Source organism: Capsella rubella, unplaced genomic scaffold (assembly GCF_000375325.1).
Source record: "Capsella rubella cultivar Monte Gargano unplaced genomic scaffold, Caprub1_0 scaffold_8, whole genome shotgun sequence".
Lineage (NCBI taxonomy): Eukaryota > Viridiplantae > Streptophyta > Magnoliopsida > Brassicales > Brassicaceae > Capsella > Capsella rubella.
Window position 1 is genome coordinate 3,240,132 of NW_006238916.1, and position 54,501 is coordinate 3,294,632.

The 54,501-nt window shown below is 34.0% G+C and overlaps 4 protein-coding genes and 2 pseudogenes across 5 annotated transcripts; 1 reads left to right on the top strand and 5 right to left on the bottom strand.

Annotated features, from left to right (window-relative positions):
• Nucleotides 1-5,636: 5,636 nt before the first annotated feature.
• LOC111830468 lies at nt 5,637-10,589 on the bottom strand (annotated as a pseudogene).
• A 5,644-nt stretch (nt 10,590-16,233) lies between these two features.
• Nucleotides 16,234-17,928, bottom strand: LOC17876599 (pentatricopeptide repeat-containing protein At5g42450, mitochondrial). The gene has a single exon (XM_006281573.2). The coding sequence runs from the start codon at nt 17,848-17,850 to the stop codon at nt 16,321-16,323; it is 1,530 nt and encodes a 509-aa protein (XP_006281635.1). The 5' UTR covers nt 17,851-17,928; the 3' UTR covers nt 16,234-16,320.
• Nucleotides 17,929-22,303: 4,375 nt separating this feature from the next.
• Nucleotides 22,304-24,386, bottom strand: LOC17876235 (60S ribosomal protein L3-1). Its single transcript, XM_006280544.2, has 6 exons — nt 24,337-24,386; nt 24,058-24,152; nt 23,675-23,785; nt 23,283-23,587; nt 22,780-23,189; nt 22,304-22,691 (listed from the first exon to the last, which is right to left on the bottom strand). Exons 2-6 carry the CDS (start codon nt 24,140-24,142, stop codon nt 22,427-22,429), a joined length of 1,176 nt encoding a protein of 391 aa, XP_006280606.1. The 5' UTR covers nt 24,143-24,152; nt 24,337-24,386; the 3' UTR covers nt 22,304-22,426.
• Nucleotides 24,387-28,239: 3,853 nt separating this feature from the next.
• On the top strand, nt 28,240-30,200 carry LOC17875720 (ervatamin-B). Its single transcript, XM_006280735.2, has 3 exons — nt 28,240-28,672; nt 29,424-29,955; nt 30,140-30,200. Exons 1-3 carry the CDS (start codon nt 28,240-28,242, stop codon nt 30,198-30,200), a joined length of 1,026 nt encoding a protein of 341 aa, XP_006280797.2.
• An 8,990-nt stretch (nt 30,201-39,190) lies between these two features.
• Nucleotides 39,191-40,456, bottom strand: LOC17875861 (annotated as a pseudogene).
• Nucleotides 40,457-47,124: 6,668 nt separating this feature from the next.
• Nucleotides 47,125-50,119, bottom strand: LOC17876028 (probable disease resistance protein At5g04720). Of its 2 annotated transcripts, XM_023787455.1 has the most exons (6): nt 49,643-50,119; nt 49,384-49,507; nt 48,893-49,266; nt 48,447-48,802; nt 48,158-48,363; nt 47,125-48,067 (listed from the first exon to the last, which is right to left on the bottom strand). In XM_023787455.1, the coding sequence occupies exons 1-6, from the start codon at nt 50,060-50,062 to the stop codon at nt 47,274-47,276; spliced, it is 2,274 nt and encodes a 757-aa protein (XP_023643223.1). In that variant the 5' UTR covers nt 50,063-50,119; the 3' UTR covers nt 47,125-47,273. The 2 variants fall into 2 exon arrangements, with proteins under 2 accessions (XP_023643223.1, XP_006282131.1); XM_006282069.2 differs by having other exon boundaries at nt 49,384-50,119.
• Between the last annotated feature and the right edge of the window lie 4,382 nt (nt 50,120-54,501).

Here is a 54,501-nt window from a genome sequence, read left to right on the forward strand (position 1 = left end):
ATAAAAATAATATATATATATATATATATATATATATATATATATATATATATATATATATATTCTCATCTTCCTCCTATGTCAGCTTCTTTTACAATCAAATAGAATAAAAAAATATCAAAGTTCTTCTTCTCATGTAATCTTCTTCTGCTTATTTGGCTTATGATCTCTCTTTTTAGTTTTTACATAACTATAGTTTAAATGCTTTTATAATCTAAATTGAAGTTTTTTTAATAAAGAAGGTTTAAAACTATATATCATATGTTTCAAATAAAATCTTTTAATTTGATATTTTGAAAGTTTAACTTGATCATTTTTAAAATTCAATTTACTTTCAGGTAATGATAAAATATAAGGTGAGTAAATGCTCATAATTAAAGTCAATTTTGCTTACTTTTAATATTTACAATGTACACAAAATAAATTTTTCATCAAATTTACAGTTGCCTATTATATTGTGTATGTGCTAATTTTGTATTACTTTGTTTAGATCTCATTCAGTTTTATATTTTCCAAATATACTTTTCGTTTATTTTTAATGTTTACAATGTACACAAAATATGTTTTATAAAAATTTTGCGACCGCGTTCGATTTTGTTTGTGCGTTAATTATTTTGTTTTAAACGTGAAAATTAATATTATTTTGTAATAACCATATAAATGAATATAAACATATTATTTTGTTAAAATTATTTTCAAAACATATATTAACACTTATACACTATATATAACTTAATATAATTTTTAATTAATATTTCATATATAAGCCACATATCGCGTGGGCAACTTTCTAGTTCTAATATAATTCCAGTCGACAAAAGAAAAATCTTGCAAACAAGGCATAAATAAATTTAACTCGACTTTTAAAGCTATACCATATCGAGCGAAGTCCATTTTTCTACCTTATGTTGATTTCTATCTGAACTAAACGTTTTTCAAATAAACTATCAAAACTATCAAATTTTTGTCGAAAACAATATTGACTGAAATAGCGTTAGTCAACTATGATGAGTCATACATCATGCATATAGGTTATGTTGGAGTCAAATGCCAAGTATACAAATTCTTGTAAGTTAGATATTACCTGTCAAAAATCTATTATTTTTGAAAAAGATTTTAACCAAGTTTAAAACGAATAATACGATAATTCCTTGAAAATCGTTACCCAAAACGATAATTAAATCCAGATTTTATATATTTTGGCTTTATAACTAAACCATATTATCCTTTAAAAGAATCAAAGCAAACCGATTTTTTTTTGTTTTGTTGATTTTATTACATATATACCTAATCTGAAATACTAAATAATTATTATCTGTGCTGATCACTTTATGGTTTTATATAGCTACTAATATTACCTCTAGCACTTTCCTAACTTTTATTTCGTAGAAAATCAAATGCACTTCTTCATCATTCACAGCTCACAAGAGCAAAAAAGAGTAGTAAGAAAAACTAAGTCATATATCACTTCATAAAGTGCCGAAAGTGAGTGAAAGACATTTAGTCATTAATAAGAAACATGGCTAAATTTGTGGTTTATGCACCAAAATTTTTGTCACTTCAGCCAAGTTGTCCAAGTTGCCCACTGCGAGTTGTTGGAAAAGATCCGAATTCTATAGCCACAAAATTTACATGTACCTTAATTGGGCTATATATAGCCACTAATAGTGTTTCCGACTGGTTAGTGGTTATATACAGCTACTATCAATGTTATATAGTGTCAAATTGATGTCTATATATAGCCACTACTATCTATGGTGACTAGTTCGTAGCTATTTACCTACTAATATTACAGTAGCACATTTTGGCTATTATTTTCTATAAAATCAAACATGTTTCACCATCGTTCAATATTAGAGCAAAGAAGAAAGTAAAAGAAAAAACACTTGAGCGTTCTACACTCTTATTTATCTTCTTCCAGTGTCCTATAATTTTCAATATTGAAAGTGGATGGATCAACAACTGACTAATCGTGTCTCAGATAAATTTTCAAAAGGGGTTCGTGTTTTTATTGAATTTGCTTGTAATCAAACTTTTTACCAAGAAATCAACACCGGGATACAATATAGTTTTGGATTCTTGGTAAGAAGTTTGATTACAAGCAAATTCACTAAAAACATTGACCCCTTCTGAATACTCATATGAAACACGAATTCTTGATTGATCAACACATGGAACCATCCATTCTTGATATTGAAAGTATAGGACATTTAAAGATGATAAATAAAAATGTTAAATATTTTTACTTCTCTGTGTTGGTCTAATAAATGATAGAGAAACACAACTGATTTAATAGAAAATAATAACCACGAAGTGCTTATGATAGCTACATGTAACCACAAACTAGTCACCATAGATAATTGTAGCTATATATAGCCATAAGTTTTTCACTAACATAGATAGTAGCTATATATAGCCACTAGCCAACGTTCACACTATTTGTGAGTATATATAGCAACGATTAAGGTACAAATAAATGATGTAGCATAGTTTCAAATCTTTTCCGACAATACGCAAAGGGTAATTCGGACAACTTGGTTGTAGTAACAAAAATTTTGGTACATAAATCACGAATTTAGCCGCGGTTTTTATTCGTGTTTAAATGTTTTTATCGACACTCTATAATTTTCAGTTTTAAGTCTATAGGTGGTTGAAACTGGTTCGACGAATGTCCGCGTGTAAGAGCTGCTGATCTTCTTTGGTTTATCTCCATCGATTTTCAAGGTACTTAGCTTTGTTCCTGGTCCTCTCTTTCTCTCCTCGTTTGGCTGGTGAGGTTTGCTATGTTGTATTTGTGTCTTTGGTCGCGTTTGATTCCTGCTTCCTTCCATGTTGGTGTGCTACTAATTTGTCTTCGGTGTGAGGTCATCCGGTCTTTTTGGTGCTTCCGGCATTCTCAGTTTCTATAGGGAAGTTTGGTAGGAGTCTCTCTTGCCTCTGCGCAATTTTAGTGTTTGGATTTCAATATTTTCCATAAAGTATGTTTGCTCTATAGAAATTTGTCTTTATGTTTGGTTCATTTTGCTTCCCTTGTTTGGGATTATGTTTCCCTCTTTTAGGCCAATGTATCCGGAGACGTTTCTGTTGTCCGCCAGTATATGTATTTCAACTTGTATCGTTTCTTTGAATTTTAATAAAATTTCAGACGACAAAAAAAAAAAAAAATTCATGGCTAACATGTAGCCATGAATTATCCATACATCTTTATCGTCTCTATATAACTACAAATGAAACGTGGTTAGTATATGGTTTTCTTTGCATATATATATGTGACTACTTTGTGGCGATGTATCCACGAAATACCCACTGAAAAACCACAATTTTTTCAAGTAATTTAAGTGGTTAATTTGTGGCTAGGTGTATTTTATTCATAGATCGTCATAGCAAACACGTAGCAATATGTTTTCTTTACGCGTACGTTCTTGTCAATGGCAATAACATTATTTCAATTGTTGTCTTAGTCTTCTCGTTCAACGATAAATCAATTCAACAATTTTTAGACCGAGACATGGAGTGTCGTTGTATTTCCCGTACTATATTGTTAAATTTTGTCGTTTGGTTGTATACCTCAATCTATTTGTTTCCCTAATAAGTCATTTTATTTATTAAAAAATGTTTCTTATTTCGAACATCATTTAAAATCTAAATGACTGATAAATGAATGTAACTGTGAATTTAATAATACAACCGTGTGAATGTTTTGAAACAAAATTAAGTCAATTTGCACTAAAATAAAAATAGAATCACTAGATCATTTAAGTGATTTGGAAACCATGTCAGAAACAACTATAATGAATACATAAAGGGGGTTATTAGATCATTGATTTTGATGGATTTAGAAATCCAAACAAAAAATCATATGTTATTCAATCATTGATTTTTAAATAACTATCAAAATCATGTGTTATTGGTTGTATGATTTATAAATACTAGTTAAAATCCTATATTATTCGTTTAGTGATTTGTTTTTGGATTTTAAAATTCGCAGTATGTTTTAAATGGATTTGAAAGGATTTGATAGTGTAAAATAGAAAGATTCAAATCCAAAGATAAAACATGTTATTTCAAAATTCATGTATTTTGATTTCATAAATAATAAGGATTCACATAAGGCTCCTTGGATAATTAAAAAAAATAAAATAATAATATATATATGAAAGAGAAAAGTAAAAAAGATGAACCTGTCTCTAAAACATGCTTGCTAAGAAACGGATGCTAAGCTAATTAGGGTACATGTCCTTTTCCTACTGATTATGATTAACAAAAATAAAATAAAAAGAAAACATATAAGTAAAACAATATTATTTTGTTTTTTTAGAATCTTTAAGGGCAGGTGCAACGGCGACTTATTGAACGTCCCCCAACCAGAAAAAATAAATCAAAAGAAAAAAATAAACAGAAGAATGTACTTCCAAACTGGACAGTCTTTTGGCTTTTGTTTCACCAATCGCGGGCTCTACTGACACGTGTCGGTTTGCCATTGGTTATCTATTTTTTTTTTTAGAAAAAAAATCTGAAAAAAAGGAAAAATATTTGGGACCAAATGCAATCCAAACTGATGCATTTGCTCTAAAACCATTCACCGCTGTCCTAAGAGCAACACCAAAGGTGAATATGCATAAATGAGGTTCTGACAGATTTTATATTAATATTATAATACAATTTTTTTTTCTAAAACATTTAAACCAATCAGAGTGTAACACTTGCTTTTACAGTCTCTCATATACGGGTTCTGGAGTTCTGAAATCAGAGACTGTCTCTCTCTCTTTCTTCAATACTTTTATTTTTCATTATTTTTCATTTAGAGAAACTCATCCTTTTCCTACCGATCGAGATGGTCTAAGAAGCAGTTATATTGTATAAGCTTCTAGACCCAATAAGAAATTACCTTCTTAACAAAGAAAAACAATATAATATTAAAGGTGTTAATCTAAATCATTATATATTTCGGCTTACCCCTTTAATTTTTTTGTAATCATTTCGAATTTTAAAAAACAAGGGTTTATTGACAGTTCTTAAATACATTTTTAGTTATTTGTGTAATTTTTTTATTTAAAGTTTTGGGGCTAGATTTTATAGATAATCATTACAGTTATTTTTCTTCAAAATAGAAAAGTGTAAATCTTTCAATTCTTAGAAGAATAAATACTAGAAAACATGCACGAACAATACAAAAACATATTATTCTGAAAATGAAAATATATATAGATTTTTAAATATATTTAACAATAATATTATTTGTTGCAGCCGACTTCAGCTCATCTCTTCGGTTACTACTAGTATCACCGGCTTTTGGTGCTCTGCTTTTTGTCTGCCTTCTCGATGCTTTACGGAGATTGAAAGTCTTTGTAGTGCTTTTTTGTGGGCGGGTAATCCAAACAACACTTCGGGTGCAAAAGTGGCTTGGGATGATATTTGTCGCCCCAAATCAGAGGGTGGGCTGGGCATAAGGAAGCTCAAAGAAGTCTCCCGAGTCTATGCTTATCTTTTTTTTGAAAATAATGTTAAATTATATTCAAAAGAAAAAGGGTTTCGTTTTTACAACAAGTGCAACAATGATCGAAAATAAAAGCTGAAATTTTACTGAAAATTCAGAGGAAAAATAGAGAAAAAGAAGATCAGAGACTGAAAATTCGTCATGGAGATTGTCTTGTGAGTAGCCAAGTTTGATAGCCGGCCAAAAATCTGTGGTCTCCCGTCCGCCGAATAACTGTGCATTGGTTTCGAACTTGTTGGTCAATGTGTTTTATCAGTTGATCTGTCGTGGTGGTGGAGCCGCCGTGTCGTCGTTCGTTACGTTCTCGCCAAATGCCATGGATGGTGGCCTGAAATATATATCGAGCTAGAAATTTTTCCACACGGGGAAGTTGATTGTTGGAAACGTAAGGGAGGAGGGAGTTCCAATCCGTAGTATAGCTTCTTCCAAACACGCCTTTTGCTAACGCAGCCCAAACGGCTGAGGAGTAGCTACACATGAAGAAAAGATGGTCTCGGGTTTCAATGTTGTTGTTGCTACACAGTACACAGTCACCCGAAGCATCTCTATTCCATTGGAGTAACCTTGCTCCTGTAGCTAGACGATCTTGAACTGCCAGCCACGCGCAGAAGGAAAGCTTTGGTGTCGCGTGAGTGAACCAAATTCCTTTATGCCAAGCGACCGTGGAAGAGTGAGTCCGAATGTTGTTCCAAGTGTTTTTTGTCGAGAAATTTGGTGTGAAAACGTCATGGTTGCCTCGCCACAGCAGGATATCCCGTTGGGTCGTGGCGTGTTGACGTTGAGTAGCTAAAGCGTCTTCCATTTCATTCAAGTGCCTTTGGCGGTGTCTTCTCCTCCGACGCGATGTCCATGCTTGTGCCACAGTCATGTGACGAGCGATCCCCAGATCAATGGTTCCCCGTTCCCCTGCAATGTCAAACAGAATGCCCATACTAGACCAGTTGTCAAACCAAAACGAAGTGTGCTTACCGTTTCCCACTTCCACTTTGCAAAGACCCCTTGCTCTCTCTCTGTACTTTAAGATATTTTTCCAAATCCAGGAGCCCATACTAGCATTCTCCTTTGCTGTCCAGAAAGATTCGTGTTTCAAAATGTACTCGTCAATCCAATTAATCCATAAAGAATTGCCCTTAGAAAGAATTCGCCAAACCAGCTTCAAGCAACACACATCGTTTGCCTCCTTGAGACTTCTCAACCCAAGACCCCCCTCCTCCTTTGGAGTGCAGACTTTCTCCCACGAAATTTTTGCTTTGGTTGGCTTCATTTCCATTCCTGACCAGAGAAAAGCAGAACAAAGTCGATCGATTTCAGAGATGCAAGAACGAGGCAAACGGAAAGCACCCAACCAGAAGTTGCAGAGGCTCCACAGAACAGAGCTTATCAGATTAAACCGACCAGCAAAGGAGAGGTACCGATTAGTCCAAGAACTAATCCGGTTCTTGATTTGCTCTACTAACGGCGAGTAGTCATTGACAGTTAAACGCTTGGTGACAAGGGGAAGCCCCAAATAACGAACCGGAAGGTGTCCAACATCAAAGGCGAAACGGCTCGCAATTTGATCACGGGCGGTGGCTGAGAAACCAGCTAGGTACAAAGTGGATTTTTCCATGCTTATTTTCAGGCCCGACCGGACCGCAAACTGGTTAAAGACATCGACTATGCCCTCAATGGAGCGGATCTTGCCATCCGAGAGCACCATGAGATCATCCGCGAAGCTCAAGTGCGTTAGATTTAAGTCTTTACATTTCGGATGAAACCCCAGCTTTCCCTCGCCTGCTGCTCGGTCCAACATTTTGGAGAGAACATCCATGCAAATGACGAAAAGATAGGGAGATAAGGAGCAGCCTTGACGGAGACCTCTAGAACTCTGAAAATAACCCGTTAGTTCGCCATTAACTTGAACTGAAAAGGAAGCTGTAGTGACACAAAGCGTGATCCAATGAATAAACATAGGCGGGAAATGCATTGCAGAGAGAACATTAAAGAGAAAAGACCATTGGACCGAGTCGAAGGCTTTTGATATATCTATCTTAATAGCACAACGTTGAGAGACCGATTCCTTGTGGTAATTCTTTACCAATTCCGTCGCCAATAACACGTTCTCTATCAACAATCTATCCTTCACAAAAGCGGACTGATTTGCTGCGACAAACTTGGGAAGAAGCTGTTTCAACCTATTTGCAATTATTTTTGAGATGACTTTGTAAATAACATTGCAGCAAGAGATAGGCCGATAGTCTTTCATTTCCCGCACCTCCAACTTCTTCGGAATGAGGGCAAGAATTGTGGAGTTTGTTCCCTTAGGCAGAAAACCCTTAACAAAAAAGGACTGAACTGCAAGAATGAATTCTGTTCCCAAAACATCCCACGAGGCCTTATAAAACTCCGAAGTAAACCCATCCGGACCCGGAGATTTATCATTTGGCATGGCAAAAAGTACCCTTTTTATTTCTTCACCCGTAACCACACTCTTGAGCATTTGTTTGTCTGTCTCAGAACATCGAAAGGGAAGTAAAGCCTGAAACTCACTTATCTCCATGCCCTCATACTCCTTGGGAACAAAATGCAGAAAATCCCTGAAAAAACGCTCAGCCTCGACATTGATATCTTCCCCCATCACTACACGCCCATCACTACAATGGATTTCATGAATCGTGTTCTTTGTTTTCCGCGTAACCACTGCTCTGTGGAAAGCTTTGTTGTTCTTATCACCAACCTGCAGCCAGTGTAACTTGGATAGCTGCTTGAGATATTTCTCCTCTAAAATGGCCACATGCTCCCACCTGAGAAACGCGGCCTTCTCCTCTGCACTTGTTGTGGCGTTTGGATTTGCAAGATTCTCTCCTTGTTTTCGACAAAGAATATCGTAAGCCTCCCTAGATTTCTTTACAAGATGGCTAATCCTCCCTTTTGCCAAGTTTCGGATTTTTGGCTTGAGGCCCTTCAATTTTTTTGTGAACCGAAAGAGAGTTGATGTTGAGAGGAAAAGCTTCTCCGTGTCTTGCCAGTAAGACGCCACTAACGGTTTAAATTCTTCCATCTCGGCGAGGAGATTTACAAACTTAAACGGTTTCCTTCGCGTGATGGGTCTACTTTCACTGCCAGTGATATTAACTGTGCCATGCAAATGATCCGAAACTCCCCCTGCTCCAAAAACACCGTAAGATTGCGGAAAAGTCTGCAACCAAACCTCATTAACCATTGCACGGTCCAGCTTCTTCATAACAGGATCCATCTCTCTTTTATTCCACCATGTATACAAAGGACCATGGGAAACCATATCCGTGACTTGACAATAAGCGACTACCTCCTAAAAATCCCGCATACCAGTAGTGACCATTGGGCTTATCTCCACCCTAGAGTGTTCCGCCATGTCCATAGTCTCATTAAAATCGCCAATAATTAACCAAGGCTTCTTACTAATAATTGGAGAGTCTTGATGATCTCTAAGGGCCTGCCATAAAATTTTCCTTTGGTCCACTGAATTCGATACGTAAACAAAAGAACAAAAGAATTCTTCCTCACAATTTTCTAGCTTGACAGAACATGTGACCAGCTGGTCACTCTTATAGTAAGGAGTCATCCTTACCGTACTCTTCCAAACTACCCAAATACGACCTCTACGGTTGCATTCGTAGTTAGTCATGATCGACCAATCTTTTAATAAACTACTTCTAACCCGCTGAAAGTTGTTTTCTCTGACTCGAGTCTCCAACAAACACCCAAACTGAAACTGCTTTCCCTCCACCCACCGTTCTATTATGGAATGCTTTGATGATTTATTTAAGCCCCGGACATTCCAAAAGAACCCCGACATCTAATGGCTTTTGGGGGTAGGTTTCCTGCTCATATCTCTAGAGTGTCCTCTAGAGGATTGAGTGGAACGATTTGGAATGACTCTATGTGCGGTTTTTGAATCTCTGGGTAATGATGGTCGCAGAACCACATTTTTCCCCTCCGGAATCTTACTGCCCTCCTCTGAGTCAGTTTGAAGCTTCTCTAGAACCCCTCCCTGGCTTATATCTTCGGCAGCCCCTACCTGCAACTGCATCGTTTCAGAAGACTGGTCCTCCGTTTCCTCTGGTTCACCGAGAATAGCATAGGAGTTGGATAGAGATGAGACCTCTGTAGTGACTTCCTCTTGTCGTTTATTTGGGCTGCGCCCCGACTTTGTTGGAGTAATCCAAGGCTGGTCGTTTCCATCCTCAGTATCTCCAGCATCTGCAGGTTGAAATCGAGTGTCTCCCGCACTTATCTCTTCAGCAGTCGGCGTTGAGACAACTGTGAAAGATGAGATACTTGGCTTCTCCTTCGCTGGCTCTGTTGTGGTCTCCACAACCATTTCACTCACTTCCAGAGATGACTTCACCATTGCATCCTTAGCTACAAGGTCGGTAGATAAACAAGTTTCCCGAAAATGTCCCCACTTGTTACAACCACGACAGCGAGGAGGCAGCCATGGGTAAGCATATGTGACAGTAGAATCCACTTCCCCTTCTTCCTCACATGTAAGGAGATACTCCTGTGGAAGTTCTTTTGTCAAATCTGCTTCCACTAAAACCTGAGCTTCATCAAAGCTAACACAAGCTTCCGTTTTTGGATGCAACCTTATTGGTTTCCCCACAGCACTCGCAAGGAACTCGAGACCCTTTTCGGTATACATTGATGATGGAACATTTTTCATAGTAACCCAGAGAGGGATGGATTTCATTGCTGGCTGCTGACTTTCAGAGAAAGGCGACCATTTGGATACTATCATAGGTATATCCATGATATTCCACATTTGTCTATTAAGAATACGATGCCTCATACCCTCATTCCGTATTCTGAACTTCACCGTGGATTCATTGACTGAGAAAACATCAATCAGAGAAGACCGATCCCCTAATCTCCAGATCTTGTTGACTATCATATGAATTTTCCCCACATGGGGAGCCTTCTGGTTTAAGAATTTTCCAATAAGAAAATCCTCCCATAATGGCTTAGCGTCCACAAATACTTCCTTTGGCACCACAACCTTATCAATACCGTCGATCTGTGATACCACAAACTTTTGTTGAGTAAACGTATGTTTCTTCGCCACATTGATCCAAGAACGATTCATCGCCTTCTCTTCAACCTGCTGAGATGATTTCCCCTGAGAGAGCGTCGCTGGTAAACCCGATCTATCTTCTGCCGTAGTCAAACCCACCGAACCTTCCGTCGTCGACAGCGGCGGGCTAGGAGCCGCCGTCGAACTCATACTTGCGGGGAACGCAAGAAAACCCTAGTCGCTATTGAGATCGCCCTCCACGTCAGCAAAAAGAAAAATCCCGTTACTAAAACTTCCGCGTTGATGAGTCTATGCTTATCGCCTCATTTGGAGGTTGTTTACTCTTTCTGGATCATTGTGGGTTGCTTGGAAAAAACAACAATTGATGAGGGGATTCTCTTTCTGGTCTGCTCCGCTATCCACCCTCGGTTCTTGGGTATGGCGGAAACTACTTAAACTTCGAGATGAAATTAGACCCTACATTCGGGCAGAGGTTCCTGATGGAGCCAATGTTTCTTTCTGGTATGATCATTGGCTACCTATGGGGAGACTTATTGATCTGGTGGGATCAGCGGGGCCGCGGCTTCTCGGGATACCTATCCACACAATGGTCAAGGATGCCTTAGGCACCAATGGCTGGAGGTTAAGACGAACGCGGGTGCCACATATGGTTCCCATTATTGACATGTTGGGAGCTCAGCCTCTACCCGACGCTATGGCCCCGATAAGTTTCTTTGGAGACATGGGGATGACCAATTCTCAGCTTGTTTCTCCTCCAGGCTCACGTGGGACAATCTTAGGACTCACCACCAGCCAATGGATTGGAGTGCGGTCGTGTGGGTAAAGCAAGGCATCCCACGTTGTGCTTTCATGGTTAACTATCCGTGATCGCCTCTCGACGGGGGCTCGAATGCGGTCTTGGGGACTGGTACAACCATGTGTGCTCTGCGGAGAGCGAGATGAGACGAGAGACCATCTGTTTTTTGCTTGCCCCTACTCCTTCACCGTTTGGTCCGACCTAGCAGGCAAGTTGCTGCACAACCGGCAGGATCCGGATTAGGACATTACACTTACAATGCTCACTAATGGTACAGGGGATTTCTTAACTGATCTCCTCACCAAGCTTTGCTTTCAGATCACCATCTATCATATTTGGCGAGAACGCAACGCACGAATTCATGCGAACGGTTTTACCCCACCTCCTCAAATGGTTCGACGACTGGACAAGCTCATTAGAAATCGCATTACTTCTTTGGACTATGCTAAGAAACCACGCTACATGAATCTTTTTCAGCGTTGGCTAAGTGTCTCTCCGCTACTCGAACAACACGACCGCTAGCCCGTCACTGCTCTTTGCCTCTTTTCTACCTCATTATGTAATTTTTTAAAAATGTATTGCTACTATACTATTTGTACATATCATTCTATTTTGATCAATCAATTAAACATTTCATCAAAAAAAAAATATATATATATATATATATATATATATATATATATATATTATTAGTGGTTGCTCAACTTACTCTAAATTTTTAATTTTTGGAATATTTCTGAAATCTTCAAAAAAAAAAATTAGGTTACATTTTTAAAAAAATATATTTTATATGTAATTACACTTTTTCATTTGCAAAGATTCGCCTTGGTTAAAATTGCATTAAAGTAACATATATAAATATTTGTGGTAAGAAAACTTGAACAAAAAGGAAATGTAAATTTTGGTAGCAATACATAAAGGAAATGTAAATTTAGAGGATCAACATACTATAAGCAATACATAATTTAAACAGTTTTAGAGATTGAGACACAATGATTTTATACGTCATCTCTCTTCTTCAAATATTGTGTTTCCTATAGCAATTAAATTGGGTATGTCGGCAATATATTTAATAAGCTTATCGTGACAAACTTTTTCTTCTTTGACGAGATCGTTGCAACAAAGATCAGAGAGAGTTCATTTCCAAAAGACAATGGATATTATATATTCAACGCACACTTAGGTGTGATTTTTACAAGAAAAGTATCTCATAATGATTTCGCTTCATCTTCTTCAATTGAATAAACATGGACAAAGGCACACCCCAAAACTAGAACAATGAATAGTAGTAATATGAGAGATAAGTTTAGACATATTTTTCACGCTAAAATTTGCTTGGTTTCTTATTATTAATACTAATTAATTTTATGACCAATGTTTTGTGTTTCTTAATGAAGTTAGATAAGTTCTTTATAGGTCACTAAAAACTCAACCTAACAATAATTAAACACTAATCGTTATAAATTTACGACAATAAATATTTTCGTCCAATGATCATATTATGAACGTCAGACTTAAATATTTCTATGAGGTTTTAAAATATTAAAAAACACTTAATGCAAGTAAGAATTTCTAATTCAATATGAGTAACGGATGATTAGTTTTAAATTCTCCATCAACTTTTTGGATATGTGGTTTAAAACTAACTTTAGGGTTCTAAGAAAAATATATCACATGGTAAAAAACATTAACTTACATATATAGGGTTTTTGTATCATGAGTTCAATTGTGAATAATAAAAACAATTATAATAGATTTTTTTTATTTGTTAAAGGGTTACTGTCTTGATTTGGACTATGAGTTTTGATTGTTTGTGGTATAAGCCAACTGAGATCTTAAAGTTTTCGAAACAACCTTGCTAGAAGTACAATTTACCACCAAAACTGTTTTTTTATTTTTATTGTTTTTCCAGTTAATAAAAAAATCAAACTAATTTAGAAGCGCCTTTTAAATTTAATTAGATCAGTACCTGTGTTATAGCACGGATTATATTTCTTTGTATACATAATCTATATATATAAAGTTAACTTTACTCTCTTCTCCTTAAGCCACATCATCATCCTAATCATCATCCACATCATTTTATTATTTAATTTTAATAATGTATTTATATCATTTTATTCTTTAATCTAAATATTTATAGACATGTAAACAAGTTTTTCAAAAAGAAATATGAAAAGTCCTTTCAAACATCATTTTACTATTTAATTTTAATAATTTATTTATACCATTTTATCATTTAAGTTAAAGATTTATACACATGTAAACAAGTTTTTTCAAAAAAAATAAATGAAAAGTCCTTTCAGATAATAATCATAATAAAATAAATATGTTAAATTAGTATAAAGTAGATTATACTAATATGTATGTTAAATAACAATAACAAATAACAAATATAACAAAAAAAATAAATAACAAAAACATAACAAACCAAAATAAATAGATAATAAACAAGAGATCGCTAAATCAATAAATAAAAAATACAACAATCCACGCAAAATCCACAAATCATTCTCAACTTTTGGACCAACATATTAAAAGGACCCACAATATTAACATCATCTAGATCTATATTTGGTGGGAGCCTTAATAACACAGTTTTTTTACAACTCTCCATAACACTTCTGTTTATGCTTACACATTGATTTATACTATAGACACTTAATTTCTCAACTACTATCAAAACTAAAATAAAATAGATTTTATATACAAACACAACATGAGATAGAAAATAAAAATATGTTGTAGTGGAGAAAATAAGTACGAAATAAAACACGAATCAATTACCCATAAACAAAGTAATAAAATTCTCGCGCGTAGCGCGAGCAACTGACTAGTTTTATATATTTTATATTTTAAAACAGTGTTTCAATATGTTATGTTAGTTATAGTTATTCGCACCGTATATTATAAGATTATAGTTCAACTCGCCGCTTGCAATATATTTTAGAATATTAGTTTGAAAAGACCAAATTAGAGTATATATTCTAATTTTTTATCTAAGATTTTATGATAATTTTTTAAAAAATATTAAGTTAAATTATTTTACATGTTCCAAATTAAAAGATTTAAAAGTATTGTTATATATAAAATTCTACATTGTATTTAAATTCTACATTGTATTTAAATTCTGACCCGTTACTTTTAAAAATATTTTTTGTTGAAGTATTACTATAAGGAGGAATTTCAAAAATAATCCTTTTCAAATACCCCTTTTTAAAAATACCTCATTTTCAAACTTTATCAAAAAACCACTAAAAATGTTGAAATTGATCCAAACATGTGTGTAAGCTTATAAATATACACACAAATTACATTTGTATGTGTATAACTTGTTATATATCTTTCATAAATAACATAAAAATAACTTATAAAAACCATTTAAAAACCTTATAAAACTTGTAAAAACGATTTAAAACATTATAAAATATTTGTATCAAATCTCCCAGTAGTAGTTATTATATAGAAGTACCTTATAAACCATATAAAACTTTATCATTTTTCATTTTTGAACAGGGGTATTTTTGAAAAGGGATAGATAATTGAGATATTTTTAAAAAGAGATACAACAAAAGGGTATTTTGCAAAAATTCTCTTACTAAAATTATATATTGTATATAAAATTAAGTTTGAATTTTTTATCCGTTACAATTTTTTGTTTATAAAGAGAACAATTTATATTCGTTTTCAAAAATTCGAATCATGGCATGCAGAAAAAAAATCTACATTTTTGTTATAATATGAATGATATGATGAGTTTATTTGTTTTACAGAAATATAATCATATAAAGATGGAAGGTGAAATATAATAATTAATAACAACTTAATATGATAAGTTGGATATTTAAATCTTCTATGTTTATTTAGATTGGCCATTCATTTTAAAAAAATATTAATAATGTATTTTTGTTTTTATAATTTAGTTAAATTGAAGTATTTCACAATTTTATCCTTATAGATTATTATTAATTCATTTTGTAAAACATATATTTTTAATGGCATTTGAATGTAATTACATATCATTAGTGATGTTTCTTTTATAATATACTTCCCTTTCAATAAAAAGGAGATATAAACCAAGATTACTTCTACATATACAAAATAATCGAAAAACATCTTGCGATGTAGCAGAGCTCTTTGCCTAGTTTGTTATTAGAATTTATGATAAGATAGAAGACTATAAATATGATAACATCAAAGTAGATGTGAATTTGAAGGCTAGTTAAGTGTGGTAGGGACTTGGTTTCCTTGACTAAATTAATGAGTGTCCCAAAAGATCTCATTTTGCTACTTTTCTTAGCATTAGCAAAGAGATAGAGAGAGAAGAAGGGAGCTAAATAAGGAGAGGAGATACATAGGAGATGAAGAATCAGCCAAATTTGAGACTTGTGTTTATCTTTCTTCTAGTGACTATCTTGGTCTCCTGCTCTATCGAATCTGCTCTTGCTTCTCCACTAACCGGTTAGTGCTTCACAAGTTCATAGTGCAAAAGTAATGAAAATATGTATGCACCTAGAGCAACATATTTGGGGAAAAAAATAACATGGTCATCACTTCATCTAATTCAATTAGCATGAATTAGTGCTTATGCCAAGTTTTTTTTTTTTTGTTTCTTTTATAGGATGGAGGCAGAAGATGATACAATCACCAGGATCAAGAAGTAAACAAACTGGAGGTTATGGTCGTCGTTACGGCCCCGGTCATGGCTATTATATTCCGAAGCCGCCACCACCAGTATTGTCACCATTATCATCACCACCACCACCACTAGCCCCATCATCAATGCCATTGTCATTGCCGTGATACAAAGAAACTTGCTAAATTATTTTTAGTCTTACAACATATTAAGTTACGTTAGGCTATGTATAAATCATAGCTACCGCAACGTGATATGTTTATTACGAGATCAGCATATAAGCCCTTAAGGAGATTGTTAAATATGTTAAGAGTTGCATTCGCAAGTTTTAACCACATTCATCTTCCTCTAATACATTGTGTAATAAGTCTCAACATCCTATAGACTTCACCCTTGAGTTCGCTATTCTTGTCAGCATTCACAAAGACACGAACTTGGTCTCTAACTTCAATCCAACTACACCCTGTGATACGCTTTAAACCCATTTCCTTCATCTTCCTCCTTATATCTGACACATTCCCCCACTTTTCAGCTGCAGAGTAAGCATTTGAAAGCATTACATATGATGAAACATCTCTTGGATCCATCTCCAAGATCTTAGACGCTACTAATTTAGCCAGACGCTTGTTTGAGTGAATCTGACATCCCCCAAGTAACGCTTTCCAAAACCCGATCCCCGGGTCAAGAGGCATGCTTTTGATAAGCTCCTCTGCTTCTTTGAAACGACCTGACCTAGAGAGCATATCCACCATACAAGCATAGTGCTCTGGTTGTAGCACGTTTGGCTCGTCGTAATCATTCACAGCTTTGTTAAAATACATGTACCCTTCTTGAATTAGACCCGAGTGGTTACATGCAAATAATAGTCCAAGAAGTGTCACATTGTTTGGTTTCATGTTTGTGTCGCTGACCATTTTCTCAAACATGGCTATAGCTTCTTCTCCTCTTCCGTTATGCGCATAACCCCATATTATAGAGTTCCACGATACAATGTTCCGATGTTGTTCTTCGAGCTTGTTGAAAGCAAGAAGACTATCTTCCATGTTTCCACATTTTGAGTAAAAACTTATCAGAGAGTTCCCAATAAAAACATTACTACATTGCTGACCCAAGAACTTGATTACGCAGGCGTGTATACTTTTCCCCGCACCATGAGCAGCCATGTTAGATACCGCTGTTACAGTACAAGGGAAGGTTGATTCATTAGGCATCACCACACCTTCCCTTAACATATCAACAAACGTATTCACAGCTTCTTCGTTCTTCCCCGTCTGACTAAACCCGCCAATAACTGCGTTCCAAGTAACAACACTTTTCTCTGGCATTGTTCGAAACAACGAAAGAGCTTCCTCAAATTCATGTTTCTTAAGATACCCGCTAATCAAATTGGTCATAGAAACTACGTTTGGTTCTCTAGTATCATCAAAACACCTACGAGCATCTACCAAAGTACTCAGCTTCACATAACAGTTCAAAACAGCACTACCCACAAACACATTCGAAGAAAGTCCCACTTTTAATGCATAACCATGTAGCTGCTTACCCAATTTGACATCTTTCAAAAATGTAGAAGAACCAATGATTGTCCCAAACGTGAACTCGTTTGGTCTTATGCCCAAACATAACAGTCTTTTGAAGGCATGACTTGCTTCTACATGTCTGTTTTGCTTCACAAAACGACCAATCACCGCTGTAGCAGAAACGACATTTAAGTCAGTAATTTCGTCGAACGCTTGGTGTGCGTTAGAGACCAGAACCGATTCAAGATATTTAACCGACTTGGGGAAAGAATTATGTGATTTGGTAACAAGGGCACTTGGAAAAGAGTGAGATTTTCGTAAAAGGAGTAGTCTTTGAGATAAAACCATAAGAACAGAGCGATTAACATTTGGGTTCAACCCAGGAACTGGGACAGAACAAAAACAAGCAAAAGAAGTTGCAGTTGCTGTCGCCTGTCGCACGCGTTATGTTATAACCGAACCCGGTATGACAAAATAGATTGGATCATTGGTTAAATAAACCGAACTAATCAAAAGGATCGTGTAAAAATCAAGTTGAATAAAATATTTTAGAGGATCACTATGTTATAACTTAACCCGTGAAAATAGATTGGATTTTTTTTTTTTTTTTTCGTCAAAATAAAATTATATTTGATAATTGTGGAAATCGTAATACAATTGGTCTGATAGCCATATAGGCGGATTCAAGAAATCAGAATAAAAGGTAGTTGAATTACATCCAGAGGAAGCTAACAAATGAGCAACTTTATTACAATTTCTATTACAAAACGCAAATGAAATATTGGAAAATTTCTCAACCCAAAAGAGAATGTCACGAATAACTGCTTCAATTGTGATGTCATAGTGTTGCTTGTGTAACATATCAATTAATAACTTGCAATCTCCTTCAAAACAAATGTTCGTAATGCCCCTTAACCAAACTTGTTGTAGTGCAGCTAATAATGACTTTGCTTCGGCTTCTAACGGTGAAATAGATGTCCCTAGTTGAGAAGCTCCCCAACCTAAAGATGCGCCAGTTGAGTTACGAATAATCCATCCCCCTTTTGTGCTCCTAGTTATGCTATCAAAAGCCGCATCAAAATTACATTTTAAAGTATCCATCGATGGTCGAGTCCATAGTTGCTGTTGCGAATTTCTAGGCCCCAAAGTGATAGAATTTGCTTCCATGGAAGTGTGATTAATCCAGGCTTGAACATCGCAATTTGATCTATTAAGGACTGTGCTTTGAGATATCCAAATACCTTCAAATATAAATTTGTTTCTCGATTTCCAAATATGCCACAGAAGCCATAAAGGCAACATTCTTTCATGTGGTGACAATGATGTGAACTGATAGTCAATAATATTTTTTAAATTTTGTTCACTATCAATGGAAGGAGTGTAAAGATTAGGGAGATGAATATGAGATTGATCCCAAATTCGTTTAGCGTAAGGGCAAGTAAAAAAAATATGATTTATAGTTTCATCAGCCCGAAAACACCGTGGACAAACTGGATCAATGTTCATTCCCCTAGAATTTAATCGTGTAATTGTGGCTAAGGATTTGGTGATGTAACGCCACAAAAAATGTTTAATTTTGGGAAGAATGTCAAGTTTCCAGATTTTATTCTTTAAGCAAGTGGAACCGTGAGGGAGGGGCGGTTGATTAATTATAGTATTTGGATCATTCATGCAAAGCCAATACCCAGATCGCACAGAATATTCTCCCGTGTTGTTATAATGCCAAGCAAGACCATCTGGAGTTGCTTGTTGAGAAAGGTAAATATCCTGTAAAATAAAATGATCTTCTGGTCTTATTGTTTCTAAAATCTTTGTTGTATCCCAATGTCGATATCCTCCCGTCTTCGAGATTAAATCACCTAAATGATCCTCTGTGCCTGGATCAATACTAAAAACCGGTCTAGGAGGATGAGTTAGAGAAACATTATCTTTATTAATACGTATATGTTCACCATTGCCGACTGTGAAACGAGTTCCTTTTTTAATTACTTCCAAGCCTGCAAGAATCGATGCCCATCCGTACGATTGTTTTAATCTTTTTTTCGCCTCCAAAATTGGACAATCTCGGAAGTACATAGCTTTCATGACACGAGCAAAAAGAGATTCAGGTTGTTTAATGATTCGCCAAGCTTGTTTCGCAAGTAAAGCGTCATTGAACTTCTCCAAATCTTTGAAACCCAATCCACCATCTTTCTTAGCATATTGAAGACGCTTCCAAGCTATCCAAGATATACCACGATTCTGATGACCTTTTTCCCACCAAAACTTCTGAAGAACCGATTCTATTTCCGTTATAATACCAAGCGGTAATTTGAAGCAAGACATCGAATATACAGGCATTGACAAAGCGACTGACTTCAACATTATCTCTTTTCCAGCCGGTGATAAATGTTTTGCGCTCCAAGTAGAAGTACGTTGTTTGACTCGATCAATAATGTAAGTAAACATTTCTTTCTTTTTCTTCCCAAATTGTTCCGGCAAACCTAAATATTTTCCCCCACCCCCATGATTTGGAATATTTAGAATGTTTTTTAGTCTAGTTTGAGTATGTCCATCTACTCTTGAGCCAAAAGTTATAAGAGATTTAGTCATATTAATTTTTTGCCCTGAGTAGTATTCATAGACTTGAAAAACTTCTTTAATAGCTTTACAATTTCTAGCATTTGCTTGACAAAAGAAAAGAGAGTCATCAGCAAATTGGAGGTGGGTTATTGGTGGAACACCATTGCCTATTCGAACTCCACGAATATCTCCATCTTTAACTCGAGTTCTAATAAGGTGACTCATAATGTCAGCACATAGAATAAAAAGATATGGGGATAAAGGGTCCCCTTGACGAATACCTCTCTCTGGAACGACTAAACCTTGTGGAGAGCCATTGATTAAAATAGAATAACGGACAGAACGAACTGTAGCCATTATCCAATTAATCCAAATTTCCGAGAAACCAAATAATTTCATCGCAACCTCCAAAAAATCCCATTCCACTCTATCATAAGCCTTAGTAACATCAGTTTTAATGGCCATATAATTTTGTGAAACTCTTTTCCTTACTTTTAAAGAATGCATCACCTCATGTGCAATCATAACATTATCATTTATATGTCGACCCGGAATGAAAGCAGCTTGAGAGTCTGAAACTATACCATTTAGATGTTTTTTTAACCGATTTACTAGGCATTTAGAAATTATTTTATAAAGTACATTACACAAGGCAATGGGTCTGTAATCCGATAAAGTGGATGGTTTGTCATTTTTAGGTATCATGCATATATTTGTGTGATTGATACCTGGTTTCATAAGAAATCTTTAACTTCCATAATTATATCATCTCCTATGATCCCCCAATATTGTTTATAAAAACGAGCAGTCAATCCGTCAGGTCCTGGTGCCTTATCATCGCTGATAGAAGAAACAGCTTCAAACACTTCGGCAGCACTAAAATCTTTGGTGAGGTCATCATTCATGATCGAAGAAACAGTGGGAGGGAAATCACCAAAATCTATAGGTGCTACTGGAGTATTACTCGATGTATATACATTAGTGAAATACTCTTGGGCATGGTCTCCAACTTCTTTGTCTCCTTGATATATATTATTGTGGTCATCTCGAATAAGTGAAATAAAGTTGTTAGCGTATCGAGTTTTCGTACTCGCATGGAAGAAACCAGTGTTACGATCTCCAAGAGTCATCCATGTATTTCTACTTTTATTTTTCCAATAATATTCTTCATCATTATAAGCTAACTGGAGCTCTCTTTGTAGCTTTGGTATTCGTTGACGATGAGAACGATTCATACTCTCCATAGCCTTGTTGAGGACATCTTGAAAGTATACTATGCGTTTGGCTGCATTGATGTTGGACATGTGTTTCCCTTTAGACATAGCTAGTCGACAATCATAGATTTGATCACCAATAGAATATGATCGATTAGCCTTACATAGATTCCATCCTTTTTCCACAATAAGATCAAAATCCGGAATGGAAATCAATCTCTTATCAAAACGGAAGGGTTTTTTATGATTTGTGTAGGTAGAAGTAAATCCTACTATATTAAGAAGTACACAAATAAAAATAACCTTATATTGTAAATTGTAAGACTTTACAATGATAATAACAAAGATAATTAAACAAAATAATCAAACAAATTAAATAAATAAAACCGCAAAATAATTAAACAAATACTTTCTCTGTTTCATTATAAGTGATGTTTTAGCCAATTTTTTTGTTTCAATATAAGTGATGTTTTTAATTTCCTATGCAAAAAATCTAATGTATTTAATATTTTTTTGACCAATAATATTTTACATCATATTTTCTTATTGGTTGAATTCATATTAGTTGAATTCATATTAGTTAATGATGTTTTTATGAAAAATGGGTAAGTTATATGTTTTATTATTTAGTGTGCCAAAACCTTAAACATCACTTTTAATGAAACAGAGCAAGTATATTAATACAACGCACATAAACATTCAATTAAATAATAACAAAATAAATTATTACGAATTCACGTTTTCAGATTAGTACCTAGTGTTTAATTAACCAAACCAAACAAAAGGAACAAGTGTAAAAATCAAGAGGGAAAAATTGAGATGATTTTGAAGGATTTTGTGAATTTTAAAAAATTTAAGTGACTTTTCTGATTATTTGGTGAAATTGTAAACTTTTATTTTTTCCAATTGAATTAATAAGAGGAAGAGTAATTAATTCGCATTCTTTTTAACTAAAAATAAAACTCATTCGGGTTTATATCAAAACAGATAATTTAATTCAGAATAAGAAAATGAGAAGAAAAAAATATAAAGAATAGTTAAAGAAGCAAAAAAACTGTTCCAATTCACCAAATAGCTAAAAAAAAAACCCAAAATTGCCACAGAACATTTAGACTTTCAGAGAAGAGCTAATCAGAAAGAGAACTTGTTTAAGCCTTTGTTGCTGCACGACCATAAAACTTGGCCTTTTCCTGGGAGGTCTGGAAGCTACCATGTCCAAACTTGGAGGAGGCATCAATGAACTTGAGATTAATCACTTCCATGGCAAGACGAGATGTCTGAGTAAGCAGCGACTGGCGCAGAGTCACAACTCTTTTCTTTGGACCCATACAGCAACCTTTAATCATCAAGAAGTCATCTTTCACCACACCGTAGTGTGCGAATCCTCCCATTGGAGTCACTTCCTTCTCAGTCCTATATCATTGCCAAACAAAATCACAATCAGGGGAGGTGGCAATACAGAACTAAAGTAAGTGATAGATAAAGAGTAAATGCTACTGACCTGTCGTATTCAGTCATGGCTGAATGAGCCTCTGAACCAACTTTGCCCAACCTGTAAATCTTCTTGTTTAATTCAGTACGGTGATGGTAACCGTTTTGACCAGCCCTAGCTACTGTGTAGGACACTCTAGCTGGATGCCACGCACCGATACAAGCCACCTTACGTAGACCTCTGTGAGTCTTACGGGGAAGCCTTGTCACACCCCAACGGGTAACAACACCTTCATAACCCTTACCCTTGGTCACACCAATCACATCAATCATTTCGTCTTTTTGGAAAACAGCATCGATTGGGATCTGTTTCTCAAAGAAACTGTAGGCAAAGTCGACTTTCTCGGCAATGGTACCACCATTAATCTGAATTTCCATCATGTGAGCTTTCTTCTGCTTCAATCCTTTCATCTTCCTAATCTGTAAAGAGAGAGATAACATCAAATTGTCAACAAGAGCACATTTTAGAAGATGTTTAAACATCAATGCTAAACATTTCATAAGCAACATTACCTGAGTGTGAGCCAAAACACGGATAACAGTTCCGTATTTCTTCATCTTCTCAAGCTGAGCCTGGATACTCTTCTTGCCCTCATCAGACTCATACTGCTTTGCGTAGCCAGTGAAAGCCTTCTTCTTAGACTTAGCCCAGTTCTTGTAGAACCTTCTCCTAACCTCCTCACTCAAATGCTGTGCCCAGACAGTGTTCAAAGACCTCAAACCTCTCGGAGTCTTAACATAAGCAACAACTCCAACAACAACCATAGCAGGTGTCTCAATGATTGTAACAGCCTCACATGTCTCCTTCTTGTGAAGCTCTACACAAAATTAAAAACAAAGTCAAAAACTTTAAAACTCAAGAAGCTCTGAGAAGACAAAACCAGAATAAACAAAATTTCACTTACTTGATCCAGGTTTCTCCACATCCCTAACAATATGTGTCATACCAGCTTTGTAACCCATGAAAGCTGTGAACTTACAAGGCTTGGTTTGATCATCCTTAGGGAAAGCCTTCACTGATGATCCAACAATAACATGTAAGCAACCCAAACACAAAAAAAACACATCAAAAGAGTAACCTTTTGGTATATAATCAAAAAAGAGATCAACTTTATAAAAACCCATCAAAAGTGTAACCTTTTGGTGTATTAACAAAAAGAGATGAACTTTATAAGAACCCATCAAAAGAGTAACATTTTGGTGTATAATCAAAAAAAAAAATCAACTTTATAAAAACCCAAGTAAGCATTTCATTAACACTAAAACCAAAATTGAAGTAAAGACTCACCCTTTCCTCTGTGACGGTTAGCTCTCTTCCTTGGTAAGAAACCAAGAGAACCATGTCTTGGGTGCTCAAACTTCCTGTGAGACATTCTTCTCCTCCTAATGTACCACAAAATCAGAAATCAAATAACTCTATAACAACACTTCTCTAGACTAATCCTAATCAAAAGATTCAAATGGATTCAATAAACAATTCAGAGAGATGAATAGTAAAATTCTAACTAAGTATATGAAACACAAATATTCAAAAATGGAGTTGAGGAAACGAGGAGAAGAGACAAACCTGAAAACTCCAATGAGCCCTGCGGCGTAAGTAAGTGAAACTATATTAAAAAAAAAAAAAAAAAACCTAATTACGTTTCATTTATATATAACCTTTAAACGCTTTTGGGCATTTTAAATTCTGAACCTTTTTTCTTATTGGGCTTTAAAGCCCAATAAGATCGAAATTAGGGTAAACGAATGTGTCTCTCTATATAACAAACTCATCTTCCTCTCCCTGCCTCTGACTTCTGTTTCAAATCTCATCGTTTGTGTTCTGTTCTTAAAATTGAATCTACAATGCTAATTTTCTGAGTTTTGATTTTTTTTTTGGGAGGAGAGTGATGAAATCAAAATTCATATCGAACGCTAGTGTCTTGCAAAGATGCGGTGAGCGTCGATTTTTCCACACGAGATTTCTGACTCCTTGTTAAAAAAAATGAAAATTTTCGTTTTAGGAATCTTGATTTCGTTTTCTTTAAATCAAAAGCTGTGTCTAGTCTCAGATTTGTCGATGGTTTGGTCAGTTTAGTTCGGTTTGGGACTACATGCGAATCATAGTCAGTTTGGTTTGGTTCGGTTCGGTTAGGAATGATGGATTGTTCTCATGTGTACTAATCTTGATGTTTCTTGAGTCTCTTATTTGTAAAATTTGGATAATCCAATGAACAAATTTGATGTAGAGTGTTTCATGGGTGGTTTGGTCAGTTTAGTTTTAATTTGGTTCGGTTCGGATTACATACTAATCAAAGATGGTTTGGTTCGGTTCGGTATGATGGATTTGTACGGAATGATGCAAACATGCTCGAATTTGATATCACAGTCAGTGCGCAGTGCCAGGAAAAGATAATTATTCAACATGTAAATATATTGAAGTCTTATAATCGCTAATTCCTGATAATATGGATTTGGAGAATTTGGGATAACACTTTCGGTATAGATCTGAGGAGAAGGCTACAAGCTCGTGTATTTGTAATGCAACTCTCCAACCTTTCCTTAGCTCGACCTCTGGCATAGGCCTAACCAAAAGCTAATCATAACCGTATTTATAAATTGTAATTAGACTGTGACTGTATAAAACGGTTTAACTGTAACCGTTAACCGTACAGTTAAACCGTACAAGTAAATTAGTTATGGTTAAAAAAAATTAACTGTAACCATTAATTAATTGTAACCATAATAAACTACCAGTTAATTGCACATTTAAATCATTAAATAAATTTAAATTATAATTATAACTGTATATAATGAAAATACACATCGAATGTTTGGTTAAGATTTTAATCTTGTTAAAAGCAATACAACAAATTGAACTTGTAAGTAATCAAAATATTTCATACTAAACTATTTATAATTTATTTATGTGTGTATTTGATGTTGAGTTTCCCAGTTTTTATCCAATACCCATATTTAACTAATTCACAATAAATATTTGAATCATGAAATATAATTTCATATATTATTTTATTATTATAAAGGTTAAAAATATAAGATTTTGTCTCTAATATTAATATTGTAATAATTATCAAATAACTGTAATTGTATTTAAGCTTAACCGTAATTAATGGTAACCATATACAACCGTTATCGTCTTAACCGTATATATAATGATTAAGGTTATGGTTAAAGAAAATTATAACTGTAACTAGTGGTTAATTAACCTTAACCGTAACAGTGGTCATGTCCTGGCATGATTCCACGGATCACATTTTTCCTTTACGTGCATCACGGAAAATAGATGCATAAGTATTTCATAAATACTTAGTGAGGGCGATCTTCCCATCTACGAGATATACACACAAGCAATGAGATAACACCCACATATATAACATAAACAAACCATCCAGCTAGCTAAACATTCAATAACACTTCCAGTTAACCTATAAATCATCACAAACAAGTCACTCAATCCCAATCGCTCAGATAATCTCATTGTCACGCACTCACCTTAACAAGGTGATTTGAACAACAAATACAACCAGGAAAGACTCTCCTCGCGACTGCAACAGCCAAACAACCCCCTACAACAATCCACACAAACAAAATCTCTATGAACCAAAATGGACAGAAACAGCAGAAAATTATAGCCATAGAATGAAGCCCTAAAACATAAATCAACCGTTAACTTTTGAATCCCTTCGGTGGAAAGCACTAAATAGTCGTCAGCAACCTTCCCACAAAATTTGGTGCCGATCAGATAAACGATGAAACCACGATCGCATTTACAAACTCCGATGATCCCAGTTCGCAACAGAGAAGAAGCGTCTCACCAAACTGCATATAACTCACTGAGTATTAATCCGAATTCACTTCTGTAAAAAGTACAATCAACGTACACGCTTTAAGAACAAACCTACCAAAATTCGTTACCTTTCGATAAGATTTGATACGTCGAAACACTGTTCTACCAAAACGTGACGAGTTTGCTTCTTTGCTTTATACGCCAAACATAAACTAACCCTCTCCTTCTCACAAGTGAACTTCTCCTTTTCCTTTTTTCAAACTCAAAACTCAGAAACAACAGCGACAAAACAAAAAAGAGAAGAAGTGTTTTGTATAAAACTAGGGTTTTTAGTTTAATTCTGATTAAACCAGGATTTACCTAAACCGACATTAATTAAACCTCCTTTGATTCAATTAACAACTCGACCAGTTTAGGAAATCAATCGGAATTAAACCGACTCCACCCTAATTCTTATACACACTCAAGTCTCCTATTATTTTCCAGAACACGGGCGTTACACATGCTAACCAATTTAAGGAAGTGATATGTCGGTAGGAGTTCAGGAACATAAATGTAAGATCGTGCTTGGAAGATTCCTTAAATAGTATAGTGAAAATTGCTCACCTTAAACTACAAGTGAATACTTGTTCAAAAAAAATGAAAACAAAACTACAAGTGTCTAGACCTATAGCTAATGAGAAAATGACATACTTCTTTTAAGGCAACATTTAGTTATTATATAAAGTTGAAATTTATGGCAAAGTTTATGATATTACTGTAGGTTAAATCGTGGATATATATATATTATTTATTCTTTGTGCACCAAATGGAGGATATAGATTTAAACTTTTTATTTTGTGTTGTATTTTAACTAAGCTTCCTTAACCTCTTCGAGAAGATTTTGTCAAAAGTTTAATATCTTACGAGCCTCGTGGAAATAACAAACAAACATCCAAGCGTACTATGAATAATCTGAATTTGGTAGGAGTATTCTGAAGACGTTCAACAAAGTTCTTGTAGAAGGCAATCGAATTTCAATTCTACAAGTTCAAATGAATAACGTTGTTTTGGGTAATTAATCCATAAGCTTATGGAGATAAATGGTTGGTTAAGGTTAGTAAAATTTTATTTTTTTACTCTGTTTGTAACCACATTATAACGAATGTTTCACATAAAATAAAATAGAGAATATGAGGAGGAAAGTGAAGATGATGATAAGAAAGATGAAGAAAAAAAAGGAAGAATAAGAGTATAACGAAGAAGCAGACAGTGAAAGTAATACTGACAACGATCATGAAATATCAACATTGAAGATTACGAGAAAGAAATAATATGAAGAGTAGAAAAACGATGAACGTGAAGAGAAATACGAAGACATAAATGTTGGCAGCCAATTGAGTATGAAAAAACAAGATTGATTCATTATTGCCTATGACGGACGTAGCTAAATTAGGCGTGCAGGAATTGATACGTAATATGATTATTGACCATTTACTTCAATTCGTATTAAAAAACCTCGTACGTTAAGACTATTCAAACATAAAACATGTTTACTACATAATTACATATACACGCTTTGAAATCTCTATATAACACCAGCTTCTCATAGCTCGTTTCTTGGCAACAAAGTCATTTAAACCTAAACAAACACTTATAGCAACACTTTTCATATGCGTTTAACTCTCTCTAGTTAGTAGTAAAATGGCTTCGGTCATTTTCTTGATTCTAACCATTCTTTCAAGAACTTCGAGAGCAACCTCTCATGGTGGTAGGCTCTTTGAAGCTTCTGCTGTTGAGAAACATGAGCAATGGATGTCTCGATTCCATCGCGTTTACTCTCACGATGCTGAGAAAGCGAGTAGGTTTGAGATCTTTAAGAAGAACTTAAAGTTCGTTGAGAGCTTCAACATGAATACGAACAAGACTTACAAGTTGGATGTCAACAAGTTCTCTGATCTCACCGACGAGGAGTTTAAGGCGAGGTACATGGGGCTGGTGGTGCCTGAAGGTACTTCATCACTTGATTCTTACAAAACGGTGTCATTTAGACATGAAAATGTCAGTGAAACCGGGGAGAGCATGGACTGGAGACAGGAAGGGGCCGTTACACCCGTTAAGAACCAAGGCCAATGTGGTATGTGGTTTAAACAACTAGTGTGACATCCTCTAAAATAGCAAGATTTCGGATCAAAACTGCATCATATTTTTTAAGTAGATACATACGAAACTTGTTTTCTTGAATAATAAATTCATATTATTCGTAGGAATAATTTGCGTTTTAGTAAGAAACTTAATTTGCGATATAATACGTTTACTATTCATAATTGGCAAAATAATACATTTTCACTATTTGAACACTATTTATAAATCTCTTAAATCTAATAACTACGATATTCATCAAAATATATTTGGTTTTTATAAAATTCTAGTATAAAAATCAATATTTTTATCTCCATAATTTGATATACATAAGAATTTATGTACAGCGGTTTATATATACGTATAATTGTATGTGTATAGATATTTTTCTGGTCTATATATGTATATTTGTTTATGTGTAAAAATATTTCTTTGTAGTTGTTTGTCTCTGTACAAAATACTTTATGTATAATAATATGTTTCTGTACAGTTGTCTGTCTATACAGATATCTGAATAGTAAAACTGGGCAATTTTACTAATTATGAATAATAAACGTACTCTATTGCAAATTAAGTTTCGAAAACGTACTACAACGCAAATTTTCCCTTATTCTTAAACCACATGCATAAATGAGCAAATTTATCTACATATTTTCATGATTTTCTATCATAAAAATGATTAATAATGTATATGAAATTTACTACTATTACACCAAACTTTTTTTTAATAATTTAAAATAGAACAGGATGTTGTTGGGCATTCTCGGCAGTGGCCGCAGTAGAAGGCATTACGAAGATTACGAAGATTACGAAAGGAGAGCTCGTATCGCTGTCCGAACAACAACTGTTGGATTGCGACAAAGAAAACAACGGATGTGGCGGAGGGTACATGTGGAATGTGTTCGGCTACATTATAAAAACCCAAGGAATCACCACAGAGGATAGCTATCCTTACCATGCATCAAAACAAACCTGTTACTCAACTCGTTCCGTTGCTGCAACCATCAGGGCTTACGAGATGGTTCCTCAAAATGATGAGGAAGCATTGCTAAAAGCAGTGTCTCAACAGCCTGTTTCAGTTGGGCTAGACGGGTCAGGACCTGCGTTTAAGCAATATTCTGGCGGGATATTCGACGGAGAGTACTGCGGGACGGAGCAGAGTCATGCAGTAACCATTGTTGGTTATGGTACGAGTGAAGAAGGGATTAAGTATTGGTTGTTGAAGAACTCATGGGGAGAACAATGGGGAGAAAATGGTTACATGAGAATCAAAAGAGACGTAGATGCACAGTGGCGGAGCTAGGATTTACATTCATGGGGGTCAAAATGTAAAAGATAAAATTTATAGGGGTCAATTATATAATATAGCAGGGTCAGTTTGATAATTTTAAGCAAAAATTAACTAATTTTGAAATTTCATCAGGGTCAATTGACCCATATGCTTGCATATTGCCTCCGCCCCTGTAGATGCACCTGAAGGAGTGTGTGGTTTGGCCCAATACCCTGTCTATCCACTTTCTTGAAATCTTTTTTTCATACTGTTTGAGTATATGCATATTGGCCTTTTGCAGACGCATGATATGTTTTTGAAATTTTCGTTTATAGATGTTTGTGTAAGCATGTATTACATTGGTGTAATAAATATGGAGGTTTTTATTTATGGTAATTTGATCTTCGCCAAACAGAAAACATGTTCGAAACCCGCAAGGGATCTCCAGAGTTGGTGGAAATGATCCTGCACGACTCTGTTTTCATACTAGAGTTCATGTTGTGGGTTTCCGAAAAGGGAATAAAGAAAACAAGAGATCCTCTCATGGATAAGCCTTGTCTTAGTAACACAGTCAAGGGAGATCTCATATTGCTCGAGAACCAGCTTCCTTAATTCATCCTCGAGAAACTTTTCGATCCGATCTTTCAATACTCCGCTCGGACCAGACATTTCGAGAATTAATCATCAATTACTTAAATTAATTCCAAGATGAGAGCGGAAACAACTCAAAGTTCAGACATTTCACTGATTTGGTTTGGTGTGTTTACGTCGATTCACTTCTCGAACAAATTATATGCATAATTAATGCGACTAAGCTAGATACAGGGGGAGTGAAGTTCGAGGTCATGCTAGAGCAATTCTCGCTGGATGTAAGTTTTGAGAATGGTTGTTTGAAGATACCATGTCTCTGCGTTGATGATGGTGTGGAGATGCTGTTTAGAAACGTATTGGTATTATAGTATATGCTTACTTGTATATCACATTGTATATGTATAGCTTAATTTGAGTCTGTATAGTGATCAAACATGTGGCGCCGTTGACGGGTTTTGCTGCCGCATAGGTTGATATTAGGGCATGCACATCGGTTGTGGTCGTCCCCCAAAAAAAAGTTTTTTTTAAAAAAGAATATAACCAATCGCGGGCAGCCACGTGTCAGTGGGGCCCGCGATTAGGGAAAAAAGGAAGAACGGGACCGTCCCGTTTTAGTTGACGACCCACTCTTTTTTTTTCTTTTTTTTTTAATTTTTAACAAAAAAGTCTATGGGACCACGCATATATACGCTAATGTGGACGCTCTTAGTTAGCTGGTGAAGGCCTGGTCATATGTTTATAAACCCTCAATTCTAGCCACACAATTCATAATAATTTAGGTTTTGGATATTTTAAGTTTTGGACTTAATTTTGTAAATCAAAAGATATTTTAGTTCTGAATAATTTTTTATACAGATATGGACATTTAAAATTGTCGTCGTAAAATTGTAGAATTTATATATATCGTAAATTATGCTTTTTTAAAAAAATACAGTAAATATCAGTTAGTGAATAAGGAAATATATACTATATGTAATATTGACTAATTATTAACATCTTTATCGGTTTATATTTATTATATATACATATATATATTTATAATCTATATCAAAGATTAGTTTTTCTATATCTTGAATATTTTAGATTAATACAATTTATAGAAAAATATTTAAATATGAATTGTTTGATTTATGTTAAAATTTAGATTGGTTAAAGACGCAATCAACGGCGATCTTATCAATTTTTAATTTTTATATGTTAACATATTTGCATATATAATACCACAAAGTTAGGCAAATATCTACTATATACAGTATATTTATAATTATCACTATCTGTATCATCTATATTTAATTAAACCTTTTTAATTTCCATCAATTATTTTCATCAATATCATTTTCAGTTTAGTTTTTTTATAAAATTCTTTTAAAATTTTTGGTTAAAATTATGGTTAAAACCATATCATATATACACAAAGATTACAAACTTCTGAATGTTTTATATTCAACAATTATTAAGATTTTCTGAACGTTTATAAGATTTAAGGTTTTCGATAAGCTAAAGTTCACGCCTTTTTAACATTAAAATCTATAAGTTATGGGTTTACTCGAAATAATACGGCTTAATTAAATTATGTTTTGATTTGCTCGTATCGAGATGCTTTAGATTTAATCTATCTTATTATTTTTGCAACCCTTTTTTTGACCACCTATGATTAAAAATTTTTTTGACTATAAATACCCTTCATATTTAACTAAACACTCTATTATCATTAAGGTTAAATGGGACAATTATTCTAACGGGTCGGTTTAAAATCTTTTAATTACAACCCGATTGGAGTAACTGGATCTAACATTTGATACAATGATTATTACTAACTTCGTATATAAAGGTGATAATAATCATCTTTCCTTTTATAACTACAACAGAAAATATCTATTGGTTATTAAAAAATACAGCGTACCAAAGGGCGTAATGATCAGTTTAGTATTAAAAAATCTTCTTTTCTAAGTATATAGATAACACCTTCCCTATTATTAAGCACACGCACATCTATATTAATTTCACATTCAGAGAATATTCAATTGATTTATTCTATATTAAGAAACAGTATTAACTGCGTCCCATAATTTTAGAAACAATATTAACTACGTCGCATGATATTAGGAGTTTATGCTAACCAGATCTTTTGATTGAATGTTACTTTCTATTGTATATGACTGTGCTTTCCAAATCTTTCAAAAATTATATTATATTGTATTTTTAAAATATGTTGACTCATTATAGCAAAACTCGACTTGAATGTTTTTGATAACTACGTTGCATAATTTTAAAAAGATACTGGGTTGTTGCAATTGAGGGTCTTGCAAAATAAAATAAAATTCTGATTTAATAACTTGAATAGTTGAATAATCGTAGGTTTTCTAGGAGTATGATAAGATTAATTTTCTTTTATGAATATGGAGTTTTAAATTTTATTTTGTAAAAAATGATGTGAACACACTAATGTATAATTTCTTAACAAAAAAGTCCACATAAATAATTAGGACCAAAATTTAGTAACTTGGTAAAGTTTGAGAATATAGTTAGCATTAAATCGGAATGAAATTTATTCCTATAAAGAAACAAATTTAATTTCGCAATAAAAATGATTTTGAAGCCAAAAAATCATCATTAATGTTAATATATATGTATATATATAGAATACCAAATGTTAATCAAAATATTAAAAATCTCCTATAACTAAGGTAAGTTTAATATTGTATCAGAAAATTTTAGATTAAAATATACAAGCAAACAATACTCATTTATTACAATTCCCATCACAAAATTCGGTTTTGGTAAGATATGTTTAGATTAGGAGAACACATAAGCGTTTTTATTTATAACCATAAATCATAAAATCAGAACTGATTAAAGATTTCCTTATTATTAGTTAAAGATCGAGTAAATATAGGAAATATAAACTAATTGCTACACAAACATTCTCAATCACACCTAACCTTATTAGCAAGGATCTCTATAAATAGTCTGTCAACAATTTACACAATAGAAAAATCATCAGAGCATACACAAATTACTCATAGAAATTTCAGAATAAACTTTTATGTTATTTTCTACATCTAAATATACGATTGTTTATGTGTCTCTAATATGTAATATAGTACAATAGACAGATTCATTCTAGATAGATCTTCGGTTTCAAGCTGTAATGTATATCTCTAAAATAAGTTATTGTTTTTTCATATCTGTATTGCTCATCTTTCTTCTTCATTTATCCTTTGTATTTATAGTTATTTTCTGAGTTCTATATATTCATTTTAATATTAATTTGGCATGAATGAAATATAGAAACAATGACGAAATTTAAATGTAACTTCAATTCCATTTATTCCAATTTTATTTTCTTCAGAGAGTATATACAAATATTATTGCATAAAATTTTCCTTTTTTTATTTTGCTTTTGGGGAATTGTATTTGTTTGTGATAATCTGAAAAACCAAAATAATGGGTTAGTTCTCTCTAGCTAATTCTACCAAAAAAAAGTTCTCTCTAGCTAATCTTTATTTTCATCCACTTATTGTTGATCACAATACATATGTGGCTAAAAAATAATGGTAGGATAGATAAAACAAAGATATAAACAATTATATTACCTACGTGAAATATATCTTTTTTTTTTAAGTTTAAACAAACGTGAAGTTTGTTTTAATACGGTTTAGAGCAAATCAATTCTCAAAGTAAAAAATAAAACAATTGCCAAAGACTTGGTTCTTTATATTTTCATAAGTAATAAATCATATCTCATTAATTAAAGTTTATATCTTGGAGTACCCAACTCTTCCAACTTGAATTTTAAAGTTTTTGTTTAGCAAACAAAAATAAAGTTAATACAGTTATAATTTTAGTGGAGTTACCAAATTAGTCATATTTCTTATTTTAAGATGTATAAAAATGTCTATAAAATTTTGATATATGATGATAACTTTTACTGTTTGGTAGTCATTAAATAAGTTTATTATATTGATTATACATCTTAGTATAGTCTATTTAGAGTTTAATAAAACTACATTTTTATATAATACAAATAATGAAAAATATCAACACAGCCAAATAAATCTGCAAAAAATATGTTTTCGTTTAAAAAAAACCAGAAATTCCCCCTCCCGTCTAGGTACACATTTAGCAAATTCTTTGATATATATACATCACATAGGATACATTGTTCATGTTGGCAATCAAAGACTATGCTAAACAAATTTTGTATATAACTATATATAAACTATAACATTTAAAGTTTTACATAACACATACGCATAAAATACTGGCCCGTGGTAAGGTTAAAGTTTTACATAACACATACGCATAAAATACTGGCCCCGTGGTGTACCACGGGGTAAAATCTAGTAATTTATTAATAATTTTGACATAAATTTTATCTATCTAAATATTTCAAACGATTATAGATAAAAATCTATTAAAACATAAAACTAATTTCTGAAAATTGTATATCCATCCTAAACAAAATCAAGGAAACAACAGTTATAATGGTTTGAAGAACTTTTCCAAATCTTCAAAATTGTTTTGCTACGCTTGGACCTTGGCTTCCACATCTTTTTTATTATACCAAACAAATCCCTTTGAATATTCTTCAGATGTCAAATTACTTGCTTTAGGATTTAAGCTATTGCATTACATTGAGCCTAAGAATTTTGATTTTGACTTCGTAGAGAGCAAGTTGGCATCTTCTTTAAGTTCATCTCAAATAGATAACAAATATAATGATTCGAAACGAAGCTTATCAAAAAATTTAAATATGAGATTAAAAATATAAACTGAGACAAATTATAAAAGTATTTATAGAAGTAAACTACAATTTTTGTAGGGTTTCAAGTAAGGAGGTGTAGTTTTACGGGTTTTCCTTTTAACTTAAGCGTATTTGCTTGAAAACCGTAATTCTAGATTTCTTACAATATCGGTTTAAACCAGATCTGATTTTGGTCTAATAGTTTTCGTTTTTAATTTAAAAAATGATTTTGGTTTATATATATATATTTTTTATTATTAAAAAAGACTCAGCAAAAAAATTCGAATACATGAGAATATTTTCATTAAGGGTAGATTGGTAATATTTTCCTGAGAGCGAATGTGAGCCCTCCGGACTACTCCTTTAATATATTCGATTTTTAGAAAATAATAATAATTAAATAAATTAAAGGTAAATATAAATAAAACTTTCAGTTCCTCCGAAGTTAGCCAAGATTTCATCTCCGACGAGATTCCGGGTAGTTTGTGTCAAATTAGGGTTTGACACATCACAAATTTTTCGAACGTTGTGCTTGTATATGCTATTTCCGGTCTAAGAGGGACGAGACATGGAGATCAAAAGATTTTAAGAACGAATGTGAAATAGTACCTCTAAAGAAAATAGTGATACTTTAAAAGTGATTGGACATTCAAAAGAAAACATCTCTATATCCATAATGAAATATGTTTAATTTGTCGAAGTCACTGGAATTCTAGTGTTTTGAGATCGTGAACCTCGCGAGATTAACCTGAAATTCGTTAGAAATGAAATCTCGACTAATTAGGAAGAACTAAAAATTTTCTTATTTTTATATTTTATTTATTTAATTATACTATTTTCTATATATATGTATATAATAAACTAGAGAAATAACCCGCGCTTCGCTGCGGTTCACGGGAAAAATATATATCGTTTGCTTTGTATTTTGAATACGAATTGATATTAACATCTCGAATAATAAAAATAAAATCAATGAGAATATTAATTCATATGTTTGTAGATATTTGAAAGATAAATTCTTATGGATTTGGTCTATAATTTTACAAACAAAAAAATTGCCATATTTGTTATATTGGGTAACTATATTGAATGAGATAACTTAAATGTTACGAAATCAATACTATTGAATGATTTATTGCATGCTTAATAAGGATGATAAATCCTATTTTTTTCTCACCATCTTCTTTTGTATATAATATTGTTCCCTTCTATTCTAATTTTTTGAATCCGCCGATATGAATGATCAAATATAAATGAATTTTATATTTATGATTGAAAGTAATACATATAAATTGTGCTTGAGTAGATGGCATAATTTATATAATTCTTAAAACTTTTAAGTTACATTAGTATATATAAAGCAATACTTAGAACAACCGTTTATGTAAAAACTGAAACTGGGACAATGTTTTTCCCATGAAGTTATGAAATAAAGTTACAACTAATCAAAAACTGATCCAACATACCAGTTGACCTCTATGCTATTGTTGCATGGGTTGTATCTTCTTCTCCGTAGTTAGTAGACTTGTTGAAATGATAAGATGCAGCAAATTCAGAGCTACAAAATTTAATATTTTACACTGTTGACAAATATTGGCAATGGACAGCATATTAGAAATTACCTTGTTTTGTGGTGTTGAAGTCCAGGATTGTCTGGATTTAGAATTGTCCTTGAAAATCCGCAATCATCTTCAGCATCATTGGTAATACACGGCTTCCCTAAGATGTAACATGTAGAAAGAATCGGGTTCTAGTTCTTTATCCGTTCTATAGATTCATGTCCATATCATATGTATAGAATTAAATATAGTTGTTACCTTGAAAGGATGACAATCTCCAAAACCTGAGAACACAAAAGACTGGGTTTACTTTGAATGTGGTATTGTAACCCTTTGATGTCCATTTGGTTAAGAACTTGTCAGCACTATATCCTCTTAAATGACAGAAGATATGTTCATCCCTGTAACAGGAAACACTCTATAAGTATTCCAAAATAAAAGCAAACAATTCAATGTAGATTGAACATAATTTTAGCAATGTTTAGCAATTTACCTTCCATTAATAAGTTTGAAACCCAGAGAATTGACACCATAAGTATTACCATACTCATCCACCTTTCTAAACTCTTCTTTCATAGGACCAACATCAATAACAGAACCATATAAATCTAGCATGACTCGCAATAAGACAAACTTTGTTAAAATTGATTACTTTAAACTTACTAAAATTATTACAACATGTTGTAAAAGAAGAACAAACTTACCATACGAATTATTGAATGGGATGACTCCTTTGAAAACATGACTAAAATCTTCAAACCGGTAGTAATCTCTGGTGGACAGAGTACCTAGGATCATCATGTCTGTCTTCTCAAAAAAAATTTATCTGGTACTGATGGTTGGTGTTCCGTTCTGGCAACACTGGCTTGATGACCTCGAATGTTATACCATTCCCCATCATAAATATGATTAGGTACACAGTGTTTGAAATTCTGATAGCATATAGAAGCCTCAATCCGATCACCCTACAATAAAATTTCCGTGTTTCATCAATTACTACATGTAAATCAATCAGTTTAACATATTAAGCAGTTCAAGTGATTAATATGTTATAGAGTTCTTAAGACTTGCGTTTAGCGCAATTACATTTAGCGCAATTACATTTAGAATTCACCTACCTACAACTTTATGTTCGACCATGATCACAAAAATTCAGTATTGCTTCAATTGCTATATGTAAATCATTCTAGAAATCGACTCAATGACTATATGTAAGTGACAAACAATTGCTATATGTAAGTTATATAGAAAATCACCCTTTGATCAGCAAGGATTAGAACCCTTTTCACCATGAACTCTATCTTGTAAGAAATACTCAAAATCTTCACGTCTATGTTCCAATCAGTCCTCGATGGATTCAAATTGGCTATGCAATCTCTCCGCATCTCGAAACGTCTTGTAGAATATCGTGATTCCGTTTGAAGAAAAGTGTTGAAAAAGAGTATCGGTGTTTAAGGTTTTAATCGGTTTCAATTTTGCCAAATAGATTCAGAGTTGGAAGAAGATGAAAAGTCTATTAGTGAAATAATATTTATAATCATAAATCGAAATGGTGCGTCGTTTAAGTTTTCAATTAAGTTTTTTTTTTAATTATGATTTTGTGTGGATTTATTTAATGTAATCAAATAATATCTAATAAATTAGATTTAATTAATTTTGATTATTTTTGATAAAACATTTGTACATTAAAGAATTTTTAACACTAATCAAAATTTACATATGTATACCCTACATTTAAACCATCTGTTAATGGAATAACAATTTTAATTTAGCTAACAGATAAGCACTTGGATTAAGTATCAATTTTTAAAAACAAAAACCAATAGTTTATTAGATTTAAAATTTAAAACAACATCAAAGTAAATGCAACAGCATTCTTATTGAAGATTGAAAACAAAAGTAACATGTAAAGAGGATGCATGGTAATGCTTATTCGTGCATGGAAAGGTAACACGTGAAACTTTAAAAAGAGATCCAATTGGTTTTTTGAGTTTAGATAGCTGAATATCAATGATTCTGTTAATGTGTTCATTTTCAATACATAAGAGGATTTGGTGTGTCTTGCCAACCAAGGCATTTATTGGGCCTGGTATGTCTTGGATTAGTTTATCTATAATGAAAAAGAATTGAATCGACTCATCATTAGGTACACGGCTCCGCGACTATAACTATTAGAGAAGCTATTTAGAAATACACTAACTTGATTCGTTTGAAAATTGAAAAGATTGACTATATAAAGCGTAATTATTCAAGACTGCAACAAAAAAAAGTGTATCCATGTTAATACATATTCCTGCATGAAAGGCAAAGAACGTAAAACCGGAAATGCAACAACTTGATATGTAATTAAATGTTATCAAAAATTCCTTTAAAGACTACGTTAAGGGTATTGTTTTGACATGCCCCATCTTCATTCGTAATCAAAATCTTCAATCCTTTTCTCGTCGTCACTCTAGATAGTGCAACATATAGTTGCCCATGTGTAAAGACTGGCTTTGGTAAAAATAATCCAACGTCTGACCTTGGCTTTTATTAATAGTAATCGCATATGCAAGAGCTACAGGAAACTGGCGACGTCTCATACGGAAAGGAAACTTTGCATCCGGCGGAGACACAAACATTCTTGGGATAAGTACTTTTTCATTAACACCGTTACCTGTTACGATTCTTGCCTCTATAACATGATTAGCCATTTGAGTAACAATCAACCTTGTACCATTGCACAAACCACCTTTATGATCTATATTCCTTCGTAACATGATAGGGGCTCCCTTCTTCAATGTTAATTCATGCTTAGGTAATCCTGAAATGTTGATACTGTTTAAAAATTCCTGCGAGTAGACCATATCGTCGAAACACTTGTATCCGACGTTTCAATGGAACCTGAACTAAGATAACGTTTTTCTTCACCTATGATATAATTAAATATGAATAAGCCACATATAATCTACTATACTTATAATATGACCAAAAAAGCATAGAATTAAATACACGTAAACAATTACATTACATACCTGGTAGTTGAGAAAGCATATATTGATTGATTTTATCAACGTCTTCGTTCCTTGGACTAAGAATATCTCTGCGTTTAAAGAATTTTGGGTCCTTCTCTTTAACAAAGGAATTACCATAGATTTCACGAACAATTGCGTGGATTGGATCCTCAAATGCTGTTATTAGTAAATCTTCGGGTATTTCTATTTCGACCTCGCCATCATTTGGCTCGTTGATTTTCCCATCACCAATATCCAAAAGCCACTTTGAGAACTCGGCGAGAGCAACCGATTGCTCACTATTAACGCCTTTCCGTAAGCGCATATTTTCTGTAAGTTTTAAAACTTTACGACTTTGCCAAAGCAACGAAGAATTTATAGAGGCTAAAACCGTTGCGACCCTACCACCTTCAGGAATTACTGGGAGAATCTGTCTAAAATCACCTCCCAAAACAACGACCTTACCTCCAAAAATCCTATTGCACTTCATTATATCTTGCAAAGTCCTATCCAACGTTTCAAAACAATGTCTATTCATCATCAGAGCCTCGTCCCATATAATGAGTTTTGCTTCTCTTATCAATTCTGCTAGATCGGACTTTGCGTCGATCGAACACATTGAATATTAACGCCCGTGTCTGGAAATCCGGGTAGTGTTGATCGACATTGTGGTCGGGTGTCGATCGATGATAGAGAGCAGAAGCGATAAAAATGATAAATTTGGGAATACTCTTCCCCGTGCTCGAAAGCTCGTTTATAAAGGAGAAACCTCTCAACTTTATTAATCAAAATCAATATCAATCATAAACTAAATTACAAACTCTCTTAAAAACCTCTATTTATAATAAACCGCAAAACCCTAATGGTTAGAATATTCTAGAATAATAATAAATAATTAGCTAAAGATAATAACTATAGATTTTTGGGATATTTGGAAATATTCTAAATATCTCGCTGCATGATTCGTCCTCGAATCTTGTATTTGCGCTGCATCAATCGACACTAGTAATTTTGGTTTGACGGTTTAAGTTTTAAATCGTCGGTTCAATTGAGGCTTGGTTTGGGGGAAAACCTAGGTCGACTTTATAAGCTTTGGAGCGTCGTTTCTCTCTTAAAACTTCACTTTGTCGCTTTGTGAGTTTGAGAGAGAATAGAGAGTGAGTTTGACCCCTTTTTGGTGCTTTTGAGTGGGTTTTTGGAGGGATCAAAGCTTGTTCTTAGTGGTTCAAGGCTAGAGGAAGGTTGATCTGTGGTGTTTGGTGTCTGTGGAGATCGTTTTCACCCTTGCAAGTCCCTGTTCGTTGTTGTTCCTTCTTGTTAAAGAGGTGAGTGCATGACCAGGCTTATCTAAGCATGTTTGATCATTGTTTTAGGGTTTTGATGATTGTTTGATTGATTTCCTTTGCTTGTTTGGCTCTTTATTTGATGATTGATGCCTGTGGAATCCCTTGGAGACTCGCTCATATCATGGTGTGATACAAGACTCGGTGGTGAGCTTGTATCAGGATAGATATGATGGCTATACAAGATGGCGGTCGCTTCTCTCTTGTGTAGGAAAGATGGTCGTTGATGTAGATCTGACACGATGGCGGTCGCTTCTCTCGTGTGGGATCGAATGAAGGGGAAGTGCTGGCGGATTGAAGTACACCACAGAGATGTGATTGGTCTCTGATACAGTACACGATCTTAGCCTTGTGGAATCACACACACAAGACAAAGAACAAGCTTATTCTCTTAAGAACACTTAAAGAGAAGAAGTGAAGAAAGTTCGGTTCTTTATAGATAATCAAGGCTAAAAACTCGTACAACTGCTGCAGGGGGACTTTATAAGAGTCCTTCAGCTAGCCCTAAGGCCGAAATAAATGTAAAAATGCAACAAAGGAAATAAATAAAATTACAAATACAAAACCATTGTTTTTGGAAAGAAAATAAGTAAAATACTAAAGCAAACTTGAAACCTCGTGATGAGCACGTCTCCTAGCCGTTGTTGGGGCTTAATGGACCTGCAATTATCGAAAATATTGAATAGAACTTACCTGGATGCGATCTAGGCCCAATCGATGTTCTCTGAACTACGTCTTGATCTACTTCAGGGGTCTTGTCAGGTGCATGTTTGTTTGTTGGTTTCTTGAAGTAGATGGTTTCTTGGAGTTTCTCTTGGGTAGCTTGATCAGTCACTTGCAGCTCTTCCAAGTCCTTGATGTCTTGTTCTTGATCTTCACTCTCTCGATCACTCTCGAAGGTGAAGCTTGTTTTGCTCGTCTCTTGTGACTCCATTGTCTTCTCTTGGATTCTAGAGGTTTCTTGACCTGTCAAAGGAGAATTCATACCTGGGGAAATGGTATGTTCAAGACTCATTTGGGTGAATGCTTCAGCAAGCTCTTCCTCGGCGATGGGATCATATTCGTCGTGATGGAGTAACGGTGGTACAGACCAGTTGACGTAGTTCAGCTCTAGTGAGCTCACAATGTCTTGTACAGCTAGGTTGAACCTCTTTCTAAGTTGTTTAGACTTTGAACGAGTCATGGGGCCTACTGGGACGACTGGTACAGGGTGTGGTACAGGATCTGGTACTTGATCTAGTTCAGCGGGTTGGACAGGATAATCGATGTCCGCATCATGGTGGTGATTTGGAGAAGAGATCCAGTGAGAAACGTAGTTGGAGCGTCTGCAGAGAGTCGGTGTCGATCGACACCAACGGTGGGTGTCGTTCGACACCAACGTTTTGTCGCGCAAGGATAACTACATCTTACGATTGGAGTGTCGAGACCGGTGTCGTCCGCGAGGGTCGACAGCGAGTGTCGATCGACACCAGTGGTGGATGTCGATCGACATCGATAGTCAGAAGCGATTATGGTCTATCTTTTATTGGTTGTTTGGTTCTTTTCCTTGGATAATGGTTGAATGTGCTTGTGTGTATAGCCAGTGGTGGTATGATTGCCTCACTAAGTATTTATGAAATACTTATGCATCTCTTCTTTGATGCAGGTAAAAGCAAAGTGTGATCCGTGGAATCATGGCGAGGAGAGGAGGATGATCTAGGTGCTCATTGGTGTTTAGATTATTGTAGGATTTGTTAGGATGTTAGAATGGAATTTAGAAGCATGTTAGGATGATTTTGTTTCTGGAATAATGATAGTTGAACTTCTTGGATTAATGGAATTGGTTGATTGGATTTTTATTTAAGTCTTCCGCTGGTTACGTTGAATTGGTTGTGTTAGTGAGATTGTCTGGTTTGCTTTAAATGGGTTAATCCGGATTGTATGTTTAAAAAAAAAAATTGGGACGGGTTCTTTCAGTTTACATTGATAGGTATACAAAACCTAGAATGAGCTGTCTTACCACCTTCCAATAGCAAAGCAACTATTTCACTTGATGCAACGTTGAGAACAATATTACCTTTAGATCGAATATCAGGTCCAAGAATACTCCACAAGAAAGTTTTTCCAGTACCACCGAATCCATGCACAAAAAACATACCACCCTTGTTTTGATTCACCGAGTCAATTATTTCTTGATAGACACGTATTTGCTCTCCAGTTAACATAGCAACCAGTCTGTTGTATTCAATTTTTTGCTCATGAGGTTTATAGGTTTTCTCATCCATGATAAGCCTATTTTCATTAGGATTTATCGAACTATCGTCTGGTGTTGGCATATTTGAGAATACTGAAAGAGAAGTGCCATTCGAACGCATAAGGAATTCGATTTCCGACACACATATGTTTCGTATTTGAGCTTGTGTTAACATTAGACCTGCATTTCAATTTGTGTAATAGAATTAATAACATTTGTATCGAGGATTATAAAAACTCTCTTATAAAGACATACATAAACAATAGAACAAATATTTCATAAAATTTGATTAAGATTTCGATGTACCTTGATCATTCATGCGGTTCCTATGGAGAAATAAAATATCTTCGCATAGTATATCTCTTGTCGCGAGCCAAAGATTTAACGGAACAGATACACTCTTGGAAATCAAGTGTATCACAAATAGCTTCCTTAAGTACTTCCCAAGACACCAAAAACTTTCTTCCTTTATCGCTGAAATATATTCTTTGTCATCATCCAATAATCCTAATGCATAGCAAGCATCTTTAAATTCTCCATAAAGAACTCCGTTAACCATTTTCAAGAATTCGAAACTGGTTGCACCTGGAATTTTATTAAGCAAAACTCTTAAGTAGTAAGCATCCCCTGTAGAAGGTGGTACGTACGTAATCCTTCCTATTGCAAAATTTTTTCTTTTCCTTGATCTCCGCTTCCACATTTTTTATTTTTTATACATAAGCGGTCGGAAATTCAGCATACGTTAACTTCCTAGCTTCAAGGTCAAGTCTATTGCATTCCATCCATGCTAAGAATTTGCTTCCTCCATTTGTTGAACGTGACATAACATTTTCTATAGGATCATCCTCATTATAAATAACCAATTCCTGGCCAGGAAGATGGAAGGGCAATTTTTCAACAGGTGTTGTACGATATCTTCAGTACAACAACATATCGGGGAAGCTAATATTCTCCACGTAGCTTCGCATGCTGATACATATCTTCAGAAACGCATGATTAAAGTATGTTAGTGTTACCTTGAACAACAATATTTTTAAATGTATTACAGTTATAAATTTACTCATCATCCTCATCATCTGTTTCTTCTTGTGTATCATTATAACTAATATCTTCTTCGTCGCTATCGCTATCATCATATCCTTCAGTTTCAGTTTCAGTTTCATCGTTTTCATGATCTTCTTCTTCTTCAGAATTACTACTTTCGCCGTATCCATCACTCCCATATTCATTATCTTCCGTATCCATTATGTCGTAAGAACCTTCATCTTCAACATCCTCTTCTTCTTCAGTTTGCTCATAGTCCTCATCCATTGCATCTCCTTCATCGTCAATATTATCAGTGTAAATACTATCGTCAGCAGAATCTTCGAGTTCAGAATCATAATGACGACGAACGTTGGAAGTACAACCATTGTTGGACAGTCCATCTCGGCAAATAAACTTGAAAAGATGTTGAATATGAACAGATCTTGATTTAGACGTAGCTTGAACGATATTTTTCTGCTCACTATCGTTGTTTACATGATCCCAAGTATCAAACTTTCCTACGTGAATAACCTCTCCAATGATATCTAAAAAATAAAAATAAAAAACAAAAAATAATCAGTATGGACACAAACCCTAATGTAGAATAACATAGGAAACAGACAGAAATCATAGTTTCACTTAATCTTAAAACACATCATTAAAATAACTTACCGACTAAGTAATCATCACAATGAGTACCATCCAATATATGTTTATAATCGATAAAATCAAAATACTCTCCACCTCCAATATTCATAGCCTTCTTAATCATGGTTTGACACAAAATAATAATTTCGTATCGATGAGTAGTAGTTTTGCAAGACCCATATTGATTCACCACTTTGAAATTTTCGATTTCAAGCCAATCACCAACATCATATTTAGAAATAAATCTATCATAAAGAATGCCACGGACGGAACACAATGAACACAATGAATGTTTTCATTATTAAAAAGTTGAGTAATGAAAACAAAATCTAAACCTAGAGAATCGTCGGAGGTATGAAAGTTTGTACAATTAATGGTCATATATATATACACAAAAATACTCGTTTAATATATGTATAATTATCCTTATGAATAATGTCCTTTATTAATATGGACATTTATCTTTAACTTATATAAATCTTTTACTTTTTATAATCTGCTCGTCTTATAGTTATCATTATAAATATGTAAAATTTATATTTAACCACTAATTACTAACATATTTATCGTTTTATAACCACTAATTACTAACATATTTATCGTTTTTTATATTGTAATATAAGCATATAAATTTCTGATATATATCGGTTATATATTTTAATCATATATATTTAATAACTTGGATATATACAATATATTTTGTATATATTTACTTACTTGGATATATACAATAAATATATGAACATTTTTTATTTATGGGGATTAACTTATATAAGTTAATCAAGATATTTATCTCTATCCTTTTCAGATTTAATAAATTAGACCTTAATATCTACATTCCATCGTCAAAATTAATTAGTTTTAAACCTATGTTTATTTATTAAGCTACACACTTATTGTATATCAAGACGATGTAATAAAGATTTCTTAAATATTTTGTTCAACTATATTATGAAACAATTTAATATAAACAATTCAGTAATTATCGTTTGTTTATCAAAAATCATTAATAATATGCACGTATCGAAAGAATCAATATATAAATTAAACCCAAAATAATATACCTAATCCAAAAGGTGATGTAACCAGAGACAAAAGTGTAGTATTACTTGACATTGCCTTCCAAACAACCACTACACGATAAAGAAAAAATAAATTAGAGGACGATGAACAAAAAGAAGAACAAAGATCAGTATCAAAATATAATTCCGCGAACATGATAGAAAAGTTTAGGTTTAGTTTTTTGTTTTAGTTATGGAGAGAGCATTGAAACTCTAATATTTATAGTAGTAGACGACAATTTTTTTCTAGGGTTTCAATTTAAGACGTATTTTTTTATATGGGCTTTTTCGAATAAGCCCATTTCATCTAAACCCTAAATTTTAAACACTCTATATCGTTTTTTAAAAAAAATTCGGCTAGGGTTTTAGAATTTCTGATTCTAGGTTAAAATTTCTAATTTTTATTGTTAGGTTTTGATTAAATAAGAGCTAACTTAAACTTTTAAGTTAGGGTATTTTTCATTAAGGGTAAAACAGTAACCCGGATTGAACTAAAATTTCGATTTTGTCTTACAAAGAGCCAATTTTAATTTTTTTTTTGTTTTAATTAATAAAGGATTAAGGAAAAGATTACAATTAATGGTATTTTTCATTAAGGGTAACTTAGTAATATTTTTGTGAGATTGAATGTGAGCACTTTCGACTACTCCTTTAATAATATAGATAAGAATGAGTAAGGATAAAATCAGAATTTTTTGTTTGTTATGAGAACGTATGTAAATAACAATATTTATTTATTGCATATTTTTATCTGTTTGTGTATTATTTTTCCGAAAAAAAAATTAGGTTATTAAATGCCAAATAAAAATTATACGTGGTATTTTCTTTTGGAATTTTCCTGATTCTTTTATAAACTTTTGGCTAAGAAGATTCTTTTATAATTTGTTTAGCACTCCAAATTAATCATCTCCCTTTGGAGATGCTCTAAACATCTAATAGTTTATCATATTCTAAGAGGAAGGGAATATAATACAAATATACATTACAAATTCAAATGGTTAAATACATGCTACAGATTAGCATTAACTACGTGAAGGAAAATTCTCAAAAAAAAAAAAAAAAAAAAAAAAAACTACGTGAAGGAAAAAACATGTTACTAACAGATCAAGGCACCTACCCATTGAGTCAATCCAGGCAATCCTCTGTGGCTTCCACACGAAGCCCTGGAACTGCATTCTCAATCTTTTCCCACATACACAAATTCTCCTTGTCGCAAATTACATGGCACAAGGAAGTCAATTTAACCGCAGAGCTCGGTATGCTCAGTAAAGGACATGCTCTCATGTCAATTTTCTCAAGCCTGCTTAGCTTTCCAACCTCTTCTGGAAGACAACTAAGGTTGACGCATTGAGAGATGTCAATGTATTTCAGATTCGGCAGCTCACAGATTTCTTCAGGTAGACTCTTCAGCTCCGGGCAAGCGTATAGCCTTAGAAGTTCAAGGGCCATTAGCTTACTCATATTATTAGGCAATTCACCAATGGAAGGACAGTTTGTTATGCTTATGGAGTTGAGAGAGGTGATCCCGGAGATGGTCGAAGGTAGTTCAACCAGATCCTCACAATGATCTATTGTGATATCGGATAAGTTTGGGAAGATTAGGTTCATGTCGAGTGCTTTTTGATTAACACTCTTGCAGAAGATTAGAGACAGCTTTTGGAGGTGCTTCAGTGTGATTGTACTGTAGGGTACGTAAACCATCTGGAGCCATAGACTTCGCAGTTTAGCCAAATTTGTAAAACTGGAGAAGTCTTGTAGACGGACATGAAACAGACCATTGTTGATAACTAAGAGCGCCTTAAGCCTGCCCATCTTAGCAATAAAAGGTGGCAATACATAGTTGTCTGAGGAGAAGTTTATAATCAGAACTTCTGTCTTGGGGAGTTCCATGTCAAACCAATCCATTTCATTCATTTCGCCTGTAAGAAAACAAGAAAAATGGAAACGTATATCAATATCTGATTATGATTCTAGTGACACCTACCTGTAAGTTATTCAAAGATCGTGACCTGTGTGAATGGAAACTACACGTGCATTGTATGGTTCATCATTGCTCCTTTCCCATTCTCTAGGGAGCGTCAACGCTCTTTGCGGCATGGATAACCGCTTTCTACTATTTACTTTCCCAAAACTACTAAGAAGAAGTGCTACATCTCTTAGAACATCGTGCTGCGTTACAAATACGTCATGGTAGCCAGTGTACAAAGCGCCGAACCTGCAAGAATGATCCACAATTTAATAAAGCTTAAAGTGGCTAGAAGAGATTGAGCTAGAGAGACCCTACGGAGTTCTCATAACCTTGGATCTTTCACGAGAGTAAGGAGATTCTTGTCTGCTAAATCCATAAGAATTGAAAAAGCAGTTTCCTCGTCCATATCATGTAGTTCAACCCACATGTTGATGATAACACCAAGAGGGATTTTTTTGTCTTCAGGAAAAGCACCAAGATCCAAGAAACACTCTCTGGATTTTTTATCGAGAATTTCGAGACTTGCTTCGATTTGAGCAAACACTATAGTCTCGTGGTTTATATCAGCAGGTTCACCTCTTGATAACCTGTTCACTGCACCTTGCCAATATTTTTCAGGTCGGCCTTTTAATGAAGCGCCAATGACTTTGAGAGACAAAGGTAGACCTTTACACTCGTCAACAACCTACCAAACAGAGTTAATATGAATACTGAAAGCAGAAAGAATAAAACTATTTATGTATGAGTGACTATGACATTGTAGCAGACTGATTACCTGCTTGACCAAACTTCTGCTTAACCCAGAAGGGACTGATTTCTGGTCAAAAGCAGAGAGACAAAGTAGAGTCATTGCGTCGTGTTCATCGAGTAACTCTACATCATAGGTCATTCTTGGACCTGCGAGTTTAGAACGTGAGACCACAAGAGTAGTGGTTCCAGGAAAATTTTCAAACATCAGTTGCTCCAGAGATTCCCTTGTCCAGACATCATCAAGGATCACTAACTTCCGTGTTTGACCAATCGAAACCGGAAGAATGGCACCAGAGCCAGCCTCATTATCAGTAAGAAATTCCAATATAAGGGACCTCAGCTTCTCAAGATTGGGAGATTGTGATACAGTCAGAAACAAAACCTTATTCCCAAAGTGGCCTATAAAAGCAGCAAATACTTAGCCCGGATATCGAGAACTAAACTATAACTAGGCAACTCAACATCATAGATTTCAAAAGAATAACCAAGCAATTCGAGGTAAAGAAAACTCATTACCTCGAACCTCCTCGTCCCGCTCAATCTCTCTGGCAAGAGTGGTTTTCCCTGAACCACTCATCCCTGAGATCCCAATAAGTCTTTCCTCATCAGTGGATTTAAACAACATCTTCTTCACCTTCCCCTTCCCCTCGCTCAAATTAAATATATTGATTTTCAAAGAAGTGATTCTATCAATTAAGATATCAAGAAATTTTTCTATCTGATCCAGGCGCGCTGTAGAATTATCACCATAAGCAAATATACGAGCCTTAGTCACCTGCTCATTCCTATGGACGTTCTTGCTCATTCGATCTACAGCCCCACGGAGATGACGAACGTCAGCGAGAGTGTGGAGAGGCACTATTCCTTGAGAAAATCTATAGATTTTCCTGTCGAGATCTTCCATTTTCTTGACGTAGTTGATCTGTCGAACAAAGTTCCAGCGTTTACATTTCAGAACCTTTTCTGTGAGCATCCTGCATTCCTCAAGGTTGTCGAAGAACATACGCAGTTGATCTTGGCGATGTTGGCTCGACTCGCCGCTGCTATCCATGATCTCCTGTATCGTGGGTTGCAAATCATCGATTGTGGTGGCAAGATTCTTGGCAATGTCTTTACACATGTAGGCTTTCTTAGATACCGCATAGAGCTGCTTCACCAGCTCTTTTACAACTTCTATGCCAATAGCTTCTGCCATGATGAGTAAGTCGATGAGGGAACTGTGAGACGTGAACTATGTATGTAGATCAAGAAAATGCGTCGACCCACTCATGACATTTCGTAGCAATTCAATTATTCAAATAAGAGAAGAAAGACTTTTTTTTTTTTTGTGTGGCCAGCATATTCTTTTGACTATTATTAAGATTTGGATTAAAAACGCGTTTTTAAAGAAGAAAAAAGAAACACTCAAGAAAATGTTTATCTGTCTTATGTAATAAATAAACGTTTCAGGTTCATAAAAGAAAGGCTGATAGCCTGATATCAAAAAATAAAAAAGAAGGATATGAATTAGAAGAGGCTGAATTAGCTCCATATTCGTGTAAATAAAACTATGAAAAATATAGCATTATAACAACGAAAATTAAGGAAATAACTAGGCAGATCCGAAATCCATACTCGCATCCGATTCGAAAAACCAGAATCGAACCCATATCCGATAATAGAAAATACATGATGGATTTAGAACTTATTAGTTTCTGATATCCGAACCTGATCGGGTATTATCCGAAATCCAAAAGAAAACCCAAACAAATCCGATGGTCTATAAGTTTTTGTGTAAATATGTATAACCCTTACGATCTATCATCAAAATTACTAAATTATCTCGGCTAATCTCTTAAAAACTTGTGTACATGGTTGGTCTTTACTACATAGTATGATTGTTGTACAGACCCTGTGATCATCTCTGCCGTCACTTGTTCATGTCAAGCTTTACCATGATATATATACAATTGCTTGAGCATCTGTTGACGTTTAATGGACTGCTATTAAGATCTTTTCCTAGACAGGGGCAGTTGTGTTCATTAAAGTCTCATGGCTTGTACTTTGTAAGTTAGTTCTCAGTCCTTGCAAGATGATGACATTGATGAGAACCTTATCTGCTTGTTTTTTTTTTTGGGTACATGCGCAACATGTTTTGTTGTCATCGTAGCAGTCGCACATGTGAGCTACTTAGGCAGAAGCTTCTGATTTCACATCAATGGTCATTTACTACCTTGCTTTTTATGTGAAACCAAACTTCCTCGTGATGTTGTTCTCTGCTTCAGCTCTACATTTTTGCTGCTGTTGTTATCTGCTTCAGCTCTGCATCTTTGCAAGCTATGTTATTGCTGGCTCAGAATTGTGTGACATCTCCACAAAAACACTACCTCGCGCTTGGATGAGTATGGGATTGTGAAGTGGTCCCTCATTGGTTGGACTGTTGTGAGTTCTTATTGAAGCGGAGGTGGTGGTGAGCATGGAGACGCTCATTTTTGTTGTTGTTGTTGTTGTTGTTTGTCACATCCTTCTACATGGACAGAGACGACACTTTGGCTTTCTTGGCCATATGATTGTTGCTCATTCTGATTCAAGCCTCTCCACGTTCACATGGATAGTTAAAAGAAGAAGTCGACAACGCTTTGTTTCATCTCTCTATAATCCAGGTTATGAAAGTATGTCTTTCTACATGGAGGAAAATGAGACAATTGCATTGGTTGGAGGCTTGGAGCACGGTTTATCGGCAAAGTCTCTTGGAGTACACAAGTTCTTCAAATCCAAGATGGAATATTGTTAACACATTTTGTAACAGTTTAGGGTTGGAGATGGTCTTAATTTGCTGGTTAAGAGGCTTTGGTTTAGGCTTGGCATATGTACATAAACCCTCAATTGTATATTTTACATAATTATAAGGTCATCTCCAAAAGGAGACTCTAAAGAGATGAATTTAAGAAAATATATTAATAAAATAAAATAAAAACTGAAGAAAGAGAAAAAAGTAGTCTCTAATCGATTCTAAATAGCCATCTTTTAGAATCGATCCTATTTAGAATCGATGGTGAAGGAATCATGGACATATGTCATGCTTTTAATAATTTAGTTAATAAAAGAAAATAGAAAATAAATGATTTAATTAAATAATTTTCTTTTTTTTTGAAACCTCTCATCCGGTTCACGGATGGAGATGGTCTAAGTAAAATAATATATGAGAAAACAAGATTGATTCATTTGATTTTTTTTTTTTACTGTGAATTGAAACAAAAAATTTGCATTAATAATAAATTATTTTTTATAAGATAATATTTAATAATTATAATCAATCGTATATAATTTTCACCAAAATAAATCAAATAAACCAAAACGTAGCTAGGGATGTCAAACGGCCATGCCCGCGACCAAACGAACAAACCGCGACTGTCCTTTTTTCCCTTGACCAAATGAGCGTGTCCGCCACGGGCTGCAGGTGCTGAACCACTGCCCATACCTGCCCGCCTAGCTTTGCTGTCTAACAGGCAAGCCCACGGGCATTATGGACTTGTACAACTTAATATTTTTAAAAAATAAAACATAAATTATTTACAAACATGCGTTCTCATAACAAATAAAAAATTCTAATTTTACTTTTAATTACCCTTACCTTTAATCAAACTTTCAGTTCCTCCCTAGTTAGCCGAGATTTCATGTCTGGCGAGATTCCGGGGAGTTTTTGTCTAATTAGGGTTTGACACATCACCAATTTCTTCGAACGTTGTTCTTGTATATGCGATTTCCGGTCTAAGAGCGACGAGATATGAAGATCAGAAGATTTCAAGTACGGATGTAAAAATAGTGCCTCTAAAGAAAATAGCGATACTTTTAATGTGATTGGAGATTCAAAAGAAAACATTTCTATATCCATATTTATATAAATAGGTTTAATATGTAGAGACCGTGAACCTCGCGAGATTAGCCTGAATTTCGTCATAAATTAAATCTCGACTAATTAGGAAGAACTAAAAATTTTCTTATTTTTCTATTTTATTTGTTTAATTATACTATTTTCTAATATATATAACTGAAAGTTGAGCAGGGTTTATGTGGTTTTGTGATTGACTTGTGAGGCCTACATGTATAAAAGACTAAAGGCTTGATGGTTGTGGCTTTAAAAAATTTCTACCAGCATATTTTAGTCTACGTACATCTCTGTATTTAAAACAATCAAGTTTTAGGATTGATATTTACGTACATATATATACTCGAAACTCACAATCATATGGTATAGTGGGTTAGAATTGATAATTATAATAATGCAATATTTAATAGGTTGGTCCATCAAAATATACAATATGTACATATTAGTTTTATGAAAGCAATTTTTTACGGGTTAGTCCTACCAACGTATCTAGAGAGTTTTTATCCCTTACAAATATATATTGTCTTTCTTGAATATAATCTTTCACGAGTTGGTCCGTCAAAATATTCACCGTGAATATGAATGTATATTATTTTTTATGAATAAATTTTTTATAGATTGATCTGTCAAACATACACTATAAATGTGCAGATTTTATAAATGCAATCATTTACAATATTTTATGCATATTTATATTTTTACTACAAATTATAAATCATATTGATAACTATTCCTCTGCTTTGTAGCGCGTATCTCATCCAAGTAAATTATTAAACATGTGTAAAAATTTAAAAAGTTTTTAATACATTAAAACTAGAATATTTAATAAATTATAATATATTGGAAACCCTTAAAAAAATATTGTTTTTATTATTACCATTTTTTATATGTGTTTTAAAAATGAGAATTCATGTTTTGTCTCAACCTATCTCATTTACGTTGGAGAATTTTGTGAGACATAAATTAGATAGATTTATATTCTCAAAATTTCTTAATTTTTGTCCTATTCCCGTTAAATCTCATTACAATTTAGGTTTACATTGTGTAAATATAATCAAATTTTGTGTCATATTATTTTAATTGATATATATACATATATAAACATTAACTTTTGTTCTATTCCCGTTAAATCCCATTATAATTTAGCTTTACATTTTGTAAATATAATCAAATTTTGTGTCATATTATTGTTAATTGATATATATATTTATTATAAAACTTTCACTTAAAAATTATAATCTATTATTTATATATTAGTTAGTATAATCGATAATTAGTAAGTTTTTTTTTAATTTTTAATCAATTATGTTTTTTAGTTTTATAATATAAAATATAAGAAAAGACCTTTCATATTTCTTTTAGGAAACATTATTTACATATGTCTAAATCTTAAAATTAAATAATAAAATAGTATAATTAATTCTTAAAATTAAATAATAAAGTGAGATGATGATTAGGATGATGAGGTGGCTTAAAGAGAAGAGAGTAAAACTAACTTTATATATATACTAGTCAGTTGTCCGCGCTACGCGAGTGAGTTCATTATATAGAAATGAATGCTCAATCTTATTCAGTGGTAGGCTTTACAATATATATAGAGGTTACATAAGGATTAGGTATATACTAATTACAATTACATCCTTAATACATTTCTCCCTTACACGCCCCCTCAAGATGGAGGGGCGAAAGCGACTCCAATCTTGGATACAACCGCATCGAACTGAGGACGAGCTAGTGGTTTTGTCAAGACATCCGCAAGCTGATCC

Coding starts and splice junctions, on each gene's coding strand:
- LOC17876599 (XM_006281573.2), bottom strand. CDS start 17,850: ATGGTTTTATCTCAAAGACTACTCCTTTTACGAAAATCTCACTCTTTT.
- LOC17876235 (XM_006280544.2), bottom strand. CDS start 24,142: ATGTCTCACAGGAAGTTTGAGCACCCAAGACATGGTTCTCTTGGTTTC. Junction 23,786..24,057: donor TAACCGTCACAGAGGAAAGG/GTGAGTCTTTAC, acceptor TTGGATCATCAG/TGAAGGCTTTCCCTAAGGAT. Junction 22,692..22,779: donor GCCATGACTGAATACGACAG/GTCAGTAGCATT, acceptor GCAATGATATAG/GACTGAGAAGGAAGTGACTC.
- LOC17875720 (XM_006280735.2), top strand. CDS start 28,240: ATGGCTTCGGTCATTTTCTTGATTCTAACCATTCTTTCAAGAACTTCG. Junction 28,673..29,423: donor TAAGAACCAAGGCCAATGTG/GTATGTGGTTTA, acceptor AAAATAGAACAG/GATGTTGTTGGGCATTCTCG. Junction 29,956..30,139: donor TACATGAGAATCAAAAGAGA/CGTAGATGCACA, acceptor TGCCTCCGCCCC/TGTAGATGCACCTGAAGGAG.
- LOC17876028 (XM_006282069.2), bottom strand. CDS start 50,062: ATGGCAGAAGCTATTGGCATAGAAGTTGTAAAAGAGCTGGTGAAGCAG. Junction 49,267..49,383: donor GCGGGACGAGGAGGTTCGAG/GTAATGAGTTTT, acceptor CTGCTTTTATAG/GCCACTTTGGGAATAAGGTT. Junction 48,364..48,446: donor ACTCTCGTGAAAGATCCAAG/GTTATGAGAACT, acceptor TCATTCTTGCAG/GTTCGGCGCTTTGTACACTG.